The sequence below is a fragment of the Silene latifolia genome, chromosome Y (genome assembly GCF_048544455.1).
Source record: "Silene latifolia isolate original U9 population chromosome Y, ASM4854445v1, whole genome shotgun sequence".
Taxonomy (NCBI): domain Eukaryota; kingdom Viridiplantae; phylum Streptophyta; class Magnoliopsida; order Caryophyllales; family Caryophyllaceae; genus Silene; species Silene latifolia.
In genome coordinates, this window is record NC_133538.1 from 291,304,726 (window position 1) to 291,376,814 (window position 72,089).

Here is a 72,089-nt window from a genome sequence, read left to right on the forward strand (position 1 = left end):
TTTCCCTTTAATCAATCTTCATATTTGTAATCGGTTTTCACCATTTCAAGTATTTTCGAACCCTTTTTATTTTATTTCACTTGTTTTAACCATAAAACATTTTTCACCCTTGGTTCCTCATACCATGACGGTTAAATCCGTGTTTCGGTGATAATATTTGGTTAATGACATTTAAAAGGTATTTTAAAGCCTTTTATTTCATTTCTTTACATTTTCAAACAAACATATTAGTCACCAAAACAAAGTCATCCTTGGTTCTACATACCATGCCGGATTTTAACCCGGGTACGATGATGAGTATCGACTAATAACATTCAAATGGACTTAAAACAATTAGTCCATAATCACTTTCAAAACTATCCATATCAAGTTTGTCAAATCGAACCCAACACGATCAAAATAATGATGATTATTCGAGTCTAGTTCTTCAAATCAACAAATGCAGTCTAAACGACCCCTTCAAGTCAAAACGGGTTCAAACACCCATTTTCAATACGTTTTATAACGTTTTCTAAAAGGTCAGAACACGGCATATAAACCATGTGCTAACACCGCCGGCTGGCTCGCGCCTCATATAGCCGTCTGGTACAGCGCCTGTTCCCTTCTAGCATTAGTCTAGGACGATCCCGACTCCGGTTAGCCCGGATATAGGAGGGATCAGATGACTATTCGAAACCATATTTGCAAAATGCTTTACTAAGACAAATGGATCATGTTATGCACCCTAAACCTAATACAGTAAATGGATGTTTAATTTCCGTCTTGCATGCAAATCAATCATTAATCCAACTCGACAACTTATACTTGATACTTGGATTAAATAAACCGACTTAAAAAGCTCTCACATGTTAGGTTTAAATCATTGGATGCGCATTCATGCATGTAAACCGTTTTATCAACTTTTGCATTCAACCAAACAAGATCGATCAGTAGAGGCCGCTAAACGCGGGCGGGATTGGGTGTCTGATTAAAGGGCTTCCCAATACGTACCTTCACCTCTTACTCAGAAACTTTGGATAGTGGACGACCTTATCCAGGGCGTACGAGAGTCATTCTAGATATAGGATGCTAAAGAGGGACGATTTCCTTATCTTTAGTACCTATGTCAAACGCTGCTTTGTGCTTCGATTTGACCGAGGTATAAAGTGGATTTCGAACGGGTTCCAGGCATCCCACAAATGCTTGGTGGCGACTCCGAACATCTCTAATCGTTTCGAGACCCTTACCGAGACGAAACCGACCGATGTAAAGCGATCCGGTCGAAAGCATTTTTACGCCGCCGAGCGTGGCTTTCAAAAAGACCGTTGTATGTCCACAGATCGAAGTGGGCTTGCAGGTGGGCCATGTCCACAATATGATGTCGACGGCGGGGGGACTCTTGAAAGAGTCCCCCAAAGGGTTTTCATTACACTGTGTCTTGGAAATGTGTTCAACCCATGAGAAGCAACTCCAAGAAGACTACCATGCTATGCCAAAGTCATGTTATAGTCCTTACTTAAGAGTCGAAAATAAATCCGGCTAAGAGGGATGTTTTCAGCAGGATTTTGAGGTGTATAACTAAAGCTACTGAAAAACTCATAAGTGACCTATAAGCGGGGTGAATGTAACACCCTAGCCCAAACCGGGTCGGGAGCGGTTACTTATGGTACCTCACTAGGCTATGTACATGGCCCATAGATCAACACGGGTCCTTTATAGCGCATTTTGTCCTCACTCATGCGCATCCTGGGAACCTTCCTAGGAGGTCACCCATCCTATAACTACTCTTATATATACCCGTATCCGTTACGATACTGGCATTTATAAGACTCCCTAAAAACACCCGACGATGATAGGACATTAATTTATGAGCGGGGTAAAATCCGACTGACGAAATCAATGGAGTTCGATTGATGATATAAATCGAAATAAAGTGTTTTTCTTTTGGTTTTTTATGTTTTATTTATTTGAAATTAATTTAAAAGTTTATTTGAAAAATAACTTCTTAGCAAATTGATTTTAAATGAGATGCATTTTTTACCAAATGATTTTTAATCAAATAATTTCATATTTCCGAGTTTTTATTTTGATTATTTATCGTTCGTTTATTCGTTTTAAAATGAGTTTTCAAAGCGATAAAAAGACGATATTTTTATCCAATTAAAACCCGATTTTCTTCCACTCACCTAGCCTCTCATAGTCCCTGGTTCGAACCCCCTTACAAGAAGCCCAAATCAGCCATTTTCGAGCCCCTTAGCAGCAGCACAACTCCCTTCAACCCGTTCAATTTCTCATCACAAAACCCGCTCCTTTTCAGCCCAAAATACGCATCTACAAACTACACAAACCAAGACCAGACTACCTCCTATCCATGGCCATATTCTCGTGCCTTAAACCTCAAGAAACCCACTCTCCAAACCCTAGAAAACTCACGAAACCAGCAGCAACACCACCCGAGCCCAACTGCTACACCTCTTCTAAAACCCTACATTTGCACCCTAATTTTCTCCTATATATACCCCATTACCTACACCCTTCACAAAGGACATCAACACCTCCCATTATCACCTACAAACCTAGCTTAGAACCCTAGAAAATATAGCTAAAACAGACGCACAAAACCACGAGAAACAGCGCCTGTTTTGCGATAAACAGAGCAAGTGTGAACTAGGCATGTTCTTGTCTATTTTAGCACCTCTTAGGCCATCTAAGACAAAAAACTTTCCATATTCACAAAATTTACAGTCTCATGCTTCCGAAACATCCAAGAAATAGAATTTTCCTTATCGTTTGACCCTTCAACAACCTCGGCAAAGACCGTCCCAAACAAGCACCCTATTTTCGAAAACCCGACTTTAAAACTCGTACCTTCTGTCAACTTAGCATATTTCGAAATCGATATCGACTCCGAATCAGGCGTCCCGTCTCATACATGTAAGTTAAGGGTCCAACAACTCATTTTACTAATTCCATTTCTCTTTTATTTTCGTTTTATAGCAAGTTTTAGCATCGTTCATTTGTTTTGCTATTTTCCCCTTTCCCCATGTTATGCCCCTCATTTACCATCGTTAGCATGTAAATTTTGTTATTAAATTGACGTAGCTTAAGTTTGTTTATTAATAGTCATGACGTAGCATCGATAGAAAGCATGTTAATGTATGTAACTCGGCCAATTTGTAAGAATAACCTCCAGTTTTCGACATTTAAGGCCGAGCATGACCAGCCCCTGTTCTTGCCCAAAATACTACCATCTAACACCACCATCTGCCGATGATAATAAAACCACAGTCTTCCTTACAATACAATCTAGAACTTTACCAATTTTCAGATCAATAGCACCTATATAACCCTGTTAAAAGATCATTAGAAGACACCCTGTCCGTAACCGAACTGCCCCGAAAACGCAGTAGTCTAGTCCATGACCAGCCCCTATTTAGCACCCATTTGACCACCCTTAGAGCAATCCTTTACCATAACTCTAACCATAGTTACAAACTTCACATTTCCATGGTTCCAACAAGTCCAAAAGCTCGACTGAAAGTTGCCATGTTGTTACTGTTTTCTCGAAAGTGCTTAACATGTACTTTGTATCAATTTAGCACGTCATTTGTATACTACCCTTAACCGTTAGTTCATCTATCTTATGCTAAGCGTAAGCCTTTTTATACCTCTCTTTGTTTGCCTGTTTATTTTAAATCAATCTAGCATGCTAAAACAACTTGGACAAAGTAGTTTAAATTGCATTAAATGATTAGAAACTAAACTCACATGCTAGGATCAAATAGGCTGTTTGCACTTTTATACAACGATCATACTCTTACCCGATTATCTATAATAGTCAATTAGTAGAGGTCGTTGTTTACAACGGGCGGGGGTGGGTGTTTTATTAACGAACTTCCCACCACGTACTTTCACATCGAACTCAAATCTCTTTTCAAAATGGTTTCCAAATTGCCTTAAATTTGGTGGGACTCTTTTTTTCAAAGCACCCCGTCTATATACCGATTTCCCACATCCACATTTTGGCGACTCTTTTAGGGACTGTGTAACTCGAAGAGGAAAATAATGGCTAATAGGACTAACATTATAATTATTTTTTGCATTCATGCATTACCCATTTTGAGACGTTAGGAGGACCACCTCACCCATTGGGTTGATTTAAATGGTTAGGAGGTGACGTCCACTATGCCCGATTTATGTATCAAGATGGTACCGCCGAGGTCTTTAAGTAATCGCTCTTACCATATTGCACACTTCTGCTTATGGGAGGCTTAACTTTCTTTGACAAGGTGGATCATTGGCATAGACCCCATTAGAGGACCGACCGAGACTTAGAAGAGTCTAGACCATGCACAATTAATATGCGAATATTTATACGCGATGTGATCGTCCTCCGTGTCTTTTTCGAAAATGTCAACCGTTTGCTCAAACCGCTTTTTCGAAAAAACCGTCTTCAAACCAAGCATGTTTTCAACTCGAAATGCTGCCGAAATAGATGTAGGTTTTTTACCCAAATGAGCCTTTTATATCCGGCATGCTGCCCATTTAAAACCTCATTTTCAAATTCAATCCTCTCATTTTCGAAAACCGTTTTCAAAATTGTCAAGGTCTTAGCCATATCTTAGGTTCAACTGAATCGTGTCTTAGGCTAGTACACGAACCACTTGGGTCACCCGAGCTCAGTGTTAGGTTTGAGTCAAGTATGTCGACCATTTAGTCAAAGTCAAACCAAAAAATGCCACATAAGGTCACTAGGGCGTTTCTTTTCACGGAACTATGGTCCATGTTTGAAGAGTCTATTGATCCAAAATACTCAAGAGGGGGGTGGGGTTAATTATTTAAAACTTTTTAAAGCTTTTTCGATTATGCGTATGTAATTGATTATTTAAAGTTTATTGATTAAACTTTAACTAATCAACTAATAAAAGTAAACGGAATAAACGAAACAAACGAAAGAACGAAGAGACACACGATTTTTGAAGTGGTTCAGTTTCACAAGTCGAAACCTACGTCCACTATTCTCGATTAATAAATTTAGTACCTTTCTACGGATTACAAATTTACTAACCCAACTCGTACAACTAACTCTAGATGTAACTCAATGAGTACCGTTAAATACTCGAGTTACTAACTTACGCTAATAAGAAAGCACTAATGATTCTAACAAAGTTTCACGTTAATGAACAAGTTAAGAAATCAACTAAGCACTATTATCTTATAACGATAAAATAAGAACAAGTATGCGAGTTTTAAAACACACGACTGATACGTGCCTAATGTATAGTCTTTTTAGCCTATTTCAGCACATATTTCTATGCATTTTCATATTATTTTTATGAAATTTTGCCCCGATTTGGCTACTTTGGTTCGTTTTGTCCATTTTGTAGAAATGAACGCGAAAGTAGTGGAATCGTACCCTTTTTCGTCCTTTTTGCATGCATTTAGAGGAGACGGGATTTTCCTGAGTGAGATACTGTGTTTGGAAGCGTTGTGACACGCAATACGAGGCACTTAGACGCGGACTTGAGTTGAAATGAAGATATAGTTACTCGATCGAGCAGTTAACCACTCGATCGAGTGGTTTTTACTTCCTTACTTCCTCTGATGGTCGATCGAGGGGTTTTTCACTCGACCTTATGCTGCAAAAAGAGCTGTTGCTCGATCGAGTAACTTTCCAGTCGATCGAGCTGTTCTGGATGAAGAGTTGGTCGATCGAGTGGTTTTAATCCACTCGATCGAGTGGTTTTGATGGGTTTGGGCTTTAATTAGCCCGCGTGATGGTTTATTTTCGCTAAACTCTTTTGCTTTGCTATTTAAGCACGCTTTACTAGGTTAATTAGGATCATCTTTCATATTACAAAACACTCTACTGTAAACTTTAGAACGCTGCTTTATTCCTCTCTACTGTTACTTATTTCGGGATTGCTTTTACTCGGATTTTGTGTTCTTTACGCCGGATTCGCTTGGATTGTAATTCCTTCTCTCCCTTCAATAATAATTAATCATTTGCTTGCTTTTATTACTTGTTTCGTTGCATTTATCCTTTGCCCTAATTTTCCTTATTGTGATCTATTGTTATTTCATAATGTTTACTGCTGGGAAATTGTTTGCTGTTAGTTTAATTAACGATATGAGTAGCTAAACTCCCTTCATGTTGGGATTAGGGAATCTGCGGTAGAAATATGACGACGTAGTAAATGAATTAGACGAATTGATTATGAGACCCTATCACTATAGCAATTTAACTGTATTTATCCGACCTAGTTGAGTGCACGCTTCTATGTCACCCTTTAATCTGGCTAAAATTAATCCTGGATCGAAAGATTGGACTAAATAGGCCTACTATAAACAGTAGACTACCCTAATGATGACGAAAGTTAAGTTAGTGGTATTTTAGGATAGAAAGTGGACCGAAAGGACCTTTCCACATCCGTCTCACATTAGTTCGTTTGAATCATTTACAGCTGAGTTATTGGACTACCGTAGTGAACCGAAATCCCGACATGTCCCTCTCTTCTTGATAGTTTAATCATATTTTAATGCCTTTACTGCTCTTTACTTTTTTTCTCTTCCTTTCAAACTTCGTAGTTTAGAACCAAATTCAAACAACCCCCAATTGTTACTTTAGGACTAGAATTAGGCAACTGTTAATTACATTACCTCCCTGTGGATTCGATACTCGACTGCCTCTGCTACATTTTAGTTTAGACCGTTAGGTTTTATCTTTGATAGGGTTTCGATAGCCGTGTCAACCACCTTTCAAAATAACAAAACGGTTTTTCCTTGAAAACACACGGTTTGCTTTGTAAAGTTGAAATCAATTTTTATGCTTAAGGTCTCTATTTTAGATGTTGTAAATAGCAAAGTATTTATAGGGAAGGAAGGAGTAGGCTACACGGTTTCGCACAAACCCTAATAGCCGAAATAATAAGATATAAAAGCAAATCATATCTTCTTATTATCTCTTTCCTAAAAGCCTTACAAGATAATAAAGAATATTCCAAAAGATAGAATATAATCTATTCAAATATTATTTTTACTATAAATTCTAAGATCATGATAAGATTTCCTAAAACAAGAATATCTTTTATCATAAACAAATATATTAAGTAAGATATATAAGATATGTAAAGATATTATTATAGAATAAAATCTTTACCTAATATACCCTAGGTAACACGAGATGTCACGGCCCATATGCCTCGTGACTCGTGCAAACCCTAGCCTTAACATATGATTTAGAATTTAGGTTTTAAGAGAGGCTATGTTGAAACCCTAATTAGTAGCAAAGTCCGACTCATAAGTTGATCCATCATGACTACTAATCAACGTCCAATACAAAGCCGAACTCCTCACTAAACCGGGCTTTATTATATAAATACTTTCATTAAAACATTTAAAATAAACTTTAAACAATTATAAAAACAATTTTCGAAACAATATAAGTCGTGTGTAAAAACTCAACATCTCAATGTTATAGTAGGGGAACTATAACATTGAGCTCTTTTACTAGTAATGTTATAGTTGCGAAGCTATAACTTTACTAATTCAAGAAACTCATTCTTGATTACCATTACGAGATAATCACCTATACTATTCTAATCTTCAAGGAGATCTTCGAGTATAGGCTACGTCATCATCCAAGCTTGATTAGTCTTTAGATCAACTGTGTCTTCACATAATTCTTGAATGAATCTTTGAACGAAGGCTTGAACTTAACATGCAATTGTCACAATCTTCTTTGTTGCTTGTTTGTAATAAATTAATTCTAAAACACTTGACAAACGATTACACGCAACAAGTATATAAAATATAAAACACCTTGACATCAACAAAACATAAACATATAAGCTATATGATCCAACAAATTCCCCCTTTTTGATGATGGCAAGTCTCCTAAAATTGTGACTAAGTATGTAGTCCCCCCTCAATATAACACCGTCATCTTAATAATAAAGATCAACGCAAGATCAAAACGATTTATCAAAAACCGAAACTTTAAGGACTCTAAGAGACAATTGGTCTTGACAAGGAGCAAGCTTAGGTAGATTCTTACTATAGACGTTCTTTCCCACTCTTGACATCATCGAAAAGCTAAGAACAAATCAAAAATGACTAGAATAATGTAAGACGAGACAAGAGATAAAACGCCATAAGAAATAAAAATAACACACAAAACTATAAGCATCCAAAAGATAAATATCATACAAACCTAGAAATTAAACATGTTTAAGGCAAAATGGGCCGAATGAACACATGTCTAATGAAACACTTGGGCCATAACCTCAAGTGTATTGCCAAAATAGGCCGAATGAGAATGTTTAAACACACAAAGAAAAAAAATAAAAAGAAAGCTAAATAAGGTAAGGGCTAGATATGGTAAGGCGAGAGGAAATCAAATGTTTCGGGTCTTATACGGGTTCACGTAGTCGGACCTAGTACGATGCTCTAAGGCATCAAGACGATCGAAAGAACTCTGCACAAGTTGAGAAAGAGTCTGAATACTCCTTTCAAAGTTAAGCACTTTCAGGGAGAGAGCTTTCGTGGCCTCCAATGTGAGCGCTTGATCACTTGCCATGGCTTTCCCGTGCATAACCAATGCTCCACCTTGATTTATAAGGAAAGTAAGACGATCACCGTGTGGGAACACTTCCCCACGAATTGCCTTTAATTCCCTTTCAAAACCCGCTAACCGCTTATCCACTTCCTCCATCCAAGAATACACCCAAGAAGAATCCAAACCCGAGTCTAAAGACCGAGATGGTCCAACCCGAGACAATACCGTAGCCAAATTCGTGGAATGCTCCTCAAACTTCTCCATTAAACCACTCATAAACCCTTCCCATTTCGCCTCCATAGCCTCTAAACCCGAATCACCGGGGGTTTTCTCAACATCCTTAACAAGACGCAACTCGGGTCCATCAACAACAAGACCCATAAGCTTGATCAACCTATCACACATACAATCCCGTGCACTAACACCATAACTATCTTGTCCCAGCACTCACTTTATCTCCAACAACCGAGACACCTATATCCCATATGGTAAGTCGATTGTGGTGCTCAACTTTTCTTTTGTTACCGTGAGACTTGTTTGAATTATACGGTGCAACACGACACTACCCAAATTCACTTTCTGACCCTCCAACCAAGAATAGACCATGATAGCTTCATAGCTCGACACCTTATCACGGCCTCCTCTCCTCGGCACCACAGTGTTCCACAAAAAGTTCAAGAGAAACTTGATTTTTACCGAGAGAGGACGAACCACGATATTACCTCCTTCCGTCATCTCCTCAAAATACTTTTTCACTAACAACTCCTTTTCACTCACCACATTAGACCATTCAAGACTCGGATTTAATTCAATTCCGTCATCGGGAACCGAAAAAGCAGAGCAAAAATCCGAAAAAGAGACTGTCACATCAACCCCATTAACAACCGCATGCAAGACTCTTTTCTTAATTGAGACACTAGCAAAGAATTGAACCACCTCAACTGGATAATAGGACCCGAAAACTGACTAATGTGACTCCACCCTTGAAAATCAAGAAAATTAACAAAGAAAGCAAGAGCGGGAACATTAACCAACCAAGATTTCGGATAATACCTTCCACCATGAATGGAATACCTCAAAACTCGATTAACTAGGATGCTTTTGTCATGAGTAAGCCGAACACGATTTAACCCTTCATTGATCGCGGCTTTCGAAATATCCCTAAGCAAGGTACGAGCAACACCATTCCGAACTATAACCTCGGGTTCCTTCATAGCTTCACTTTCATCGACAACTACCTTATTTTTTCCTTTAAAAAGACGACGTCTTTTGCCTTCGGACATCGACTCGTCCCGACCACGAAACAGGGGCGTAGTTTGATTTGGTTGTGGTGAAGGAAAATTAGTGGAACTATGATCATGTGGTGGTAGTAGTGATGTTTGGTTATGAAAGTGGCGGTTTTGGTGGTGACGGGTTGAAGATCGGGTATTTTTTGCATGGGTTGGATTCATGATGATGGTGATAGTTGAAAAAGGAGGTGATGGTGATGGTTTGAGTAAAGAAGGAGATTTGTGATGATGGTAAAATTTTGAGAGGAAGAAAAGTATGCAAGTGGTGTTATTTGGACGGGTTACACGCAAGGGGGGTAGATATAGGTGTAGACTAGGTCTAGGTTTAACAAGTGGAGATCAATTATGGTAAGTGGTAATTAGGAATAGGAATTATGGTAGGTATAGGAATTTAAGTGATAGATTTATTATGGTAAAAGATAAGAATAAGGAAATAGAATTGTATGGGGAGTACATTTAGGCGTGTACAAGGAAAGCAATTTAGGAAAGATTTTTGTGAATTGGAAGGACAAAAGATATGGTGTGTTTTGTTTATTGTGATAAGGAATAAGTTTTTATAACAATTAAATTCTAAATTACAAATAGAATTTTATGATAAAAATATTCCTACATACGAAATTATTCATGCAACGCAATATACGGACACAGTCATACAATCTTAACTTAACTAGTCAGTCATAAGAAAATTGAACATATACAGAAACTTAGGTACCAACGATTAAACCAATTTCCAACCGTAAAGTCTCAAAACGTTCTCTAGCTAATGATTTTGTCAAAATGTCTGCCCATTGTTTTTCAGTACTACAAAATTCAAGTTTTATATTTCCCTTCTCAACATGGTCTCGAATAAAATGATGTCTTATTTCAATGTGTTTAGTACGTGAATGTTGTGCCGGATTTTTAGAAATTATAATTGCACTTGTATTATCACATAAAATAGGAATACATCCTACGTCAACACCATAATCATACAATTGTTGCTTAAGCCATAAAAGTTGAGTACATACCAGTCCTGCAGCAATATATCCGACTTCAGCAAGTGAAAGAGCAACCGAATTTTGTTTCTTCGAACCCCACGTGATGATACACGGTCCGACAAACGTGGCGACACCCCACGTGCTTTTTTCTGTCTAGACAACATCCTGCGTAGTCAGCATCAGAATAACCGACTAAATCAAAATTACACTCCATTGGATACCATAGGTATAAGTTGGCTGTTCCAATCAAGTATCGTAAAATTCGTTTTACGGCCGTCATATGCGATTCTTTGGGAGATGATTGATATCTTGCACAAACGCATACGCTAAACATAATATCGGGTCTACTTGCGGTCAAATATAATAGTGACCCAATCATTCCACGGTAAGTAGTTTCATCAACTGATTTACCGTTTTCATCCAATGTCAATTTCTTGTTTTCGACCATTGTAGTAGGCATAACATGTGAATTTTCCATTCCGAATTTCGAAATCAACTCCTTGATGTATTTCTGTTGATGGACTTTAATGCCTTCATCAGTTTGTTGTATTTGCAGACCTAGGAAGAATTTCAATTCTCCCATCATACTCATTTCGAACTCGGAAGTCATCAACTCATAAAAATATTTGCGTAGGCTCCGGTTGGTCGATCCAAAGATAATATCATCGAAGTATATTTGAACAACCAAAAGGTCAGAACCCTCAGTTTTTAGAAATATGGTTTTGTCGACGAACCTCTACTGAATCCACAGTCAAGTAGAAACTTAGATAATCGATCGTACCATGCCCTAGGTGCTTGCTTTAATCCATATAGAGCTTTATCCAATTTGAATACGTGATCTTGAAATTTGATATTCTTAAAACCAGGGGGCTGTTCAACGAAGACTTTCTCTTGTAAATAACCATTTAAAAATGTTGTCTTGACATCCATCTGGAAGAGCTTCATACCCTTGTGTGCTGCGAATGCTATCAGAAGTCTAATAGCTTCAAGACGAGCAATAGGTGCGAAAGTCTCATCCTAATCTATTCCTTCTTGTTGATTATACCCTTGGACCACCAATCTTGCTTTGTTTCTGACAATGACTCCGGCATCATCTAATTTGTTCCTGAAGACCCACCTAGTTCCAATGACGGAACGATCTTTTGGTCAAGGAACTAAATGCCAAACCTTGTTTCTTTCGAACTGTTGTAGCTCTTGTTGCATAGATATAATCCAATCTGATTCAGCAAGAGCTTCATTGATGTTCTTTGGTTAAATCATGGATAGGAAAGAGTAGAAAGAGCAGAAGTTGTTTAAAGAACATCTTGTTTGAACACCCTTCTTAATATTCCCAAGAATATTGTCCGTGCGGTGTGAGCTCTTGTATTTCCACTTTGTTGAAGTGCTTGGTTCTTCATCTTTATTTGAGCTTAACCCAACTTCATTTGGTTCGGAATTAGAGGAAGTTCCCCCTGAATCCAATTCGGGTGTTATATTAGAGCCGATTATAACCTCGAACTCTACACCTTGATTTGGATTCAATGTTATAGTATTATCATCTATAACATTGGTTTTAGAGTTCTTGTCTTGAGTCAATGTTATAGTATCATCAACTATAACTTTGTTTTTCTCCTTTTTATCTTTTGAGGAACGATCAAGTTCATCATTCGTTCCCTCAATCTCTTTGTCCTCCAATTCCGATTCCGAGGGATCGTCTCTAGAAAGACGAAAATCGGGTTCATCCAAGTCTTCTTCGTCATCCTGTAAAGGCTTATCAAACACGTTATCTTAATCAAAAATAACGTGGACACTTTCTTCAATACAAAGAGTTCTTTTATTGAAGACTTTGTAAGCCTTGCTATGATCTGAGTATCCTATGAAAATCGCCTCATCAATCCTAGGGTCGAACTTACTTAACCGGTTTTTACCGTTATTGTGTACAAAAAATTTACTCCCAAAACAACAAAGATGGGAGATATTAGGTTTTCGACCTCTAAGGAGTTCGTAGGGGGTTTTCTTGAGAATAGGTCAGATCATAGCACGATTATGGATGTAGCAAGAAGTACTAATGGCTTCAGCCCAAAAGTTACGAGGTAAATCACTACACAAAAGCATTGTATGTCCCATATCTTCTAAAGTTCTATTCATACATTCAACGACACCATTTTGTTGAGGAGTTCTTGGTGCAGAAAAGTTATGCCCTACACCATTAACTCTACAATATTCTATAAAGGTTTGATTATCAAACTTGGTACCATGATCCGTACGAATAGATACAAGATTAGCCTTATATTTGTTTTGAACACGCTTCATAGGACAATCAAATTCATCAAAAGTTTTGTCTTTTGAATGAAGAAAGATAGGCCATACATACCTTGAGTAATCGTCTACAAGAACAAAGACGTACCTTGATCCTCCTCTACTCCTTACCTTCATAGGTCCACATAAGTCCATGTGTACCAATTCCAAGGCTTGATTTGTGCTTACTTCTCTTTTTGGTTTGAACGATGATCTTACTTGTTTGCACCTTGCACACGTGTCACACATCTTTTCTTGGTCGAACTTGATCTTAGGTAACCCCTCAACCAAGTCCCACTTCTTGAGTTTGTTCAAGGTTAGTGAGCTAATGTGACCAAAACGTTTATGCCATAAACAAGGATCATCAAGTGTGACTTTCATACACGAAAAGGAGTTAGTTGGCACAGCATTTAAATCTACCATATAAACATTTCTTTTCCTGAGGCCTTCTAGAATAACATTGCTATTTCCTTCAATAATAATGCGACAACTATTAGTATGAAAAACTACTTTGTTACCTTTGTCGCATAGTTGAGATATGCTTAGCAAGTTATGCTTTAGACCGTCCACGAGATAAACATCACTGATTGCGTGATATTTAGAAATTCCGATTTTGCCAATGCCGATGACTTTTCCCTTTTTATTTTCCCCGAACGTCACTTTTCCTGCGTTGAAGGGCTTGAGTGAAGGAAACAGGTTCTTATCTCCGGTCATGTGTCTTGAGCATCGACTATCAAGATACCATTGATTGTTTTCTTTCACTTCTTCCTGCATAAAGGATTAGATCCAGTTTTTAGGTACCCAAGCTAGGTTGGGTCCCTTATGATTAGTTACTCTATAAACTAAATCCTTTCAAATCCAAACTTGTCTAATAACCGTTTTTCTAACCCTTGGTTAGGCTTGGGAGGAGTTCTAGGTTTAGGGTTTTCTCTAGGTCTAGGAATTTCTCTAGGTCTCTCTTGACTATTTCCCTTGTGAATAGGTTTACTAGGTTGAGATCGACAAGGGTTTTGTGAGGTTTTAGGTTTCTTGCTGTAGTCGAAGGCCATGTCATAGAACCAACGGAATTTATTGTTCCTTTCTTCGTTAGGTTCTTTAATGGGGATTTCATCATTTTCATCAACCGTGTCAACATTTTTAGCATGGTCGACATTTTTTCGTATATCGTGAGCCTTTTTTACACAATTGATTTGGATGTGACCCGTATGACCACAGTAATTGCAAATCAAGTATTTAGAAAGATCAGCATACTTCCTTTTCCTGAAATCAAAATCCGAGGGTGTTGATTTGCATTTAGAGTGATCTCTACGGCTGTAGCACTCATGTCCTAACCCCATCTTCATATTATTGTCATATTGTTCGGTTAGGAAGTTAAGGACTTTTATGCTACCTTCCCACTTATCATGGACCTTTCTAGCGTGTAGAAGTTGGTCTTTTAGGGTTTTAATTTCCTCTTGACATTTCGTGTGATCTACATCATTGTCCTTTTTAAAGTTATCACGAAAGTCTTGGAATCGTTTGTTAAGAATGAACACAACATCGGTGTGTTGTTTCTTAACATTGATCATATCGGTTTTAGATTCCTTTAATTGCTTTGAAAGGGAATCTATCTCTTTCTTTTGGTTTAAGATCACTGCTTCATCAGATGTGACCTTAGCTTCCAAATGTTCTTTGGCTTTTCTAAGTTCTAAAGTCATAGCTTCATTAGCTATAACATTGGCTTGAAGGTGCTTGATGTTAAGCTTTAGGTCGGAAGTTATAGCTTCATTAGCTATAACTTTGGACTCTAATTCCTTCTTTTCAGCCATATTAGAATCTAATGTTGTAGCCTTCTCAGCTATAACTTTAGATTTCAACTTCTTAGCTTTAGCCTAGAGAGTATGATTCTCTTCTGCGATTTCGAGAATCTGTTCCTTTAGATCTTTCAATTCCAAATCCTGTTCGTGACACTTATCAAGAGATTGTTCAAAGAATCCAATTAAAGCACTTTTAGACAATTTATTAACACATTTTTTAAGCTGAAGATAACTTACCTCTTCATCGTCATCTTCGTCTGATTATCCGAGATAGCAATAGTTTGAGTTAGAATATGTGCTTTCATCGTCGCTGTCGGAGATTAGGTCAAGACTAACACTGCTGAGACAAAGGTTGGCCACTTCGTCGTCTTCAGATTCCTCATCATCTTCTGAGTCAAGGTCTCCCCAACACGAATCCATCATAACTTGTTTGAATTCTCTCTTTGTCTTCTCACGTTTTGTCTTGTCCTTTATCTTCTCCCATGTTGGACAATCTTTGATCATATGACCAGATTCTCCACACTTGAAGCATCCTCTATTTGCGAACGATGACTTTGAATCAGTAACCTTTTTATTGGACGATTTGTTGTTGTTGATGTAGGATGATTTTGTTTGTTTGTCTCGAAATATCTTATTTTTAAAACGGCGTGCAAACAGAACAGTTTCATCCTCTAGTTCAGAGTCAACTTCTTCACTCTTTAAGGCCATACTCTTATTGCGACTTGGTTTAACGTCATCTTTGTTAAGAGCAATTTCATGGGCCATGAGAGCACCAATGAGTTCTTGATAGGAAAGGGTTTCAAGATCTCGTGATTCCTCCATTGCAGTGACCTTAGCACGCCACTTCTTAGTAAGTCTCCTAAGAACCTTTCTAGCAATGTCCTCAGTACTTAATTTCCTACTTAGGTTTTTCAGTTCGTTTATAATGCTTGAAAACCTTGCAGACATGCTATCTAAGGACACATTAGGCTCCATAATGAATAGCTCATATTTTTGCATAAGCAAATCTATTCGGTGCTTCCTAACAATGGAAGTACCCTCATAAGCTAATTCAAGCCCATCCCATATCTCTTTGGCCGTGGAACATGAAGAAAACCGATCAAACTCAGTAGAAGTCATTCCGTTTTGCAGGAGACTTATTGCTTTGGAGTTCTTTTCGGCCTTCTTGTAGTCGGCCTCGACATAGTCCTCTTCTTTCTTTTCATAGGTAGTGCCTTCCTCGGATGCCACAAGAATTTTATGCGGTCCGTTTTGAATGATCCTCCAGCACTCCCAATCGTGACCTTTCACATAGTGAGTCATCATGTTTTTCCACAATCCTTAATTCTTCCCGTCAAAGACGGGACACTTGAGATATTTGGAATCCATTTATCACGTGATAGGCAGCCGAATATAAAACGATAAGATAAATGAAAAACAAGATAGATCAGCCTCTTTGCGGTTAGGCAATCAAGAGCACGAGGCTCTGATACCAATTGAAGAGTCTATTGATCCAAAATACTCAAGAGGGGGGGGGGGGTGAATTGAGGATTTAAAACTTTTTAAAGGTTTTTCGATTATGCGTATGTAATTGATTATTTAAAGTTTATTGATTAAACTTTAACTAATCAACTAATGAAAGTAAACGAAATAAACGAAACAAACGAAAGAACGAAGAGACACACGGTTTTTGAAGTGGTTCAGTTTCACAAGTCGAAACCTACGTCCACTATTCTCGATTAATAAATTTAGTACCTTTCTACGGATTACAAATTTACTAACCCAACTCGTACAACTAACTCTAGCTGTAACTCAATGAGTACCGTTAAATACTCGAGTGACTAACTTACGCTAATAAGAAAGCACTAATGATTCTAACAAAGGTTCACGTTAATGAACAAGATTAGAAATCATCTAAGTACTATTATCTTATAACGATAAAATAAGAACAAGTAAGCGAGTTTTAAAACACACGACCTTTCAAAATAACAAAACGGTTTTTCTTTGAAAACACACGGTTTGCTTTGTAAAGTTGAAATCAACTTTTATGCTTAAGGTCTCTATTTTAGAGGTTGTAAATAGCAAAGTATTTATAGGGATGGAAGGAGTAGGCTACACGGTTTTGCACAAACCCTAATAGCCGAAATAATAAGATATAAAAGCAAATCATATCTTCTTATTATCTCTTTCCTAAAAGCCTTAAAAGATAATAAAGAATATTCCAAAAGATAGAATATAATCTATTCAAATATTGTCTTTACTATAAATTCTAAGATCATGATAAGATTTCCTAAAACAAGAGTATCTTTTATCATAAACAAATATATTAGGTAAAGATATTATTATAGAATAAAATCTTTACCTAATATACCCTAGGTAACACGAGATGTCACGGCCCATATGCCTCGTGACTCGTGCAAACCCTAGCCTTAACATATGATTTAGAATTTAGGTTTTAAGAGAGGCTATGATGAAACCCTAATTAGTGGCAAAGTCCAACTCATAAGTTGATCCATCACAACTACTAATCAACGTCCAATACAAAGCCGAACTCCTCACTAAACCGGGCTTTATTATATAAATACTTTCATTAAAACATTTAAAATAAACTTTAAACAATTATAAAAACAATTTTCGAAACAATATAAGTCGTGTGTAAAAACTCAGCATCTCAATGTTATAGTAGGGGAGCTATAACATTGAGCTCTTTTACTAGTAATGTTATAGTTGCAAAGCTATAACTTTACCAATTCAAGAAACTCATTCTTGATTACTATTACGAGATAATCACCTATACTATTCTAATATTCAAGGAGATCTTCGAGTATAAGCTACGTCATCATCCAAGCTTGATTAATCTTTAGACGAACTTCTTCTTCACATAATTCTTGAATGAATCTTTGAACGGAGGCTTGAACTTAACATGCAATTGTCACAATCTTCTTTGTTGCTTGTTTGTAATAAATTAATTCTAAAACACTTGACAAACGATTACACGCAACAAGTATATAAAATGTAAAACACCTTGACATAATCAAAACATAAGCATATAAGCTATATGATCCAACAATGTTGGTCCAAGCAGTCGTTAGTCACACTGAGTCTAGGCTAGGTCGAGTCTAGGCCAAGTTTTTGCATGAGTCAAAATGTAAGCCGAATCAATTATCGAGTCAAGACTAAACCAAGTCAATGTCTAAGTCAAAACATGAGTCGAGTATGTTGTCAAGTCGATGTCTATTTGGGTCTAAGACCATGTTGCTCATTCCGGAGTCCAGATATTTCCAATCCGGTCCGGTCCATTTGCTTCCCGAGTTGTTAAGTAGAGTGAAACCTCTTTCAATTTACGAGTAGTGCCGAAACTTTGTTAACCCGAGTCACATAGTTTCTTCCCAAGTCAAACTGAGTTGCAAAAGCTGGCCAACTTTCAAACCGAACATCTAAGTCGACTCTTGGAAAGAGAAAAGTTCAAAACCGACGTTGACAATTACAAGTCGGAATTTGCATTCGAGTCTTAGACCGAGTCGAGTCTAAGATTTGTTTTCCTACAATTTTGTCGAACCTCTTTTAATATCAATGAAATTGATTCTATTTCCGTTTTCATTCCAATCATCAAATCAATCCAAAATGCACAAGACACTCAAAGACATCCCTGGGGTAAGAATATGTCTCGTTTTAAATGGTAAGGTACACTAGGATCCCATGTTTGCTTCCTTTACCTATTCCATCTCTGGCGGTAGAAAACCTCCACCAAAACCAGTTCTTAAGACAAGCCCTTAGATAATCCTATGACGAACTCATACTTCTTCCCTGTTTCTCACATCTACGATGGAAGGCAAGCCTATTCTCAACAAAATCATCCCATCTGGAAGAGAGAAAAGACCGGCCTATGTTTCCATGACCCAAGTCATTGGCAAAGACCAGATTTTCAAATGAGAAATCAATTATGACAATCATTGGAAAAAAAAAGATAAAAAAGGGGAAAAAAAAAGGAAACGCAAAAGTTGTAGAAGCCGCAAAGTCAATATCAAGCATTCGTGATTAAAGCTCAAGAGGCGAAGCCAAAACGGTAAGTTAGTACCCTTAGCAACCTTATACCACTAAGTCCTTCTCGAGACAGTTACAGGGAAATAGTCAGTATTTTTGAGGATTCATTGAGCTTGTATTATTACACCCAAGCCTATAGGGTCCAGACATGGAAATTTGAACCCACATCATTTTCCAAACCATTTGCACTTGGGTTTCATCAAACCCGAGACACCATTTCCAACCACATCAGCAGCCATAACCCATTGGCCTAAGCACAACAAAATAAACCTTCAAAATGATGGTCCACCATTCAAACCCCTTATTACCAAGCTCCACATCTCAAAGCATCCAAGACTTTTACACCAACCCCAAAAAAGGGATTTAACGGTACCTTGCAAGCTAGAACGGGATACAACATGATACCTTGGGTGAAACCTTCAGGTGTGTACACACAAACAAACAAAAACATCAATTTTATGCACCTCTTCGAACTACGTCGGGTTTGATTTTTCTCCACGCGAATACGTAGGCAATCCTTCATAATAAAGGCTCAACCATCCACCTTTCATCTTGTCGATTTCTTACGGGTCTTAACCAAGTCCAAATCAAGCCACCTTCAACCAAGTCAGTCTTAGTATTTGATTTAGGCTAGGATGAGGATCTAGATTGAAATGAGTAACTGTCAGGTTTCAAAATGAGCCTTATCTGATGGTGTTGGCAAAGATGTTCAACTTGATATGGTCCGCATTCCGAGAAAGACTTGCTTGGAGAGTTACGATACCTTTCGACCTCGATTCACGTCGTGTGTCAGACGTCTTTGCTAAGGTTCCGGCACACTTAGGAGTCTGTCATAATTCGACTTAACCCCGGTCAACTTCATATGTCGAGTACTCGAGTCATCAAGAGTAATCTTGTCTCTCAAATTTCAAATCATCTAAGTCAAAGTTAACGTTTGAAATTCAAAATTCAAGCCTCATTTCAAATCAAATTCAAATCTTTCAACTTTTAAATTCAAATTTCAAGCCCATTCCAAATTCAAATCCAAGTCATTTGAATTTTGATGATTTCAAAACAATCAACCTTTTTTGGATAATCCTGACTTTCGAAAAATTAAATCAAATTCAATCTTCAAATTTGCTATGTGATTTACTATGTGAGGCATTTTTACTTTGTATAGCATTTTACTAGTTTGTTAAAGGTACATTTGAAGAGCCAAAGCACCATTGCTAACAGGTTTGTACACCCGATAGCATCACAAAGACATCAACAATCAACTGGGGGCTCTAAAACATTTTGTTTTAGAACCGATTTTCAACTGGGGTCTCTATGAGCCCGATTAAGCAAATTTAATCCATAAGTTTATCATAGCTAGCCGTCTCCCGTAAGCAGCTCGACATACAGAGCTACGGGTTACGTCCAAAGAAGCAAATGGGGTTCCATGAGCAGCTCGACATACTGAGCTATGGATCGCATTCTCTAAGAACCAGCAGGTCAGCGAACCTTTTAAGAATAAGCACCAGTACGTCAGCGAACCTTCCAATAATAATCACCAACAGGTCAGCGAACCTTCCGACAATAAGCACCAGCAGGTCAGCGAACCTTCCAGCAATAAGCACCAGCAGGTCCGCGAATCTTCCAACAATAAATACCAGCAGGTCAGCGAACCTTCCAGCAATACGCACCAGTAGGTCCGCGAACCTTCCAGCAATAAGCACCAGTAGGTCGATAAGACTTTTAAACGATATGTCCCTTTTGGGATATTTTTGCTCACCAGCAACCAAAAACCAGTACCAGCATCAGGCTTTGTTTTAAAATAGAAGGCTCAACCACCCCAACACACATGAAGCAGTCAGTTTGATATTAACTGCCTAGTAGCACATTCGCATGTTTGAGGAGTCCAGAACCGTGTTTCAGATATGATCTCTACTTATGGCTGGCGAGCTTACGTATGCAAGTCTAATGGACTATAAACGACTTCCGAAATCCTAAGGTCATTGAACTTGGGGTATACTTTGACTTTTGCCTTGTCCAAGCCTCAGACAAAGTGGGGGCTTTGTAGATAACCGTATCCGTCACCATACTGACATTTATAAGACTCCCGAAAAACACCCGATGATGATAGGACGTTAATGTATGAGCGGGGTAAAATCCGACTGACGAAATCAATGGAGTTCTATTGATGATATAAATCGAGCTAAAGTGTTTTTATTTTGGTTTTTTATGTTTTATTTATTTGAAATTAATTTAAAAGTTTATTTGAAAAATAACTTCTTAGCAAATTGATTTTAAATGAGATGCATTTTTTACCAAATGAATTTTTTTCAAACAATTCCATATTTCCGAGTTTTTATTTTGATTATTTGTCGTTCGTTTATTCGTTTTCAAATGAGTTTTCAAAGCGATAAAAATACGATTTTTTAATCTGATTTAAACCCGATTTTCTTCCACTCACCTAGCCTACCATATTCCCTTGTTTGAACCCCCTTACTAGCGGCCAAAATGAGCCATTTTCAAGCCCCTTAGCAGCATCCCAACTCCCTTTAACCCGTTCAATTTCTCATCACCAAACCCGCTCCTTTTCAGCCTAAAACTCGCATCTACCAACTACACAAACAAAGACCCGACTACCTCCTATCCATGCCCATATTCTCGTGCCTTAACCCACAAGAAACCCACTCTCCAAACCCAATAAAACTCACTAAACCAGCAGCAACACCACCCGAGCCCAACTGCTACACCTCCTCTAAAACCTTACATTTGCACCGTAATTCTCTCCTATATATACCCCATTACCTACACCCTTCATAGAGGACATTAACACCTTCAATTATCACATGAAAACCTAGCTTAGAACCGAAGAAACTCGAGCCAAAACAGACGCACAAAACCACAAGAAACAGTCCCTGTTTTGCGATGAACAGAGCACGCGGACCAGACCCATTCCCGTCCATTTTAGCACCTCTTAGGACCATCAAAGACCAAAAATATTTCTATATTCACAAAATATGCAGTCTCATAATTCCAAAACATCAAAGAAATCGAATTTTCGTTATCGTTTGACCCTTCAATGACCTCAACAAAGACCGTCGCAAACAAGTACCCAATTTTCGAAAAACCGACTTTAAAAGTCGTACCTTCTGTCAAATTAGCATATTTCGAGATCGACATCGATTCCGAGTCAGGGGTCCCGTCTCATACATGTAGGTTGAGGGTGCAACAACTCCTTTTACTAATTCCATTTCTCTTTTATTTTCATTTTATATAAAGTTTAAGAATCGTTCATTTGTTTCGCTATTTTCCCCTTTCCCCATGTTATGCCCCTCATTTACCATCGTTAGCATGTAAATTTTGTTGTTAAATTGACGTAGCTTAAGTTCGTTTCTTAATAGTCATGACGTAGCATCGATAGAAAGCATATTAATGTATGTAACTCGGCCAATTTGTAACAATAACCTCCTTTTTTCGACATTTAAGACTGAGCATGACCAGCCCCTGTTTTTGCCCTCAAAACCATCATCTAACACCACTATCTGTGACGGCCAACACAACCATAGTGGTCCTTATACTCCAAACTAGTACTGTACCAATGTTCAGATCAATAGCATTAGAAGACACCCTGTCTGTAACCGAACTGCCCAGAAAACGTAGCAGTCCAGTCTGTGACCAGCAACTATTTATCACCCATTTGACCATCCTTAGAGCAACCCTTGACCATACTCTAACTGTAGTTACAAAATTCACACTTCTATGGTTCCAATAAGTCTAAGAACACCCATATTGGACTTCGTTTGCACTTTTAAAGCTCGACTGAAAGTTGCCATGTTGTTATTGTTTTCTCGAAAGTGCTTAACATGTACTTTGTATCAATTTAGCACGTCATTTGTATACTAACCTTAACCGTTTGTTCATCTATCTTGTACTAAGTGTAAGCCTTTTTATCCCTCTCTTTGTTTGCGTGTTTATTTTAAATCAATCTCACATGCTAAAACAACTTGGACAAAGTAGTTTAAATTGCATTAAACGTTTAGAAACTAAACTTACATGCTAGGATCAAAACGGGTGTTTGCACTTCCCACCATGTACTTTCACATCGAACTCAAATCTCTTTTCAAAATGGTTTCCAAATTTCCTTAAATTTGGTGGCGACTCTTTTTTCGAAACACCCCATGGATATACCGATTTCCCACATCCACAACTCTCAGCCAAGCACGTTTAACTCTGGAGTTCTTTTGCATGGATGACCATAAAAGAAAGTGCACTTGGTTGTTATGAGTAGTACTTTCAATCCCTTTAAGCAGTAGACCTCTTCAATTAACGTGGTGTGTTACAATCACTCCCACTTGAAGAACACAACATCCTCGTTGTACCTGGGAGCATAACCGCTAAGCCAGATGGCTCCCTCGCTGGGTAGGTGATCATGCTAAAACATGGCCCACACAACCGGACCAAAGGCCCGCAGATCGCCACAGAGTCGCAGGGTTGCTCTGATATCACTTGTAACACTTCAGCCCAAACCGGGTCAGGAGCGGTTACTTATGATAGCTAACCAGGCTATGTACATGGCCCATATATCAACACAGGTCCTTTATAGCACATTTTGTAACTGTGGAGTTCTTTTGCACGGATGACCATAAAAGAATGTGCACTATGTTCATATGAGTAGTATTTCAATCCCTTTAAGCACAAGTCATTTAACCTTATCACTGGTCCTATTCACACGTTAATTAAAGAGGTCCAGTGATAAGCTTAAATGACTAGTGCTTAAAGGGATAGAAAGTACTACTCATATCAACAAAGTGCACTTTCTTTTATGGTCATCCATACAAAAGAACTCCACAGTTAAGCGTGCTTAGCTGGGAGTTGTCTTAGGATGGGTGTCCTCCTGGGAAGGTTCTTGGGATGCGTATGAGTGAGGACAAAATGTGCTATAAAGGACCCATATTGATTAGTGGGCCATGTACATAGCCCGGTGAGCTATCATAAGTAATCGCTCCCGGCCTCGTTTGGGCCGAGGTGTTAAAGTGAAGCATAGTAGTCAACCCCATAGTACCCGTTGCGTTCACCAAGTCAACTACTGGTGCCTAAATAACCAGTACATCAAAGGATTAAACATCTAAGAAACGAGTAGGTAAAACGAGAGTGTCGCAAAGATTTACAAACTATTTGCATTGCTCCTCAGAACAGAATATGACATTCGGATATTCCGGAACCGTGCCTATAACTGCTCGTGGGATAATGGCGGTCCCCGACGCATCCAAATCTGTGCTCCCACTACCGCTGGAACTACCACTTCAACGACTTCCTTGAGTGGGATGACTCACACGGGACCCACCCGCTGCCTCGGGATGTGATCCCGCTTTCCTCATCTTTGAAACCTTCAGTCTCTTGTCGACGCTCTCCATTTCCTATAAATGAGCATGTGGTGTAAAGTAAGCAAAAGATTTTACGAGGAATCGGGTCTGGCGGATTACGACGGCATTTACAAGCAAAATTTGGGATTTTCGAAAAAAGTAATTCGAAAAATAATTAAAATGTAAAACCTAAATAACCCTTAAATCCCAGCCTTCATCAACGAAATCCGAATACTACTAATGCACAATTGGATTTTTCACAATGAATTCGAAAGACAATTCGAATTTAAAAGAAATTAAGCATACATAAATTTAAACCCAAGAACATGGAAACCCTAACTTGAATAAGCAAGACTCGATTGACATTGTAATCACAAATTAAATAACCCCAAAATTTTGAATTTCGTAACCCTAAATTCGAATTTGTTTGGTCGAATTATGGAGGAAAACGAAAGATTAGAGTTGTAAGTTTAAGGGGGAATTTGATTTTCTGAGAGAATAGAATAGATTTGAAGCAGAAATCGAGTTTAGGTTGAATTGAGATGATTCGGTTTTTTTTTGGGCGTTGGTGTGTCGAGGGAGATTAGAGAGTATGTGGGAGATTTAAATTAGAATTAGAATAGGTATGGTGTAATTAAGTGTAATAAAGGTCGATCGACATAGGGCATAGTCGATCGACATACACCACAGAGACGCAAACTATCCCTCATTCTGTTGAATGAACAAAAGACTAAGGCGTACCTTGCTTTTCAATTGACGTTACCTATTGTTATTTTAGCTCATTGTCGATCGACCAATTCCGAAAACTTGTGGAATCTGTCTCCCTGTGTCCAATGATAGCATGTCAAACGACTTATAACTACTTGTCGATCGACATTATATAGAGTGTGGATCGACACAAACACACAAACACACACACACACATAAACACACACACACACACTAAACGCTTCTTTGTCATTCGCTTTTGATACCTGCGCAATTCTTACACAAGAAATTAGTCTCTTTTCCAACTAATACGTATACGAAATTAGTCTCTTTTCCAATTAACATTTAGGTAACTATATGTAATTAAAATCCAACTAACATATGTAAAACAAATGAATTAAATCTAAAGTGAAGCTAAATCTATTATGCAAAACTAAATGAAATGCAAAAAAATGAAAACATGATTTAAGCACACAAATTAAAAATTAAACCTTTGTTACGTCATTCAGCAAGTGCGGTAACAGGTTCGAGGTGCAATGCCTTAACCACTCCAATAGTATGCTTAGCATCGTAGTAATGCTTAACTTGGGGACCATTCACTTTAAGTTGCTCTCCCATGAAATTCTCTAACTCTACTGACACAAATTTAGAAACAACAGTTACCTTATAAGGACCGGACCATCGGGACTTCAGCTAACCGAAAATAGATGGAGCCAGGCATTGAATAGCAACACTGTAATACCCCTGACTTCCTTAGATATACACTCGGCCGAGTACGGCAGAGTACTCGACCGAGTGAGTGGACCGACTGCCCTTTGGGCTCAAACCAAGTTTATAATAGGTGTCACTCGGCCGAGTGGATGGTGCACTCGACCGAGTGCCTTCATACACTCATTCGAGTGTACGGGTCCAGACCTAGGTTCGCGTAATGGGCTACGTGTTGTTGGGCCTTAGTATATAAGCCTCCATTTCAGTTCTCTTCTGCATTCCTACAAACCCTAACTTCTTTCTAAAACAGAAAATTCCTCTCAAATCTCTCTAGAACCTTCCCTAAATCTATCTCATCGAATCTAAGTAAGTAATTAGAGATCCTACACCTTCATCTCTGGCTTTCACCTATTTTACATGGTAAGTTAAGTTTACATACTTTTCCCTCCCTTGTTTATAAACCCAAGAATTTGGGGGATTTTTATGGGTAGTATGAATAATTAATTATAATTAGTTTTATGAGTAATTAAAGGGCATTAATAAGGGATTGTGTATTATTATAGGATATAGGATATATTGTGATAGTTATTATGTGATTTGTGTAGGATGAGGCAATTTTATAAGACAAGATCTTGCTTGTGTCGAGTAGCTAACGAAGTATGCTAAAAGGTAGGATTTTCCTACTCGGTTTTGGTAATATGAATGTTGTTCATGTGTTCACATATCTCCTTCTTGTTTTTGTAGGTCATGCATGCATGGTGAGTAGATTACATTATAACATGATTAGTAGATGATTGTTGTTGGTGTCACCATTGTGTGGATTTCGTCATGACATGATAAATAGGTCATTGGTGTCGGGCTCATGTGGTCATTGGACTTCCATTATATTATGCAAATGGAGGAAAGTGGATCATGAGGCATGGTTGGTAATCGTCATTCATGTGAAAGCTCTAGGCTTGGCATTTATGTGCATAGTGTGATATACATGTTTGTGGTGGATGTTGGAGGTTGTTGGTGGAGTTGTGGTGGTGATACATGGCCATTGAGGTGACGTAAGATGGGCGGGAGACCGTCTTACAATTGGGTCGCCTCTTGGAGCTTCCCACTCAAAGAGGGACGTGCGCTTTCATGGCTTGAGTTATGGAGGGACACGTGTGGTGTCACCACGTCTGGCAGGGGTCCGGTTAGCGCCCGGGCTCAGTACCACGGGTTTGTCCTAAGTACCTATTTTACGGGCTGCGGTCCGACTATTTGGTGCGCGGTGTTGTGGTGCCGTTACCAGGTTGTTTGGTTCCCTGTGTTTATCCCTGTTATTGGTGAGGTGGTTTTGGAGGCCGTGTGATTTACTCTTGTATTTTTATTGCATATTCATATTCACACGTCATTTCATGAGTATTTACATTATTGAAAATGTCGTGTGTTGGTTGCGTGTAAAATGTCGCCTGCTTTAATTGGGGTGGCATGTGATGGTTATATGATATTTCCGGTCATATGGGGAACAATTTGTGTACAGGTTTTGTTTTGGTACCTTTCGGGAGACGGGACTAGCTTTTGGATTTTAGAGTCGAGTTGAATAGCTGGATGATAGACGACATAGGTGGGAGTAGAGTGTATAATGTATAATTCATTCATATTATTCATTTATTAATTATGTAATCCACTATACATGTTATTTACATAAAAGTTGCTTAATTGTAGTACCGATTCACTGCCTCGGGAAACCGAGATGGTGACATCATCCGATTACCTTGGCCGAGTGATAAATGGGTGTTACAAAGTGGTATCAGAGCAACAATTTTTGAATCTAGGCCAAGGAGCCAAAATATACTTAGGTGTGTCTAATAAAATGAACCCGACATGAGTACAATATGAGGTCGGCTTTGGATGAGTGGGTGCCCTCATTTCAAATCTAGTTCTTATTGTCTTAACCGGTAAACTACGGGGGTGGTTATAAGTATGGGTGAACGCTATGTGAAATGTTGTGTGATTAAATGTGTGTTGTAACCCGTTGATAGGCTTCTTGCTTGATATAATCGTTCATGTGGTGCAGATAATATGTGAAAGTTGGATGAAATAATTGATGAGTATAACATGTTTTGGGAAGTTGTTATTATGTGTGAGTGGGAGGGACCTTAGTCCCATTCTTTGGCAATTTTATATCGTATATGTGCATGGACTTGCTAGTGTTGTCGTTAGAGTACAATCTAGTAGTGGTTGGTAGTAGAGTAGTCAATAGTATAGAAGTAAAATATCAGAGATGGTAAGTATGTTGATGTCTGATCTAACTCCGGATGAGTCACTGATAGTCGATTGACTTCTGAACATTACCCTTTTGTTGCAGGGACGATATTCTTTGTTTCTAAGTTGGAAATTGCAAACCTAGAGTAGCACCCAACCAAGTGCGAGCTATCACTAGGCCGAGTATTACATACTTGACCGAGTGGTCCATGAGACTCGACTGAGTGGACTATTTTCCAGAATATGGAAAATTTCTGGAAATGGGTCACTCGATTGAGTTGAGAAGGACACTCGACCGAGTGCACGGGCACTAGACCGAGTGCTGAATATGGGCAGCTATTTTCGCCAATAATTGTGTTACACTATTCTTATCTCCTTCATTCTTCTTTCTTCATATCTTCAAACATAAAAATCTCCCTAAAAATATTTCAAAAACGTCATTGATGCACTTTGTCACTTGGATTCAAGTTTTCCACTCCCATTCTTCTCCTTAATTTTTACTAATTAATCAAAGTAAGTGATTTTCTCTTTTCTATTGTTTTTCCCTAATTTGATTTTCTTTAGATCTACTCTAATTTCTTCAAGTTTTACAACTTATTTGCATGTTTTTGTTTAATTTATAGACTATAGTAGTAATAAAATTTTTACACCATTATTGATGACAAATATGAAAATCTTGTGTTGAAAATTTCCCCAATTAGGATAGGCATATTTCGAAAATTAGGGTTTTTGAGACAAAAATTTGATTTTTGTGTTCGATACTTGGTTTAATTGTTCAACAAGTGCTTAACTTTTGTTGTTAATGCTAGATCTTGTCTTACATTTGATATTTCGACATAAAATTTTACCCTCGTAATTTCGAAATTTACTATGTTCATGCCCAAATTTCGATATTGCATTTAAAACATGATTTAATTATTAATTCATAATGCTTCATACCTTGTTAGTGATGTCATGTTCACTACTACAAATGAGCACTTTGGCCACGGCTAAATTCGTGGCGCAAGTATTAAATTTCCGTGGCTAAATCATTTTGCCACGGGAATACCTTCCGTGGCGCAAGTGGCCGTGACAAAGGGATAGCCACGAGAAAAACAAGAACGTGGCTATTATTGAATTTTTGGCCACGGATTCTCTCGTGGCTAATAACTCCCGTGGCCAAAGAAATTTCCCGTGGCGAAAAAATAATTCCCGTGGCAAACAATATATATGAAAATTAAATAAATAAAACGTAAAATAATTTTTTAATTTTTCACAATGGTTATTTTATCATATACGGAACCGTGACAATCTAGGTAATTATTTCGCTAGTTAACTTGATTCATTTGAACATTATTTTTGTTTCACGAGTCATGCATTTGTGAGCATCGGAGAGGCTTCCCAGGAGGTCACCCATCCTAACACTACTCTCACCTGAGCACGCTTAACCGTAGAGTTATTTTGATGTGCCACCGAAATTAAATGTTACATTTGTTGATATAATTAGCACTTTGAATCCTTTTAAGTTTATTTTTTTCGTTCAAATCTTACCTTTAGTACTATTTAATTACATAAATGTTAAATGTTTTACAATTTTTACGGGGAAAACATTATTTTGGCCGAAACAATTAAATTTTTGACATTAACCTCCTGATTAATGATTTTGACATCATTTTTTTTGCCCAAGTCAGTAAACCATTTTCTCCAAAAAGTAAAATTAATTGTGTTTCCCTAACATTTTTTTATTTCTTTTGTTTATCGACATACTTATTTTTATTTCTCATCTACTCATTTTTTCGTATATTTTTCTTCGCAAATTCTATTGTATAACCGTTGTACCTGCGATATGAAAAATGAGACCATTTTTTGGTAAAATAATGACCGCCTTTTATAATTAAAGGTCTTTTTTCCCCAAAGTGATCACTATTAACCAAAAAATAGTCACATTTTTACCCAAAAACCACGAAAAAGATTATTGTACAAAAGAATCGCTTATTTTCCTAAACTGATTTCTCTTTGTTATGATTTATCGTTTCTTTTCTTAAAATTTTCACATTATTTGCACATGTGACTTTAAATTATTATGATTTATATATTTTTCCGTGTGATGCGCTCATTTTCAATGAAAAAAATTTTCCAAATTTTTTTCTCAAAGAAGTTAAATTTTACGTAAATTTTTCACGGTACCCTCGAATTTTGACAGATTACATATGGTACCCTTTTTTAAAGTTTTTACATATGCTACCTCGTATTTACGTTTTTCAGTCTCGAGAATACCCTTTGACAAACTTTCGTCATAACGCCGCTACTCATATACCTTGTGACGCCTTTTTTTGTTATCTAATACACTATCAATTCATCATCTAATAATACCTAAATCCTTATTTTGTCTAATAAACTAACATTTAATACCTAAATAATATAACAATAACAAAGATAACATGCACAATTACTCATCAAATTACTTATAGGAGTAAAGACGTTATGACGAAATTTTCCCAAAGAGTATTCTGGGAATGAAAAAGGTAAACACAAAGGCAACATATGTAGAAACTTAAAATAAGGGGTACCATGCGTAATCTGGCAAAGTTCGAGGGTACCATGGGAAATTTAAAGTAAATTTTATATCAAATTCAAATTTTTCTATAAATATCCTATAAATAAAGTTGGAAATAAAATTTTGAATGAAATAGTTTAACAATATATTAATTTTGGATTTTCAAAGATAGATGGTAAATAACTTTTTTATTCAATTTGATATGCTATATCTTTAAATGTGATACGATCATTTAAGATTGTTATTCAAGATTATAAAGTTTAATTTAAAAAAGTAAAAGAAATTCACGACTATAATAAATAGAGTATATATTAAAACAATTTTTTTAAATTGTCAATATTTTGAAAAACCTACAAAACATAAATGTGATCTGTAAAAAATCAAAAAATTAAACGATAAACTTTTATTTGCTTGCATATAAGTTTATAAAATTTTAAAATTTCTTATTAAATTAAATAAAACAATAAAAAATATTAATTAAATTAATCAAAGTGTTTCTAAATTTTTATATTCAAATGTATTTTCATATTATTATATTTGATTAAATTTCATTCAGATTTAAGTCGGAAAAGATACTCGCCACGGGTGTTTGTTGTTCGTGGCTAAAAAAATATTTGCCACGGAACAATTCGTGACTAAATAAAATTTCGCCACGGGTGTGACATAGGCCGTAGCTAAAATGATTATTTGCCACGGGTGTAGCCTAATTCGTGGCGGAAGTGACTTTTTGCCACGGGAAAAGTTATCCCGTGGCATAAATTTTTTTCCAAAATAATGAATAAGTTTTTCCCGTGGCTAAGCAAAATTTAGCCACGAATTATGAGTTCCCGTGGCATAATTCGTGGCGCAAGTGATGATTTGTTCTAGTGTGTATGGTCTTAAAATTGGAGATGTGTCTTAAAATTTCCCAAAATTTTTTCGAAAATGGGTAGTATACAATACCAAAGTTTTGATTTTCATGTTTAATTATAGTTCTAGTTGTGTCACAAGACTTCAATTTGTTAGTGATGCATTGTACTGTCTTAAATCGTAAATTTTGTTCTAAAATCCTTGCAAAATTTTCGAGAAACGTAGTTTACTTGCCATAGTTTCAAGTTTTTTTGCATCATTGTTGGTTTAATTGTGTCAAAAACTTTTATATATTGCTTTGAATTGGGTTGAAATGTTGTGTAATTTCACAAGAGTTTCAAATTTTCCGGAAAATCGTGTCTTGAATAAGCTTTTGGTTTGAATAAATTCAAAGGAAACTACGTCAAATTTTCTACTCAAATTGTTGTCATTAAACTAAGCATGTTTAGAAACTTCCAAAACTTGTCTCAAAGTCGTCTTAAATTCTTATCTTTTCGATCTGGAACCTTGTTGTGTGAACCGGTTTTGTAGCATGTCATGCCCATCAAGGAACTCCCGAAGCAACCGTGGAAGGCAACCTCGGCAAGAGCCGGTGGCACCTCTCGTTATTGAAGCTCCGGGGTATCCGGGCATCGAGTTTGAGTGTGAGCCCCAAAAGAGCACATTTCTTGCTCTAGCCATTAGATCTATGGCCCCGACAAGGTGTGTGGAATTATCTATAGTCGTCAAATTTGGGAATTTGAAGTATTAGGAACTGATTTTGCTTATACTAAGTTTTGAGTTAAGTGAGTCAATTGTAAGAGACAACTTATGGATAATGAGTGGTATGTAATCAAGGTTGGATACTTAGTGATTGTTTTGACTCATAGTTACTGAGTGATGTTTGGAGGACATGTGAGGGTGACCCTTATTGTGTATGATTTGGGAGTTTTGGTTGGCAAATAGTTGAGAATTGAATTGTGGGATGACAAGGAAGTAGTTGAGGTATCGAAGTGTTGAGTGGGGGTAATAACGTGAGTTTTTAATAGTCGTTTGAAAGCGTAATTTGGATTTAAGGATTTATAGGAACCGAATAGATGGTAATAAGGATATCTAATAAGAGAATCTTTGGGAATATAATAGTCGAGTTGAGATGACCAATAACATGGAGTAGAGACGATTTTAAGTAATAGTCGGTGGAAGGTATCAACGAAAGTTCTAAGTAATGTCTAGTGCTAAAACTACTAAAGACTGATTGTATGCGCATGATATGATGAATGGTGGTCATATTATTGTACCGACGTCAGATTTTGGGGAGCGTTATTTTGTAAGATGAAGAAATGAGATTGGTCAATCGAAAATGATTATGTAATTAAGGATTTAGAATTCTAAAGGAATTTGTTACAAGTGTGGGATGCACTCTTGTAAGGCGATTGTGTTGTCGGCCGTGACGTAATATAGATAAGTTTTATTTTTAATAATTAGGATATATAGTTATGGATTTAGTACTACCAATTTGGTCTTCACGGTTATGAGATTGAGAATGTGATATGTAATGCACATGAGTCCAATTATGTTATTGAGGTGTTTGATCACCTTTGTTATATAGTATGACCGCCTAATTTGAGTACGTTTTTACAATGCGTGAAACTAGTTGTGTGAGACTCCGACTCTATGAGTGGTAGTTTGGATGTTGTTTGCAAAGTTCTCTTTTAATTACTTTGTGAATTATCCATGTTATACATCGTGGTCTAGTTGTCAATTGCTTGTTTGAGTTGTGATATTGTTGTTATTGTTTATGAATAATGTTGTGTTGAGACCGTGTTCACGAGACTTGATAGAGTGTGATTGTCACCGATGTTGCTGTTGTGTTTCGCACTGAGGTACGGTTGTTGGTGATGGTATTGTGATACCGTCATTGGTTGTGGCGGGGGAGACTGGATTGTTGTGAAACGAATTTTGAAATGTTACGTTTTTTTTTTTTTTTTTGGGGGGTTAGTTAAGAATATATTGATAAAAAAATTAGGATTTGTGGTTACATATCTTCATATGACTGCCTATACACCAAAACAAAGAATAGTAATAACAGCACTACAAAAATATATCAGTGTAAACTAAATATCCAAGTAGTGTCATGCTGCTTCAGATTACTAGTGCTCTGTCTGTGAAATCTTTGTTGTATCATCTCCAATATCTGTTGTACTATAGTTTCAGGTTTTTGTATGTATTGCTTGATCCTTGCTTCATTCCCGACTTTCCAGATGAAGTAAATCAAGGCCACATAGTATGCTCCTACATAGCTTCTCTACAACTTGGAACCCCTCCCATTATAGTACCATTAGATTGCCCCTACAAGCCAAAGTTGATCTTTAACTTCTGCTGCAACAGGTGACTGCATTGTTTGCTATACTGAAATGAATGCAATAGATGATGATGATCCTCTGGACAGCAACAACAAATTTCACAATTCATATCCATAGGCATCCGCATTCTTATTGATCTATCTTTGGTTAGAAGCTTCTTATGTTGGGCAGCCTAGGAAATGAAAGAGCTTTTAGGGACATTCAGGTTACTCTAATAAATGTTTCTCCAAGATACTTTAGTCTTCTTCTCCCTCAGCCACTTGTAACCTTCTTTGACTAAGTAGGCAATGGTAGAATTCAGCCAATGATTGTAAGTATAATCTTGCTTGAATAAATGTATAATCTGAACAATATTCCTCCAAGACCAACTACAGTAGGAGGAGCATAGTAATTAGTCCACTCAGTATCTTTCATATAAATATGGCTCGCCCATCTAACCCATAAATGATCTTTTTTCTTAGCAAGCCACCACACATACTTCCCAATAAGTGCCTTATTCCAAATCTTAGCCTTTTTTATGGCTAATCCCCCTTCCTCCTTTGTCATACAACAAGTATTCCAGCTAATTTTGGGGACTTTTTTTATACTCAGCCTTCCCACTCCATGAAAATTTTCTACAAATGGCATTGATGTTATTCATAATACTATTTGGAATTAAGAAGATAGTAGCCCGGTATGCGTGAAGGATGTTCAAAACTGAATTAATAAGGGTCACTCTCCCATCATAAGATAAGTGTCTTAAACCCCATCCTCTTATTCTTGCAACAATTTTATCAGTGACTTTCATTCCATCATTCTTATTCAACTTCTTAGAGGAAATAGGTACACCCAGATAATTAAAAGGCAGGCGTTCTATCTTAAAACCAGATACTTGTAAGATATTTGAACTAATATCATGAGAAACACCATCAATCAATATAAATATATATTTGAGGCTTTTTTCGAGCGACGTGGTAGTCTCAAAGTTTTTTAAAACACTCTAATTAATAAATAATATTTTAACATTTATATTAGAATTAGAAAACTTTATTTTAAGATAATTAATTTTCAATTTTCTACTAAAATTAGTAGAGTTTGGCTAATTAATTATTTGTTTTTAACATTTCTACTAGAATTAGTAAACTTCTGTGATATTTCATTTGGGTTAGTTCCTTCAAATTACAGTCGTATTCTTTACTCTATTTTCTTATATTTTACTAATTTTCTGTGATTACTAACTTTATTTCCTCCGTATTCAAAGCAAGTTAAGTGAGTTCACATGAAAGCTTGCAGAAATCAAATATATAGCTATAATTTTCATGGTATTTTGTTATATGGTATACAACAATGAGGATAACTTTTTTTTAAGAAAAATATAATATAATTTCTCAACTTAACATATCTTAGTATTGTCAATGTACATATCTCTATGTAACCGCTAGTTTGGCTACAAAACCTCCAGACAAAGATAATTAGAATTATTATTTGAATAACTTGAATTAGACTGAAACTTTTATAATCTAGAGAGTACTACATAATGTTAATGTTTTAAGTGATTTAAATTATATGATCATATTCATTTTTAATTATATTATCCTTCTAATTTGGTTAGAACTGCAACATTAGTATTTATCTAAATTTTGACGATTTCTTTCTCCCAAATACACCTACAAGGCTACAAAGTCCTTACTTCTAATCTAAAAAATCATCCAAGTATTGTGTTCAAGTGGCTCTTTTTCATTAAAGAAAATATAAACCCTTCTTTTTTTCTTGTTTTTTTTTTCGTTTCCTGGCTAGGAAATTATATACCCGGTAAATCAATATTTGTCAATTTTAGAAATAGCAAATAATACAAAGAAAAAGTCTTTTCTTATCGGGTCAAGTACAATACTATTTGTGTATATAAGACAAATATATGGTTTTTTTCATATGCATTCTTATATACACAATTGATATGCACTTGACCCGTCTTAAGCTTAAGACCAAAAATGCCATCTTAAGGGAGACTTACTGTTAGGCCGGAAAATTGGTTATAGGCAAGTCTGTGTCGGTGTTTTCTACTTCTTTTAGCTGGGACTTTGGGAGTATAATTATTTGAATAATATAAAGGGTTATAAATATATGGATGGTGCTCTTAGAATGATGGTTACACATGTCACAAGACGGTGAAATAGACAAAACCTCGAGAAGACAGGGTAACATTATATGGAGTATACCTTCACCAATTCAAGTAAGCCAAAATAAAAGAGAAATGCGGTGTTGGTTACTATTAGACCTTATAATTATTTAAGGTTAGGCCAAGACAAGAAGGTTAAGGTGATTTTATTAGGTTTTGACGGAGCACCGAGAGCTGATATCACATTTACAACAAAGTTTAAAGGAAAAATATGTAACACCAATATTTTGATAATGAAAAAAAGAGCAAAAATAATAAAATCATTGTCAGAAATGTTCCATGTGCCATTGTTAATAACAAATAACATCAAACACATGATTCAGGTGGGGAGGGGAGGTGCAAAAAGAAGGGATCCAAAAGGTCTAAAGGTGTACCGCGTCTATGTTCGTCATTTTTCATACTTTAGATACATAGACAAGTAGTTCGCTTCATAGGGGTAAAAATGGTACACTTGAAAGTTCATCCTTTTAACCGCTGCCCTAAATGATCACGGCCAACCCAAACAATACCCATTAAATGAGAAGTATCACAAAAGGCAGGGGCTACATACATTGTGTAATACCCAAGATATTCAAGGACTCTGTTGACCGAACCTGTTAACCAATACAGACAGTAGGGATGAATGGGTTAGGGATCAGGCTTATAACATGAGCTTTATAGGATTGCTTACTCGACCTATTAGAGGCTACTCGGCCAAGTATCACCTATACTCGACCGAGTAGAGCCTACTCGGCCGAGTACTACATTACTCGACCGAGTATGGCTGCTGTCGACGCGATAATATAAAACGCAAGTTCGCGAGATTCATTCCATTTCCTATTTCCTCGACAGTTCCTCTTTCTCTAACCCTAGCCTACCTCTCTCTCCTATCACCCCATCTCTACACACTTTCATGTATATAGCCTAAACCTCTACCATGGGAAGGACGGGATTCGCTTACGAAGGATGGCGTGCGTGGTTGTCGTCTATGTCAACGTCGATGCGCGTTGTTAGGTAAGTCTCTGCCTTGTGTCTCTTTTGGGTAGTTTCTTGAGGATAGTTGTGTAATAGGAAGTGATTATCATTTTAGGATGCATATTGGAGTCCTGCTTGGCTGTGTATGGATGTCTTTCATGGTTTGTGACGAGGTAGGATTTCCCTACTCAGTACTGTTAATTGATTGAGATTATTATTTTTTCATAATTATTGTTATCTGCTGATCATTGGTGTTCGGGTGTTGTTGTGACGATGTTGGTGTAGAGATGTTGTGATAGCTGTGATGTTGTGTGTGTTGTGTTTGTGGTGGAGTCAATTGCGGGAGTGGCTTCACACCCTAGTTCGCCCTCCGTGTAACCCGCCACGGGAGGGAATGTGCACATTAAGGGACTGGGATTGTTAGTCGCTTGTTGATGAGCTGGACTAGGTGGGACGGGCTTCGGTCACCCACTGGCGGCGAGGATTACCTGTTGCGATGGGTAATATGGAAGGGCTACACACTTCAGTGTGTAGTCGGTTACTGTGCGAGATCGGGAGACTGGGTTAAAGGATGATCAGCTGGTTACATTGTTTATTTGCTTTACGTTTGATTAGTTGGTACTGACCCCGTGTTGTTTTGTGGTATCTACGGTGATCCATTCAGGGATGGTGAGCAGCTGGCTTAGCAGGTACTGTTGCTTGTGGCTGCTAGGATTTGAGGGATCGAGTCATCACGCTACTGGTCTAGAAGTGTTGTAACACGAGTGTAGTAGTTCTTATCTTTATAGAGGGATATAAACAGAGTTATGTTGTATAAACACATTAATGCAATGTAAATGTTCTTTTGTTGTCCTATTTGATCTACTTCCTCGAGAAACCGAGATGGTGACACCTTCAGACACGGGGATGGTCCTTGGACATTATGTGTTTGATAATTATGAATTGTAAGGGTTATGTCAACATTTGTATGACAGAGTGTGTGGGTGCTTCATAGTGTAGCTTATTGTAATCAATTGTCCAAAAGATGGACTAAGATCACTTCACAGGTATGCAATTGCTTGGATAGAGTATCAATTTATGAATTTTTAGTCATATGACAGTGGTTGACATCAAGGAACTTAAATTGTTCAAGGTGATGCACGAGTCTTTAAATAATATGGAAATGTAACGCAATAACAAGAAAATGTTGTAGCTGTCATGAGTCTTATCCGTATATATGTTGGTTACAGTGATAACAGGTCCAACTGGATGAGCAAAACTGGTGGTCAGTATGTGACTAAAATAATAGATAATGCATAAAGCTGCTATCATTTGATAACATCATCTTTAGATGTATATAGACTACTTAATTTCCGTCACTTTCTGTTGCTATGGATCACAATGGTGCAATGTCATAGCTTAAGTTTCGCAACATGATTTAAAGTCATTACAGTCTATGAGTAATGTCACAGTTAGGATGTATGTGTTAATTGTGGGTATGAGAAGTGGTTAGTGGTGAACTTCGAGGACGAAGTTCCTTTAAGAGGGGAAGAGTAATGTCGCGGAAACAAATGTTTAATTATGCCTATAATACTTGGAATCACATGTATGTATGTATGTTAGTATTCGGAATTACATTCATGTTACAGGTTATTGTAGTTACACTTACGTTTCATTGAAGCTGTATCCATGTTATAGTCAAGTGATATGAATATGCGTTGAACCACTCTGTATGAGTGTGCAGGACGTGTACTTTTTTGACGTGTACTGTTGTGGTTGGGTATTGTTTTGTAGTTGTGTATTGTTTCTAGTCGTTGTGTTGCTTTTAACAAGAGGGTGCATATGAATTCATTATTTCCCGTAAGTTTTGTGTGTCATAGTTGATGGCCGGTGATACTTGGAAGAATAGTTGTGATGGATGATTGTTGTTTGAGTAATGTGGTGTGGCGGTAGTGTCAGGATGGTCTGAGTTCGTACGCCTTTATGTAGGTGGATAGTGTCACAGTGCGTAACCTTGTAGTGAGTGGCGTGTGGGCTGAACTTCGGGGACGAAGTTCATTTAAGGGGGAAGACTGTAATACCCAGGATACTCAAGGACTCTGTTGACCGACCCTGTTGACCAAGACAGACAGTAGGGATGAATGGGTGAGGGATCAGGCTTATAACATGAGCTTTATAGGATTGCTTACTCGACCTATTAGAGGCTACTCGGCCGAGTATCACCTATACTCGACCGAGTAGAGCCTACTCGGCCGAGTACTCCGGTACTCGATCGAGTATGGCTGCGGTCGACGCGATAATATAAAACGCAAGTTCGCGAGATTCATTTCATTTCCCATTTCCTCGACAGTTCCTCTTTATCTAACCCTAGCCTACCTCCCTCTCCTATCACCCCATCTCTACACACTCTCATGTATATAGCCTAAACCTCCACCATGGGAATGATGGGATTTGCTTAGGAAGGATGACGTGCGTGGTTGTCGTCTATGTCACCGTCGATGCGCGTTCTTAGGTAAGTCTCTGCCTTGTGTCTCTTTTGGGTAGTTTCTTGAGGATAGTTGTGTAATAGGAAGTGATTATCGTTGTAGGATGCATATTGGAGTCCTGCTTGGCTGTGTATGGATGTCTTTCATTGTTTGTGATGAGGTAGGGTTTCCCTACTCAGTATTGTTAATTGATTGAGATTATTATTGTTTCATAATTATTGTAATCTGCTGATCATCAGTGTCTGGGTGTTGTTGTGACGGTGTTGGTGTGGAGATGTTGTGACAGATGTGATGTTGTGTATGTTGTGTTTGTGGTGGAGTCACTTGCGGGAGTGGCTTCACACCCTAGTTCGCCCTCCGTGGAACCCGCCACGGGAGGGGATGTGCACGTTAAGGGACAGGGATTGTTAGTCGCTCGTTGATGAGCTGGACTAGGTTGGATGGGCTGCGGTCACCCACTGGCGGCGAGGATTACCTGTTGCGATGGGTAATCTGGCAGGGCTACACACTTCAGTGTGTAGTCGGTTACTATTCAAGATCGGGAGACTGGGTTAAAGGATGATCAGCTGGTTACATTGTTTATTTCCTTTACGTTTGATTCTGTTTATTTCCTTTACGTTTGATTCGTCGGTATTGACCCCGTGTTGTTTTGTGGTATCTGCGGTGATCAATTCGGAGATGTGAGAAGCTTCCTTAGCAGGTACTGTTGCTTGTGGCTGCTAGGATTGGAGGGATCGAGTCATCACGCTACTAGTCTAGAAGTGTTTTAACACGAGTGTAGTAGTTCTTATCTTTATAGAGGAATGTATACAGAGTTATGTTGTATAAATACATTAATGCAATGTAAATGTTCTTTTGTTGCCCTATTTGATCTACTTCCTCGGGAAACCGAGATGGTGATACCTTCAGACACAGGGATGGTCTTTGGTAAGGCATTTTGGTGTACGGGGGTGTTACACATTGATTTTGTGTCATGGGGAATCAGAAGGGGCCCAATAGACTCAGTTGACAAGTGTTTTAGGGCGTTCTTCTAAGAATATTGGCAAGAGACCATGAAAAGCAATGACAATGAGTAGAAGAAAGCCATTACGGACCCAAACGTCTAACAATGAGTTGACCAAAGACACATGATTAAGGTGAAAAGATCATAGTAAATCAAGCGAGTTGGAGTGATTGAGGTTTTGTAATCAAGGCTGGAGCAATTAAAGGAGTACGTAAAAGGTAAGCGAGAGCTGACAAGAACCCTATACATTGAAAAGCGAGGGACAATCCCACAGTATGTGAATGGTGCTCTTAAAATGATGTTGACACATGCCACAAGAAAGCGAAATAGGAAAACCCTGAAATGAGAGGGTAACATTATGTGGGAGTATACCCAACCATGCAAGTCAAAAGAAAAGAGAGATAAGGTTCTGGGTACGAGCAGACAATAACCATTTAAAGTTGAGCCTAAAAAGAAGGGTGACATGAGAGTAAGAGCACTGTTAAAATAAGAGAGAACAAAGGATAAACTTTAAAATGAGCAACAAGACGTGATAAAGCAGTAAGAACAACGTTAAAAGGAAAATGAGAAATAAGAATATTTCACTACAACGAAAACGCGGGAAACTGACGGAAAAATTAAGGCCATACTGACGGCATTTCCGTCGGTATTTCAATTTACTGACGGAAATTCCGTCAGGAATCAGGGTCAGCTTATTTCGTCAGTAAAATCCCATACTGACGGAATTTCTGTCAGTCTTCCAAAATACTGACGGATCTGTGACGGAAAATCCGTTTTTATTTCTAGGTCAAAAGTGACGGAAACTCCGTCAGCTTTTTGCATTACTGACGGAATTTCCACGTGGCATTCCACTTAATTTTCTAAAATCACATTAAAAGAGGATAATGACGGAATTTCCGTCAGTATTTTCTTTTTATTGACGGAAATTCCGTCAGTTGCTAGACACGTGGCACTTTTCTGTTAATTCTGTGAAAATGATGGGGAAAAACAGTGACGGAAATTCCGTCAGTTTTTCTAAATTAATGACGGAATTTCCATCAGATTTATTAAAAACAGGAATGGAAACAACAGCCTGCTGCCCAGCCACTATGCGTTTTTTGCATCATTTCAAATACAGCCTGCTGCCCAGCCACGATGCCTATTTGCATCGTTTCCAATATAACCAAAACCTGCAAAACACATCCAATCGTCGACCGCCAAGCGGGAATCCATTTTCATGTCGACCGCTAATGCGGGAATCAATAGACAACAAAAGGGAAGGGGACGCAAATTGTTTTACATAAAAACATAGTCAAATTTGTACATTGTCTTACAAATTAAACACGAAAGAGAATTGTCTTACCATGTCTTTCATACTCCCTACTAAACGACAATACTAACTAAACTAAAGTTCTAACCTAAAGGCTCTAACCTAAAGGCTCTAACCTAAAGGCTCTAACTTAAAGGCTCTAAGTTATTATAGGCTCCATAAAACTACCAGTACCTCCAAACCCGTCATCACCACCCCCAAAGTCATCCCGTCTATGTGGAGTAGGATATTGTGAACACGTGTTTGGGGGTTGAGATGCTTGCATATCAGCCCAAGCCTTTCTCATTGCCGCCATTTCTTCAGCCTGTTCACGAACCTGTCTTTCAAGAGCAACTCGAGCGGCTCGCTCATCATTCATTTGGGTGGAAAGCTGTGAAATCATGCTAGGAGCATAAGACAAAGACCGTCGGCCAGCTTTGTTAGGAGGAAGATCATACCATATTTGGGCCCCTGTATCTCCGGTCCCAAACATCCGGTTCTTCTCTTCAAAGCCTCCTACAGCCTTGTAGTAGGACTGAATCTCGTCGGGAGACTGTCCAGGTGGCAATGGCTGACTCATCTCCGCTTGGAAATCATATTTGAAAAAAAATAGAAAATCGTCAGAAATGATATATATATACCTATCTTTATAAGAAAGAGATTATCGTTCTTTGTAATAAAAATAAATATTAAATTAAATACAAGAATTTACCTCAATATCAGCCGCTCGAGGGTTAACCCACTCGCCCTTCTTTTTTTTCTTCGTCTTCATGAACATCTTGTGGGGGGTGGCCTCTTGACCCTGAAATTAGTATGGAAACAAGTAAAATCAAGTATATATTTGTCAATCATATATATTAACCACTTTTTAAAAGCAATATAAACAATACTTACCAATTCCTTGAAAGCATCGGAGCAACTCTTCCGACCAAGAGTGTGGGTGCCCAATGCTTTCCCATCTTTCCCACCCTACTTCCTATTTGTCGTGTTGATTTTCGAATGTTTGGTAAAAGTAGGATCATTTGGCCTATTCCTAAGGTTCTCCAACCAAGTAGCAGGCACCCACTTTGGCGGTTTCTTGTTATATTTTAGTCCATTAATAAAAGTGGTAATCCGCCTCGTTACCCTCGCCTGCCACTCAGGAATAGGATCATACTCAGGATCGATGGATCTTACATGACTCTGTTTCAAAAACACATGTGAAATTAGTTATATAAAACTTATGAAAATTCTTATAAACTTAAGAAAATTATTATAAACTTAAGAAAATTATTATTGAAAAACATAATTACCGCAAAGTAACTCCACATCTTCTGACGCTGTGCGTTACTCGCTTCACCCCACCTAGTGAAGTACTCATCTCATGTGTTACGGGTGAACGACCAAGTAACATATATCTTGATTGGTTCGTCATCCCACCTGAAAAATACACAAATATTTGAAATTAAAACTGTAAATGTTAAGTTTTTTAAAAATTAAAAAATTAACATAAACTTACCATAAATGATCTGGCCGAGCACGGGCCGCTGAGAGAGTCACCTGCATGTTCTCCTGTCTTCGTGATGGAGGTTCAGGATCTTTCTCATCCTCAACCTTGTCGTCCTCCCGATTCTGTTGAGATGCATTTGCCTTACTATTGCTCCCAATTAAACGGCGAAAAATGTTCGGCATAATCACTGCATGAAAACAATTCAAATTGTTAGTTCAAAGAAAAAATCGTTAGTTCAAAACATCCATTTCTGCAGGGTATATATAAACAATTGAAACAAACACTAACTATGGAAAACTGTGAACTAATTATCACTTGCCTCTTCTTTAATGCATTTTATTTGCTGAATTGAGAGGTTTCTTATGACCAAACCTTGGAAATTTAAACACACTATTGATGTTAAGCTAAAACGACATGTATAAAACAAAAAACCAAATAGGCTAGAACGACAAGTAATAAAAAATGGAGAGCAAATTTTATTGAATGTTTAATAATTGTACAATTACAACTAGTCCTCCTCACTATCACTATCACTACAAATCAAAACAGGTTCATCTTCTGAAATAAGCACTCCTACTTCTTCCTATGATTCCTCATTTTCGTATCCAATAAGTTCTTCAACTTCATCTTCATCCCCTTCTTCTCCGACGTCTCTGTCATATTCCCCTTGACCTCTTTCCACTGTCACTTCGTATACATCTTCATCCTCTATATCTTCCAACAAAATCGGTGAAATTGAGTGATCATTCACAACCACATCTTCTTGAAAGACACTTTCTTCAATAGGAGCATCAACTTGTGATCTTGCCTTGGTTTTAAAAACCGCGGACCACTGAATACCTTGATTACCCTAATGGTTGGATAAGGAGCATAACAAACTTGATCGACTTGAAAAGCTGCCACAAATGAGTTATGTCCACGAAGTTTCTTTTTCTCGTTTACATCTACAAGTCCATAAACCTTATGGATACTAAGTCCTTGTGGGGAATTATCAAGCCAATCACATTTAAACAATATAACCCTATAAACCCTTTGATCGGCATAATAAGAAAGCTCAATTACTTCATTTAGGGTTCCATAGTAGTCCAACCCTTCAGTTGAATTCACAGAAACCCCATTGCTTAACGTAGACTTCGAAACATCAACTCCCTCCTTATAAGCTCGAAACTTATAGCCGTTGATGGAATACCGTCTCCAAGACTTCACCATGTTACTAGGACCCAATGTTAAAGCTATTATTAGACGATACTTCAATCTATGAACCTATGAATAAAAAAATGTTAATTAAGTTGTTATATTTTTTTCAATATCTAATAAGAAATCTAAATGTATAGTTCAATTTCAAAGAAAATGTATCATCACTTACTTGATTTCGGAACCATTTCGGAAAACTTTTCTCATGTGATGCCCAAACATCATCAGAGGATGTGACATCAGGAAAATTGATTTTGATATATGCCTCAAATTCCCTATAAGTAGGGAAAGCATGTTTTAGTTATGTATTAATTACCTATAAATTCGATCTAATTTGATAATTAAAAAACAATTGAGTAATGATGAAGTATTAACTTACTTTTCATAAGTATCTAAAAAATCTCCACAGTTCCTTAGCACATAAAAATGAGCTTCTTCATACTCTTTCTCAGTTAAGTACCTCTATATACATTTTCCGGTTGTAGTTTCCATGTCATCATTGAATAACTCAGGTAACTTAGATTTCAACTGGTCATCGGAATTTACACCAACATCTAAGTCTTTTGCTTTTGTGTCATTGTGATCTTCGAAATAAAAAGAACAGAAATTTGAAATTTCCTCTAACAAAAAAGCGTTGCATATTGAACCCTCCACCCGAGCTTTGTTGCCAATCTTTTTTTTATATGATTAAGAAATCTCTCAAATGGATACATCCATCGATATTGAACAGGTCCTCCAACTTTCGCTTCATAAGGTAGGTGAAGAGGCAAATGCTCCATGGAATTGAAAAAAGACGGGGGAAATATCTTCTCTAACTTGCATATTATCTCCGAAATGTTTGACTCAAGACTTTCCATAAAATCAACTCTAATCGTAGAAGTACACAGGTCTCTAAAAAATTGGCTTATCTCAGTTATTGCATTCCAAGGACCTGTCGGGAGCAACTCTTTCAAGGCAACGGGGAGTAGTCATTCCATAAAGACATGACAATCATGACTTTTCATGGAATGTAACACCATCTTTTTATGGTCAACACACCGACTCAAATCTGAAGCATAAACATCCGGGAATTTTAAGTTAACAACCCAGTCACATAGAGCCTTTTTCTCCGCGTTTGATAAAACAAACCTAGATGATGTGGTCCGTTTATAGCAAAGTTCATTAAAGTCTTCTTTACCCTTAGTGTCAAATTTAGTTTTACCTGGTACATCCATGATGGTGTTGATAAGTTGTTCAAAAAAATTTTTCCCAATGTGCATAACATCCAAGTTGTGTCGAATCAGCAACGTTTTCCAGTAGGGAAGTTCCCAGAATATGCTTTGTTTCCACCAACCTTCATTCTGATCTTTCAATTTTTTCAATTCTTTATCAAAAGCATCAACTATTTTAGGCAAGTCTTTTACGGATTCCCACACTTCATCACCCGTTAGTTTCGATGCGGCTATGCGATTCTCAGTTTTTCTGTTTTTAAGAAAATGCTTACAATTGTCGCGGAAAGGATGATCAGGTGTTAAGAACTCACGGTGACAATCAAACCAACAAACCCTTTTGCTAGTTTTAAGCCAAAAAGATCTATGATCATTTTCTGGACAATAAGGACAGGCACGATATCCATTTGTGGACCAACCAGAAAGCATGCCATATGCCGGGAAATCGTTGATCGTCCACATTAATGCAGCCTTTAATTGAAAATTTTGTTTCTTAGAGACATCATAGGTGTCCACGCCGGTTTCCCAAAGTTGTTTCAACTCTTTGATCAACGGTTGGAGGAAAACATCTAAATTTGACTTCGGGTTCTTAGGACCGGGAACTAGTACAGATAAGAACATAAATTGTCTCTTCATGCATAACCAAGGAGGTAAGTTGTACGGAGTCACAATCACGGGCCAACAAGAGTATTTCGTCCCAAACTGCCCAAAAGGTTGAAATCCATCCGTACACAAACCTAGCCTAACATTACGGGGTTCACTTGCAAAATCTGGATGCTCTCTATCGAAATGCTTCCACGCTTCTCCATCACTTGGATGTGCCATTGTCCCCCTTTCTCTTAATCGAGAGTTTTTGTAGGGCCAACTCATCTCACCTGCTATGTGCTTGGTTGCATATAGTCGTTGTAACCTTGGCGTAAGCGGGAAATAAGTTATCGGTTTACATGGAATTCGCCTCCCACTTGAATTCTTTTTACCTTTATACCGAGATGCACGACACTTTGTACATTCTTCAAGATTATAATTTTCCTCCCAGAAAAGCATGCATCCATTGATACATGCATCAATCTTTTCATGGGGAAGTTGGAGTCCCTTCAGAACTTTTTAAATCTCATTAAAATTGCGCGCCATTTTATTTTCCTTTGGAATTATGTCACCAACGAACGACACAAAACCATTAGCGCATCTAAGAGATATGTTGTTCTCACATTTGAGTGATAACAACCTAGCAGCTGCTTGCAACAAACTCATATCACTTCCCTCAAACACCGGTTGTTCGGCTTGCTCTAACATTTTAAAGAACGAAGAAACTTGGGGGTTCGGGGTTTCATAACGCACTTCTTCATCGTTAAGGTCATCAGGATTAAGTCGATCCTCCAAAATTTGGTCAACAGTATCACGCAATGCATTTTCCACGAACTCACGGTAAGGATTCTCACTAGCATTTGTACTAAGTAGTTTCTCACCGTGATATGTCCATACATAATAATTATCGGCGAAACCATACGACCAAAGATGAATTTGAACATCTGCTTTCCTTTTAAAACCTAGGTTTTTGAATTTCTTACACGGACACCTCATTTCACCTAAATTCTTGTACTCACTACTTCCTTCCGCGAATTTAATAAACTCTTTCACCCCCTCTGCATATGCTTTCTTGGGTTTCTTTTTTTCGTCTAATCTTTCATACATCCACTGCCGTTCTAATCTTTTCATGTTATTATATATCTACACATTTATATATGTCATTAAAAAAGATAATAACCTAACAACAATCAAAATCAAGCATAATAAACAATAATTTAACATTTTAACCAATATAAATATTGTATTTCTTTGAATTGGGTCCTTATCACTCCAACCTAAACCCATCAATGTACGTTTTAAGTCACTAGCAAACATGTACTTGTGATTTATTAATGAGAAAAAAAATTCGGCAGCAATTCCCATCCGTTCTCCAAATACACAATATAGAATAAATAATTACTCTACATATGCATTTAGAGAACATTAAAGGAATTGTCACCAAACTCTTTTCTCATTAACAAATCACAAGCACATGTTTACTACCAAAGTGACTTAAAACGTACAAAGACAGTCCCAAAACGGGGACTATTCAAAAATTACTCCTAGTGAGTAATTTTTGAACGGGTTCTAGGTCAATATGAACAATAATTTTAACAATATTAAAAACAAAACATACAACAATGACTACTTTTTCAATTAACATAAACTAACATGATTTACTTTTCATTTTACATATCTAGTCTAATTATCATTTTAAAAACTAACATCAATAATTTTTCAATTTACATATCTGTCTAATTATCATTTTATAAACATTAACATTTAACAAAATTTAACAATAATCTAATTAACAAAATAATTAGATGTATACAATAAAACCGTCACAACATACATTTAAACAAAATTGGCTTCTATCCTAAGTCAACATGCATCAACAACAACAATAATTCAACAGTAATTAAAACAATAACTAATATTCTAATTCAATTAAGATAATTAAACAAAAAAAAATTAAAAGAGAAAATACCTAATTAGTTCAACAAAGAAAAAAATGAAAAAGAAGGATGAGAAAGAGGGAAGTGGCGGCAGGGGGCGGCGGTAAGGGCGGCAGTAGTGGCGGTGGGAGGCTATGGAGAAAAATAAATAAAAACAATTAAAGAATAAGGAAAAAGAGAAAGGAGAAAAGAAGAAAAACAAATAAAATTACCTTACAGTGATGGCGACGGCGTGGTGGTGTTGTTGGTGGTGGTGGCGGCGCCGGAAGTGGAGGAGGATGGTGGTGGTGTCGGGTTTTAAGGTGGTGGAGGAGGGTTTGGCGATTTTTAATTTGGGGGAAAAAATTGGTAAAGTGATACGGGATGCTCCCGTGGTTGAGATAAAAGGACCCACTGACGGATTATCCGTCAGTATATTAAGAAAACTGACGGAATATCCGTCAGTATACTAAAAACAATGACGGAATATCCGTCACTGGCACATTTATCAGGACAATAATGCAGAAACTTTACACGTCACAATTATTGGCCCCACTGACGGAATATCCGTCAGTTTTTACTAAATCCTGACGGAATTTCCGTCAGTGGGCCAAATACTGTGACAGCCTGTCATCAACACAGCATTCAAATACCTTGGCCCACTGACGAAAATTCCGTCAGGATTTTAAAAAAACTGACGGATATTCCGTCAGTGGGCTAAAATGATTTCCAGCTGCACTCCAATTTAACGTGTGAAGCCCACTGACGGAAATTCCGTCAGGATTTTGAAAAAACTAACGGATATTCCGTCAGTGGGCTAAAATGATTTCCAGCTGTACTCCAATTTAACGTGTGAAGCCCACTGACGGATATTCCGTCAGGATTAAGGGATTACTGACGGAATTTCCGTCACAGCTTTTTTGGCGCCTTTGACTTGGTTAACGCGCCAATAGATACCGACGGGATATCCGTCAGGAAACGTTACTGACGGAATTTCTGTCACACATCCGTCAGTAACCCGTGTTTTCTAACGGCCTCTTTTTTCTGTCGGTAGGGCCGTCAGTAACCCGCGTTTTTCTTGTAGTGTTTTGATATGAAAAAAAGAGCAAAAAACTAATTCATTGTCATAAACGTTCTAAGAGTCATTAACAATAATTGAGTACATCATATAAATTCATGGTTGAAGTGAGGCGGAGGACATGTCAAAAAGAAGGGATCTAAGGCCTAAGGGTATATCACATCTACATTGGTCATTTATCATACTTTTGATACATAGATCAAGAGAGAGAATATGTGTACATATTGTATGTAATGCAATGTTATGTGAATTAAAATACAAATAAATTGTCATTTTTATCAAAAAAAACCTCTCAAAACTACAATCTAAAGGAAAAAAATCTGTCATCGGAGTGTTAATCAGTCTAGCTAATAAAATTACAACTTGAAGCAATAATGATCGTTAATAAAATTCTTTTAGCATAATTTTTTTTACAATCCTCTTTACATAATAAAGGTTAAAACGTCCTTACACACTATTCATTTAGTCAATTATTTTAGAATTCATGCAACGCACGTGCAGCACGCTAGTTAAAATATATTTCAGACTTTCTTTTCTTGAGTTGGAGCCCATAAGCTACTGAAAAAGAGGAGAAACTTCTAAGTATCCACATGATAGATGCCTCATTCCCTTTCCAGAAGAGAAGCAAGTCATCAGCAAAGAGGAGACGATTCAATTTAATATGGCCACATAAAGGGTGGAATCTGAAATCATCTTGATTAGCAGCCACTCCTAGAATCCTAGAAGGGTACTCCATAAAGATAGTGAATAAGAGAGGAGACAAGGGATCTCCTTGCCTGAGTCCTCTTTTCCCTTGGAAAAACCAAAAGTTACTACCATTTACAGCCATACTATAAGAGGGACAAGTCACACACACCATCATTAACTCAATAAACTTCTTACGAAACTTCAAAGCTTTGAGCATTTGTTTCAACAAAGTCCATTCAATTGAGTCATAGGCTTTCTTCAAATCAATCTTAATAAGACACCTAGAAAAAGCAACTATCCCATTATAGAGCTTAACTAGGACTTGACAAATAAGAACATTTTCAATAATATTCCTTTCTTTGATGAATCCTCCTTGATTTTCACTCACAATATCAGGGAGGACTTTACTAAGCCTATTACATAGCACTTTTGCTCGACATTTAGAGATAGTATTATAGCAAGCAATAGGCCTAAATTCTAAGACACTGGAAGGATTATCAATTTTTGGGATGAGAGGGAGAGTTGTAGTATTAACTTGCATAAGAAGCTTCCCATGCTTGAAGAAATACTGAACAGCTGAAATGACTTCAGCACCTTCACCTTCCAAGAATCTTTGAAAAACTTACTAGAGAAGCATCTAGTCCAAGTGACTTATTTGAGGGAGTAGAGAACATACTCTCTTTAATCTCAGCAGCAGTCACTGGAGCCAGTAAGATAGCTCTGTGCTCTTTATGAACTAGATTCCCAGTTGTTAGTTACAGTAGGTAAATGAACCTCTGCAGTAGGCAAGCTAGATCCCAACAACACTTTATAGTACTAGAGAAATGCATTCTCAATGTCCCGACTATTGTTGTAGACAACATCATCAACACCCCTTAAACTCATAACTCTATTGTGAACTTGTTAGGCTCTGATATGGCTGTGAAAAAAATATAGCATTCTCATCCCCATTTCTATTCCACTCAATTTTTGCTTTTTTACAGAAGAAGCTATGTTGAACCTTGCATAAGTATCAATAAGATGCAGCAGCTTCCCTCTCAGCATTAGACAACACTTTATCAGTAGGATTAGCATGCAGTTGTATATGAATATCTTTCAAAAGAAACTGGAAACCCCTGCTGATTTCTCCACATCAGAGAAACAATTCATGTTCAAAATTTTCAAAGGATGTTTTAGTCTCTTAAGCTTAGAAAACAGCTGAAACATGAGTGTACCAGTAACAGGTTGTGTCCAGGAGTTTTGAACCACTTGCCAATAATCAGGGCTCAAGCTCCACATATTATAATATCTAAATTGAGTTTTTCTTTGAGACTTGAGAGTTCTCCTAAAACGCACACAAGGATTGTTATCAAAGAGCCCGTCAAGAAGGAAATGAGCATTTCCATATGGAAAAAGTCCAACTAATCTGAGTTTATTAAGAATCTATCAATTCTAGAAAAGAACCTAGAAGTAGGTTCTTGCTTGTTGTTCTAGGTATAAAAAGGTCCTTTGCCCTTGATATCCCTAAACTCAGCAATATCATCCCAAGTAACATCCTTACCAATTCTTTAATTGAATATAAGAACATTATTAAATTCTCCACATACCCCCCAAGGGCCCTGATAATTATCCTGAACATACTTAAGTTGACCCCACAAATCCGCTCTTTCACAATCATCATTAAATCAATACACTATATTGAATAGAAATTAATCACTAGAAGACACCTCAGTAACCCTAGTTATAATTAGTTGAGCAGTCATTTGAAGAATAGTAACTTTAAATATATAAGGTACCCAAATAAGCCATACTCTACCTTCATGATGGAAGTTATTGTTGTTAACTCCCTGCCAGTGAGACCCTAGCTTATTTAAGATAGCATCAAAAGCTTATTTAAGATAAGTGCCTATGTTATTCATGATTAATATTATCAGGTGGGTCCTCTAATCTCCCTTCCAACTGCTCCTTCCCCTTTGAATTTGCACTTAATACTTCCACATAAGATTTGACTGGTGAAAAGTCAACTCTTGGACTCCTTCCCCTTTGAATTTGCACTTAATACTTCCACATAAGATTTGACTGGTGAAAAGTCAACTTTTGGACTTGTTGGAGTGAGTGTCCTTGACAATAGTGTATTTACATAATAAATCTCGTACAAGGAATATCAGGGACTTAAATTAAATATAATTGTTAGCTGGTCAACATAGGTAATGATTGGCTGACTAAAGTCTGACATTACTTTCATGTAACGGCGGTCATCAGCTGATCCCTTTAGGTCACACCTATAGGATAATGCCCAAAAAAATGTATAGACTAATTATTTATATATGATATAGTATAACTAGTTTCTAATATATTTTGACTTTTATTAAGTCAAGTGAATTTTTGTTGATGACAAGTTACGAACTCGGGCCAAGCGGATTTATTATTTAACTATGTGATAATTAATTAATAAATATTAAATAGAATTTAATAATTAATAGTTAATTAATTAATTTTATATGATATGTGAGTATAGTTTGAGGCGGTTGTAATTGGGTATTTAATTTTACAGGAGGTTGTAAAATTAGCTAATAAAGGTCCATGAGACACATTTTATATTGATAAAATGGTCTAATACACACTTAATAGTTAAGTGGTAATAAGTTGTTAATTGGTATTATTTAAGCATTAAATAATCAAATTAATATTTAATTATATAAGATAATTAAATATAAGATTTATAATCATTTGTGGGACAAATATCGGAAATCGAAATTGACCAAATATACTACAAGTGGACCGTTTTTTTTAGTGGACATATGTCCATCTAGTGGACACATATACTCCACTAATGTCCCCAAGCTTTGCCTATATAATCCCACTCATTCCACCATTTGAAGGGTTGGAAAAAAAAAATAAAAAAATAAAAAATAAACCCTTTGGGATAGACCTTGGCCGGATTCTTGTTTAGAAAAAGGGGAATTGGTTCCTTCTTATTTTGTTCTTCATCTTCACCATCATATCTTGATCAAAATAGTTTGATCATCATAAATATTACTCACACAAAATATTATACACCAAATATTATTAGTAGTAACAATATTTGTAATAATAATATACTAGATTGTCTTAATAATATCTAGTCTATATTTTTAAGACAAGTTTTTGGGGCTAATCTTGGGTGTTACTAGAAGGAGATCTCCCATTATGGAGATTTTGTGGTTCTAGGAGGATTATCCTACATCTAATCTCAAGAACAACACAAGAAAGGTGTCCTTGTGTTGTGCCCATATATTGCCTACATGAAATGCAAGGACCTTCTATCTTTCGCCTTTTCAGGCGATCTTTCATGCATGCATGTAACTAGATCGTAAGACTAAAATTAATGTAATTTTTGTCACTAATTAGAAGAGTCTAATTAGGGGTCTTGGACCTTCAAGTGGTATCAGAGCTCAGTCGTTGCATGCATATAATTTTTCGACATTTTTATCGAGTTATAAGATAACTTAAAAAAATCGTAATTTTTGTGTAAATATTGTTTAGCACGAAAATTTATGGTTGCATGTATTAATTTTGGTCTAAAAATAAATTTTTGTCAAATTTGATTAATTATGAAATTTTATTGCTAATTAATTAATTTTTCCATCTTAAAACCTTCTTAATATGCATAAAATTGGTTAATAGTTAACTAAAATTTGTTGCATGTTAATTCTGGCCATGTATTTTTTGTATTTTTACACATTCAGGATTTACTTAGAGTAAGTAAATATTAAAAAATTAACTTGATTAATCTTGCATGTTTATTGATTTTTAATAGTTAAATATCAATAAATTGTGACTAAATTAGTTAAAAATGAAATTTTTGGCATGAAAAATTTATTTTAGATTACATGCATGTATTTTACATAAGATGTAAACTTAGAAAATTAATTTGATTAATTTTTGCATGTTTTATTGGTTTTTATGCGATAAAACGATAAAATGTAAACGTATTTTTCTCAATTTTTATTCGGATTTTTTAGGTAAAATTTTTATATTTTCAGGTTATAGAAAATGTTCCAGAATAATAAAAAAAATTACTTGGTAATTTTTCGAATTTTTATAATTAATTGCTTAAAAATTACAAAAACCGATGTTCAATTTGTGCATTTGATACAAAATAAATTTTGGACAAAATTTTTAAAATTTTGAGTTAGTAATTTCTATGTAATTCATTTTTATATATATTTGTAATTATTAATTACGAAGACGGTGGGATCTCAAGACGGTGCCTTTCGGAAAGGAGTTCCGATTAAGACCGGAGTTTTCAAAAGACCTAGCTAGATTGGAGGATGTCCAATGAAGTTCAAGGGACCAAGGAGTTGATTTCCAATATTGTAATAGTTAATTAGATTAACTAGATTAGGAGGCCATACTAGGATTTGTTTTTAATTTTTGTTTGCATACCTGCCAAATCGCCATTACATGTTTTTTCGTATTTCGTCTATTGTCAATTAAAATTATCATGAATTAGTCAATTTAGTTCACTTAAAAAGGAATTGATAATAAATTGACAAGATCTCTCACATAGTTTAATAATGAGGCTAGCCCTTCCAATTATTAGCATCTATGAATCCCTTCTTCATTAGGGGCAGGTACGGTTCACCGCGGTGTTCCTTTTTTACGTTGGGTAAGTAAGGTAATAAAAGGTTATTACACGCAAAAGTTGGTTGGACTCAACGAAATTACAAAAAGTAGGGTAATAAAAGGCTAATTTTTGTGTTTTGGGGCTAAGAGATAGATTTACATGAAATCTATCGACCGAGAATTCTAGGAGTAGAATCAGTCAAAGAGTTGACTCACCGAATTTAGTTAGATCTTGTATGTCTGGCGTCACTGGGCCGAGATTTAGTTAGAGACGGATCTCAGAATCATTTATAAAATTTAGGTGAGAGATCATTTACAAATATTAGTTTCTTTAACTCGATGGAAATTGTTTCTCGAGTACTTCACGATAAATGTTAATATTTCCATTTTCCGTTTTGTAGTTTCATATCACGCAATGACATCCAATAACGACAAAACAATTTCTCGTGATTTATAACCGCATTTATCCTTGGGAAGTGTTTCCTCGGAAAAAGATATTTATCATAATAAAGAGGCTAAACTCCATAACTTTAAGGAAACTCATACACCCAATTCTTCTAGTTGTGCAACAAGTGTTGTTGAATCCTCTTATGAAGAGAATAATGCACAAGTTAGTGGGAGTTTGGGGAAATAGATCTTAGATTTTAAGGGTAAGATGAGATTCAAAAGAAATCATTCTGAATATTTGGACAATAAAATAGTTGAAAGTGCGACGTTTGCAAACTCTTTTTCTTCCAATATTTATATGATAGACATAAACTAAGCTAGTACCACAACATGGGTATTTGATACTGGTTGTGGTTCATACCTTTGTAATCACCTAAAAGGGTTAACAAACATACGACGTTTAGTAAAAGGTGACATTGACCTACGTATGGGAAATGGAGCTAAAGTAGCAGCAGTTTCTGTAGGAACATATGTAATCAAATTAGGATCAGGTCAAGAGTTGTACCTAAATAATTGTTATTATATACCAACTCTTAGCAAGAATATAATTTTCATTTCTGTGTTAGACACAGAAGGTTTCACATTCGTGATTAAAAACAATTGTCTCACCTTTCATATGATGATATGGTATATGGCCAAGCCATGGCAATTGGAGGAATATATATTCTAGATCTAACTAAAGATGTTTATCATATAGATAACAAAAGGATTAGAATAGGTAATTCTGATCAATCATTTCTCTGGCATTGTAGATTAGGTCATATAAACATGAAACGTATAAGGAGACTCATATCCACATGAGTTCTCAAACCATTTGATTTTGAATCTTATGGAATATGCGAGTGTTGTTTACTTGGCAAAATGACTCATACCCCTTTTACTGGAAAAGGTACACGAGCTAGTGAGTTATTAGGTCTTATACATATAGATGTATGTGGACCAATGACTATCACGGCTAGAGGTGGTTATAACTACTTCATCACTTTTACTGATGATTTAAGTAGATATGGTTATGTCTACTTAATCAGACATAAAAGTGAAGCCTTTAAAAATTTTAAGGAGTTTCAAAGTGAAGTAGAGAACCAACTTCAAAGAAAGATCAAAACCTTACGATCAGACCGTGCAGGGGAATATCTATGTAATGACTTTGATAGTCACCTGAAGAATTGTGGAATTGTTTCACAATTAACTCCTCTAGGCACACCACAATTAAATGGTGTAGCTGAAAGGAGAAATTGAACTTTATTACATATGGTTTGATCCATGATGAGTTAAACTGAACTACCTAATTCATTTTGGGGTTTCACACTTTTGTTTGCCATATTCTCACTAAATCGAAGCCTAATTAAAGAAGTCGAGAAAACTTCATATGAGATATGGAATGGGAAGGTCCCTAACTTATCGTTTCTTCATGTATGGGGTTGCGAAGCTTATGTCAAGACAAGATCTGACGATAAGTTAGCTCCCCGATCCGACAAGTGTTTCTTTGTAGGTTATCCAAAGAAAACTCATGGTTATTATTTCTATCATCGTGAAGAGGGCAAAGTGTTTGTCTCTCGTGATGCTGTCTTTCTAGAAAAAAAGATTTTATTTCTAGAAGAAAGAGTGGGAGAAAATTTTAAATTTCTGAAATTCAAGAACAACAAGAAATTCAAGAGCCACAAACTGAGGAGATGATGCAGGAAGATGTTCCTTCTACATCTAATTTAGTTGGAGTTCCAGTTGAACCTAGGAGGTCAAGTAGAATTAGTCACCAACCTGACAGATATCTAGGAGTTATCGAACAGGATGGTGATTATGACGTGTTACTTTTAGAAAGTAATGAACCTGTAACCTACAAAGCGGTTATATATAGTCCAGACACCAAGAAATGGCTTGAGGCCATGCGATCCGAAATGGATTCCACGTTCGACATTCAGGTATAGGACCTGGTAGATTTACCTGAAGATGTTTGACCTCTTCAGTGTAATTGGGTCTTTAAGATTAAGGTTGGCATCACTACGCCAAATCTGGCAATCAATAATGAGCGTATCACAACGGTTTAATGCATTTAATAACAACACTTAGATTACCGTTGTCCAAATATTGGCGAAAACCTAGACCGCGATAATGAGAATAACGATTTCCCACGAAAACCATTGTTATTATAATGTGACAACGACTACTTAACTAACCGTTATCAAAAATGTTTAACGGTTTCCAAAAGCTCGTTATAAAATCGCTCTTATCAACGGTTGTTAGACAACCGTTACCAGTTTAAGAAAATGGCACTTCGAAAAACATTACTAAATTAGCACCAGCAACAGTTTGTGGTACCCGTTGTTATGTTATAGATACGAGTTTCTTGTAATCATTATCATTTTTAATTATGAAAGAACGGTTTTTCAATTCAAGCGTTGTCACTATTTGATTAGATTCTCAGTTTGACCATTGCATGCAAAACTTTATCAGAACTTTAATAAATATTCAATTTGACCAATAATATTCAATTTGACCAAAATAATTCTATAAATATGTCTTCATAATGTTTTAAGTCAAAATCTAAATGATCAAACATTTACTCTTTAATTTCTCTCTAAAAAAATATGGCTGGTGTATCGGAGCTACAATCATGTAATCATTACGCACAGCCTTTTACTTGTATTCTCCATAATTTCCCGGTTCGTTATGATGGGAATGGAAAGGGTTTAAACCCTAATTTTGGGTGGTTGACGCAAATGCTTCATGACTCCGGTTTCACCGCGGTTAAAAAAGTGTACCCTGTGTCTACAAACAAGCAATGTTTTGTAGGCTTCGCTTTTATTGAGTTTGACGAAGCCAACTGCCATGATAGTTTTCGTCAGTCAAGAACATTAAGGGCTAGATTTGCGGAGAAATATGTGGGGAAAGAGGACTTCTATTCGGATGCTAAACAAAAGGGCCCTTATCTATGGGTTGCGACCCATGTTGAACATCATCTGATGACACATTAGATGAGGAATCACATTCCTCCCACCGTGCTTATGTCATGGGAGAAAGAGGCCATTCCACCTGCACATCCCGCTGATGATGAAGAGTTGATCTATGACTTGATCTATGCCGAAATTGGGCATGAAGACTATCCTAATTCTTCATCAGATTCTAATTAAGTCTTAAATTATTATCTGACATTATGAGTTGTATTTTGATTATGGTGGTTATTTGAAATAAAGTTTAATTAGTCATGTTATTTGTTACTACGTTTTAATTAAGTCCTTACACTCAAATGCAATCCACCAAATAAAATATTATAATGACTAACTTTCTACTTATAATAATAAAAAATAATGAAAACGGCATAATAAGATAATAAGAATTGGAACTGTTATAATAATAATAAGACAAAATGATAACAGTTCTTTGATAAGCCGTTGTCATATTACATATATCAACAACGGTTATTTTAAAGCCGTTGTCAAATTACACCAATTAACAACGGTGTTTCTTAAAACCGTTGTAAAAACAGATCCACTGTGAAAACTGAAAAGTTTGTGATTTTAGTTTACCAATGCATGCCCTATTTATTGGTTGTTTGACCATTATTCACCCCATGCATGCTTGCACAATTACAACGGTACTTATAAGAACCGTCTTAGATTATGCAACTCAAAAAAAAAAAAAAAAATTCCAAGGTATAAATAATTGAATGACTGATGGTGAACAAGTCATCTTTGCTGTCGTCGCCGTCATTAATCTTTATAGCTTAAAAAAGATAATCTCATTTTCATAGCTACTGGCTTATATATGGGTCGTATTTGGATGATTGATGGTGAAATTGGTGATCCCATTTATAATGATGGAATTGCTGAATTTTACAATTTCGTTAGCGAAAATTTTCATCTCCACTCATGAATCCCCTTCCCTAAGAATAGATGTGGTAATATTAGTGTTTTGCTAATCCCAGATGTCAAAATACACTTAGAAAATAATAGTTTCAGTAGATATTATAGGCGTTAGATTTTCATAGAGAATTAGAGGATGAGGATGCGGAATCTGATGTAGAGGTAAATAATCATACACCTGAAGCTGTTGTTTTAGATATAGGGGATGGTGAAAGATCATAGATACTAATTAGACTATCTAATTAAAAACAAATTATCTCATAATATGTTCATTTAGTGATCTATGTAATATGCATGCAAATATAAAAGCATAAAACTAAAGATTAAGGAAAAATAATTTCCTTACATTGATATTTATGGTAATATGGGCACAATCAAGATCTCCTATCTTGATTGTTATTGAACTAAAAAGAAATGGATGATCCTCCTTGAAAAACCTTCAATAAGAAAGTCTCCTTCAAGTTGAACCCAAGAACAAAACACCCAAAATTTTTACAAGTATTAACTAGATACTAGTAAAATTTACCCTTGATAATATTTGTAATATTACTGACACTCTTAGTAATAATATTTTTGATTACTAACTTCTTAGTAAATGATGTATAATAATGTTTAGAGAGATAGACCAAGTTTTGTTCACATGCAAAAGTGAAGTAATGAAGTGTAGAAAAAATGAACAAAAGATGGAGTGTACGTAGGAAGTGCCGGGTGGAGTGTGTAGTAGTAGAGTGTAGGATTCATTTTCCTTATTTTATTGTCCAACATATTATGACACACATAATGATCACATGACAATTATGGAAGAAAAATAAGCAAAGTGTAATGATCATGATCATCCACTACACTCCATTTACACGGTCCAATGTACCATTTACGGGTCCATTTTGGTTCTCATATTTGTCGCACAAATATGTGTAAATTTTATTTAAACATCGTATCATGTTTAAATACTTCCAATTAATTTCGTCCAAATCACTCCGTAAATATACGTATACCGCTACACATATTATTATACATACTAATATTAATCACATTAATCAATTAGTACAATTTCAGTGAATTAACAATTAATTAACTAAAACCTGTCTCATAAAATTTATTATTTAATTATCGCGTAATTAATAACTGCCGCTCCTCGAGTTCGCAACTCGAAATCTCTCTAAAAATAATTGACTAACCTTTTAGTCTATAAATAAAGGGACTAAATAAATGGTATCTCATACAATTAATTAGTTGTCAATTGCGGTTCGTTCCTTTAGGTGTGACCGAAACGGGTCAGTTGATCACTGCCGTCTCACGACAATAACGTCAAACTCTAGTCAGCCAACCGTTATCGATTTACGTTAATCAACTAACGAGGATCAAATAATTAAATATCTGATGATATTCCTTTAATGAGATTTATTATGTAAACGCACTATTGTGGAGGACACTAACTGTTTGATTCATTAATCTCATTAATTTAACATATTCATATATGTGAGAAATTATTTAGTCATAAAATAATTACAAATCTTATGCATGCAAACATAAATAGAAATAGAGAAGAAATCGTCTTTCTTACTATGGAATTTCGGGATTAAAGGGCACAAGTAAGATCTCCTTCTTACTTGTTCTTGAGCTTTCCTTAAAGTGGATGAACAAAGGATCCAAAATAGAATCCCTCCCAAATGTGAATACCCAAAGAAATCCCTTAATAACTAATATTATTTGTACTAGAAATAATACTAATCTTACTAAAAATTGACCCAAAAAATTTATTTTGGTCTGTTGCAATTTCAGTCAAGAGGAAGGAGTTTTTGGAGTTTTTATCTCTCTAATTTTCATAAGATGTAGAGAGTTATTATATTTCTAACACACTAGAAATATTATATGATGTAATGAATAATTAAAGAGAAAACATTAGTCTTTCTCTAGTGGGAATACCGGTTGGGGTATGGGTCATGGGGGAGCCAATGCATGAAAAAATTGCTCTTCTCAAAAGCTAGGTATGCATAGCTACTAGCTAGATTTAATTATTGTGTTTTCCACTTAAGATAAAACACAATATAAATTTTATACTCCCTCCCTTATTTCGGTGCACCTAAAATAAAATGGGTAGTCCATTTTATTTTGTCACTTGTTAATTTTGTCACATGTAACATATTAGATGACATGTCACAATGTAATGTATTTTTAACATATTAAAAATCATTATACTCATAAAATATGTCATTTACAAAATCGACTAGTAATTCGTAATTACTTGTACCAAAACCGTTTATCAAATTATAAATTACAACGTCTTGTATTTATAATAAATTATTCATTCAATTTCGATTTCAATTGTTTCGTAAACAATAATTTTATCCAAGTAATAAAAAAATTTGATTACTTAGATCGTATCTAATATAATCGAATTACAATAAGACACGTTAATCTCACTCACAAATCATCCGTCAATATTAAGCAATTTAATTAACTCGTATCGGCATACGATTTAATTAAATAATAAATTAAGGGTATTTTCCTATAGGTATGACCTAAGGGGATCAAATGATCACCACCGTCGCACGACAGTAATGTCAAACTCTAGTCAGCCAATCATTACCGATATGTGTGGACCAGTTGACTGTAAAATATTATATCCCACATGTATTCTTAAAATGATATTTAAACATGTGATCATCATGATCAAAAGTTGTGATCGCATTATTGTCGGAGGACACATATTCCAACAATCTCCCACTTGTCCTCGACAAGTGTGCGTCACCAATTCTCTTGTCCTATTACTATCTCCCACTCAATGCAAGGTGTCTTTCAAGTCGTATTTGGAAGTGATCATATCGAGAGTGGTTTCCTCGATCTAGAGAATAACTGATTGACCAGAATTATCTACCATAGATACCTTCCGAGCGTGGCCACGCATTTCCAGTTCATTACTCCTTGAGTGGCCCTGAGATATTGTTATAACCCTGACAAGGGGGTGGATAATTCCTATCGCACTATTCCCTTCGACTAGACACAACCATCATAACCCAAAATATCCCCATTTGACCCCATTTACAAAGGTCGTAGTAACATAAATCAAAGTTAATCTGAAACTGTGCCACCTTAGGCGAACAGTCTTTAGTCAAAAGAAGGTAGAATAGTATAGTAGCTATCGCCACGAACAGGCTATATAAATTTGCCAGAACTCTATAAGCGGTCATAAGGCCCGACAAAGTATTCGTAACAGTCTGCCTATGTGATCGACTAGTCATCTCACATGACTCTACGGCACTTGAACTTGCCATCAATCGCATCACACTCTAGTCACTTCGAGACGTCACCTCATACAAGTGACTATGGGCAAATACCATGTTAATCCGGGTTCACTTTAATGGGGTTCAATATTGTCTCTACAACCTGTTCGGATGTAACAAGGTATAAAAGGAGTTTTTAGATTTAAAAACTCGAACGACAAATGTGATTATCACATATGAATAGTCAATACCTGATTACTACTTCATATTTTTATAATCCATTTTCATCTTATATGTAGTTGTTAATCTCAACGCAATTGAAATGACATATGACATGACTCATCATGTGAAGCCTACGAGAAGGCTTTGGTTAGTACGTTTTACCAACTTCTTGTACCTTACTCAACCTTACTACATACTCGTTTTCCTTTGTAATGTATACATTTACATTACAAAACTTTCTGAGTACGTGTCTAGATCTAATCTAGACATAAGCTCTCTAGCCTTAGAATAGCTCCCACTGTTTTCACAATGTGCGAGACTCATCCTTCTTGCACATCTCAAGATTGCAAGTGTACTCAATTTCCGTTGTAAATATCTCTCATTGTTCTTTATTGCCAAGAACGATTCTAGCAAATCTATTTCTTAAATAATATAGCCATAATGGTTCCTTAACCATCCTAATGTGTTTTGATTATGGTTTTGTCGAAAACCATGTTCTCAATTGTCAATCATTTGTGTAACACCCTTACACAAATTGCATCAAAAACACTTTGCTTTACATCCTCAATGCTTCTGAAAGCACTTAAGGGTAATCTTTATGGCTTACTTGGTAACTATTACTTAAATTCGATTTGAAACAATTCATCATACTTAAAGTATATGAAGTGTTATACATCATTTCCTATTTTATTGATTCAGCAGCAGAAACAAATGGAATCAATCAAATATGTTCAACTCGATTGAACTAATCATGAATCTTATAAACATAAGACTTCTTATTTGATGCTAATATCATGTGGATCCATAAATCCGGATATTAAAGATGTATTATAATACTCCATAAGTGTCAAATCATTCCCAATGATCAATATGTCATCCACATATAAGACTAATTAAAATTTCCGTAACTCCCACTAAACTCCATGTATAAACACAACTTCTCGACTTATCGAGAAAGGTTTTATACCATGATCAAATCATTGATTCCAACTCATTGATGTCCTACTCAAGACCCTCTATTAAGTTGCACATTATCTCAGGATTGCAAGAATCTACAAAACTCAAGACATGTATTGAATGCATTCCTTCTAATTGAAGAAGTGGGTTTTAGATTCACTTGCTATATGTATATCATCATAATGGAACACAATACCTAAGCAGATCCAAATAGACTTAAGCATTTCAACTAGTGCAAAACCCTTTACTACCAATAAGGCTTTGAAACCGGTCTTTATTAGTGCAAAACCCTTTGTCACTAATCAAGCCTTTTATTTCGGATTTTCATGGCTCTAAGCCTTGTATTGAGTTGTGACTTAAACATTCTCATGTAAGTCACATGTTCATTAACTTCTAGAAGTAACATGAGTCAATTAATTGCTTTGTAAGTTGTAAGCTTTTTACTTTCTAAAAGTAACACTAATTCATCATCTTCAACAAGTGATTAGTTTAACCTCCTAGGTTTTGAAGAAACAACGTCTTACACAAAACGTCTCATGTAGCCAAGAAAGACCAGTTTCTTGCGACATAACATTCTTTGTGGCTCTTTGAATAATTTCTCCCACTCTGTCTTCTAGAAATAAACTTGTATTCTAGAAAGACAGCTTCACGAGCCACAAACCTGTTGTACTCGTGATTATAGTAAGGAAAAATGAGCATTTGTTTCTTTGTGAAAACTTAAAAGCATGGTACCCTACCATTTCATATCTCATATGATTCGTTTTAAATTTTAGTGGAAAAATAATTTAGACAAAATGATAAAATCCCCAAAAAGGATCAAGTAACTTAAAGTAACTTGATTGAAGTCCAAAACATATCGAATAGCGTTTGATTTCTTTATCCAACCACACATTATCCCATAATGCGTGCTAAGAGAGATTAATTTGTGATACTATGTCACATTTCCTTTGGCTTATATCAAAGTCTTCACTTTGATAATCCCATTACGACTAAATCGTGATTCCTGGAACTCTTTGAACTTCTTCAAAGATTTCTCTATTTACCTTATTAAGTGAACACATTAGTGTTAACCTAAATCGTTGGTAAAAGAAAATGATCAACCTATTTTGGATAAATGATTTACAACCTCGATCTCCTTTTCAACCAAAAGGTACGAGACATCTTGCTTTGAATACAAGATACGCATATACCATAAGATTAACAACCTAATGGTTTCAAGAGTACTCGATAACTCTTTGCGTTCATCATTCCAGAATTTAAGGTTTAATCTTGGGATACCAATTTGAGTCTTGCATCATCTACATGATGTATCATTCTAGTTTGGTTTAGAATATATTCACCTTGATAATGGGCTAGCTATACATCAAATCGTGGTGTATAGGGTCACAAAAGTGAAACCTCTTTTGTATCTTAACAAGTTTATATTCTTATTTAGAGTTTATGCACTTAATAGTCATAATTAAGTACAACTATAAACCCAAAACTAGATTGATTACACAATGACTCTATCTCTCGATATTATTTAATGCTAGTCGTCATATGATAATCATCTTATTTACCGAATACAATGATGAAAACCTCCACTGGTTTCTAATATTGACGAATTAGTACTAGCAAAATTTATGTTAATCAAATAAACATTTAAAGAAGAAGGTTCCATTAGATGTCCCACAACTAACTTGTTGATTCTTCAATAATTTGGGGTAGTTTTCTTTCTAGCGTCCAACAATTAAGACAATGCAAACTCTATTGGTTGGGATTGATAGGTTTAGTATCGTTATTCTCAATAACTTTACTTTTAACATTACCTTGTATCAATTCCATTCTAATTTTACTTCTTTAAAACCTTACTCTTTTCTTAACGGTTTAAGAGAATGCTCCCACTCATTTCAATGAGTCTTTGCTAAGAGAAGCAAAATTGAAATTCATGAAGACTACTCTTCATTCGTTTGTTTAGTCTTAAAACTTTCATTGAAGTGGTTGCGGTATTTTGGTCAATTTTGATTTCCAACAAATCTAGTTACCAAAATGATGTAACGTTTCAATGTACTTAACTCAATTAAGCATATGAGAAACAATTCATTGTAAGTAGATGTGTTAGTCAAGAATCAAAAACCCTTTTGATCACAAATAACTTTTATCTATACTCTTCACAAGAGATCCTTACAGTGGATAATATGAGGTTTTTAGAAGAAAAATTAAAGTTTTGTCTTTAGTTACGATGTTTTAATGGAGATTTGAATCAAAAATCAAAATGATATCGTATATGAATTGTGGTAAAGAAATAGAACTATATGATAACAGAATAGTGGAAAACTTAACACTTATCGTTTTATTAATACTTGTAAATAACAAGTAAAGCATTTACATAGTGACCTCTACCCAACTATGATAAACGATTCCAAGATCCAAATTCATATTAACTTGGGCATCGGTAAAGCCGAATACAACCCTCATCAATATAACTCGGTGGATTAACTCTTTAATCGATTCTACTTTTAGAACTCTTGGTCAATAAAATTACATTAATATTTATCTTTAGCCCGAAACACATCCGGCAACCGTCGAGAATACTTTCGTTGAGTTCAACCCAAATTTCGAATAAATGTGTCCATGATCCAAATTTACATCAACTTGGGCATCGGTAAAGCCGAATACAACCCTCATCTTTATAAATTCGGTGGGTAGACATTTATCACCCACTTACCCTACGTAGCAAGGTTTGTACCCCGGTAAAGCCGAGTGCACTCCCTCACGAAATAGGTTTTCATGGTTTCTACTCTTTGGTAAAGCTAAGTCTCAATTGTTTATTTTAGCGAGAGGTCATGTCAATTTATTATCTATCACGTTTTAAGTGAACTAAAGCGGTGAACTACGATGATTGTAATTGACAAGGTCGATGAACTCGATTTAATGATAATGCATGTTTTAGTTATGGCGATTTAGCGATGCATGCAACATATAAATAAAATGCAAAGCATAAATATAATCCTATTATGCCTCCCTACAAAAGTAAATCTAATAAACTATTATAAATTCGGAGACCAACTCCTTTGGTCCCTTGAACTTCGGTCTTGGCACGCATTTCAAGGCAATACTTTCTTTGATGGATCGCCTTCTCGAGTGGGACCGTCTTCGAGGTACTCCGGAATAAATAAATTACATAATAAATTACATAATTTCCTATTATAGATTTGTAATTAAAATAGAAATAAATCTATTAAATTACAAAACGGTGATACGAGATCACAATAATTACAACCGAATCGATATTCCCATACATTTCGGGTAATATCAATTAAAACTAAGGCCATACTAAGTAAAAATTACATAATTCAAAAATTACATAAAATTAAAATATGACAATCATAAATAAAATGCAGTGTTATAATATGTATGAACATGCCCAATTTTATGCTTAATCGCCTTTAAAGAGCCAATATCATATATTAATCGGTTTTTACGGATTTGCGTGATTTAACCTTTTAAAAATCACAATAATTACATAAATTCATATTTATGTACAAGTTAATTACCCATAACCTTCTTAGGACTCAAAATTAGTCTCCACTAACATTTGACAATAATTAACCTAGATTTCTTAATATTGTTCATGAATGGACCTAAAATACAAAATTATGTCATAAACTTCAAATTAAATCATAAAAATTTCAAATAATTTCAAAATTTGAAATTGAAACTCATGAACATTCTGAAAAAATACCATGACACTCATAATGTTCAAAAACTTAGGTTAAAAATTTCGAAAATATATCAAGAAAAACAATGTTGCGGTTTATCGATTTTAACAATTATCACCAGAAAAATATGAGAAAAATTATTTTTATCAACTTTTCACTTTTAGATCTGAAATATATGATAAAATGCAACCTGTGACGTTTTTCCTTAGTCATGAAGTATGTTTTAGCATTTTTACTAATTAAAGTCACTATTTATGTCATTTTTCATCAAAAATTCATAAATCATGCATAAAGAATTCATTATAGCCACATATATTGCACACATCTTGTAACATTGCATGTGACAACATACTAAATTTCTATTACCAGATTCGAAATATAACTCATATTAACCTATTTACTCATTTAAATACGATTTTAACTTGAAAAATCCATATTTCGAGCATAACAACTCATTTTATGATGAAAATTTATAGGCCATCAGTAGATAATATATGTGAAAACATATCCAAAAACCACTGAAAAAATCGAAGTTTTGCTATTTTTAATCCAAAAATGACATTTTTATCATAAAAATGACATTTTAATGCCATTATTATATAAAATGAACAATAAAATCCATAAATAAACCAAAATGTCCTAAAAATCACTTTTGACCAGAAACTTTTAACATGAAAGGTTATTTTTAGGTTTATCCTCATAAAACCAAATTAATTAGTTTTGTATGTTAATCATATAGCTCGGAAAAACTATAAACCGATTTGCATGCAAACAACCTAAGGCTCATGATACCGCGTGTTTGATTCATTAATCTCATTAATTTAATATATTAATATATGTGAGAAATTATTTAGTCATAAAATAATTACAAATCTTATGCATGCAAACATAAATAGAAATAGAAAAGAAATCGTCTTTCTTGCTATGGAATTTCGGATTAAAGGGCACAAGTAAGATCTCCTTCTTACTTGTTCTTGAGCTTTCCTTAAAGTGGATGAACAAAGGATCCAAAATAGAATTCCTCCCAAAGGTGAATACCCAAAGAAATCCCTTAATAACTAATATTATTTGTACTAGAAATAATACTAATCTTACTAAATATTGACCCAAAATATTTATTTTGGTCTCTTGCAATTTTGGTCAAGAGGATGGAGTTTTTGGAGATTTTATCTCTCTAATTTTCATAAGATGTAGAGAGTGTTTATATTTCTAACACACTAGAAATATTATATGAGGTAATGAATAATTAAAGAGAAAACATTAGTCTTTCTCTAGTGGGAATACCGGTTGGGGTATGGGTCATGGGGGAGCCAATGCATGAAAAAATTGCTCTTCTCAAAAGCTAGGTATGCATAGCTACTAGCTAGATTTAATTATTGTGTTTTCCACTTAAGATAAAACACAATATAAATCTTATACTCCCTCCCTTATTTCGGTACACCAAAAATAAAATGGGTAGTCCATTTTATTTTGTCACTTGTTAATTTTGTCACATGTAACATATTAGATGACATGTCACAATGTAATGTATTTTAACATATTAAAAATCATCATACTCATAAAATATGTCATTTACAAAAGCGACTGGTAATTCATAATTACTTGTACCAAAACGGTTTATCAAATTATAAATTACAACGTCTTGTATTTATAATAAATTATTCATTCAATTTTGATTTCAATTGTTTCGTAAACAATAAATTTATCCAAGTAATAAAACAATTCGATTACTTAAACCGTATCTAATATAATCGAATTACAATAAGACACGTTAATCTCACTCACAAATCATCCGTCAATTTTAAGCAATTTAATTAACTCGTATCGGCATACGATTAATTAAATAATCAATTAAGAGTATTTTCCTACAGGTTTGACCTAAGGGGATCAACTTATCACCACCGTCGCACGACAGTAATGTCAAACTCTAGTCAGCCAATCATTACCGATATGTGTGGACCAGTTGACTGTAAAATATTACATCCCACATGTATTCTTAAAATGAGATTTAAACATGTGATCATCATGATCAACAGTTGTGATCGCATTATTGTCGGAGGACGCATATTCCAACACTAACTCCAACAGATGGGGCATATGATGTGTGTGTAAACAATCGTTCACCTACACCTGAAGTTATTTTAGGTGAGAAGTTTGCTGAAGATGATGGATTCGATGATTTTGAAGCTACCGGTGATGGAGAACTAAATGCTGATGATTTAATTGAGAAGTTGAGTCAATCTGAAATGCCATTATTTACTGATTGTAAGAAGTATACCAAATTGACCGCGGTGGTAAAGTTATATAACTTGAAGGGGGCAAATGGGTGGAGTGATAAGAATTTTACGGATCTTCTAGCTTTGCTATATGACATGCTTCCTGACGGTAATGTTCTTCCGAGTCGGACATATGAGGCTAAAAAAATGATTAGAGAATTGGGCATGGAATAAAAGAAAATACAAGCTTGTCCCAATGACTGCATATTGTACAGTAAAGATTATGAGAAATTATCATATTGTCCGCGCTGCTCTGTATGGAGTTATGAGACCAAGGAAGGGATCCCAGCTAAGGTGTTGTTGTATTTTCCAATAATACCAAGATTCATAAGGATTTATTTGAATGAAGAAGATGCAAAATGTTGACTTGGCATAATAGTGGAAGGATTGAAGATGGAAATTTAAGACACCCAGCGGATGGTCAACAGTGGAAAGAGTTTGACGCTAAATATCCTGACTTCGCCAAAGAAGCAAGGAACTTGCGTCTAGCACACTCCACATATGGAATGAACCCTCATGTAAACATGAGTACCCAACACAGTACTTGGCCAGTTGTGTTGGCCATCTATAATTTTCCCCTATGGGTTTGCATGAAACGGAAGTATCTGATGTTGTCTTTGTTGATATCTGGCCCTCGACAACCTTGAAATGACATAGATGTGTATTTGGAACCACTTCTAGATGATCTGAAAATTCTGTGGGAAAGAGGGATACTAGTGTTTGATGGTTATAAGAAGGAAAGTTTCAATCTGAGAGCTATGTTATTGTGTACAATAACTAACTTTCCGGCGTACGACGATCTTTCTGGACATACTGTACATGGGAAAGAGGATTGCCCATTGTGTGGGGGGTATGTTGAGTCAGAATATTTGAAGCATTCGCGCAAGCATGTGTACAGGGGAAATCCTCGATGGTTATGCCCTAATCATCATTATCGTAAGCTTCACAAGGCGTTTAATGGGTGTCCTGAGCAACGTGGGAGTCCTTAGAACTTGAATGGTCATGAAGTGTTGGGGCTGGTGTCCTTAACAGTTAGTGCAAGGACTTATAAATCTCTAAGAGGATCAAAGGGCATACTTTTGGTATTATTATCAGTTGATCCACGTTTATCAATAACGGTTGGCTTGCTAGATAAGTTTGACGTTATTGTCATACAGATGGCGGTGATCAACTGGTCCCTAAAAGTCACACCTATAGGATACGTTTGAGAGATGTGACAAAGATGAAAATACAATCATGTTGATGCCAATTTTGACTAACCGATTAGTCCGAGTTATTGACTAGTAATTAGTCAAACGTGATGTTGAGATATTTTATTTAATACGGATTAAATAAAATGGGCTAAGGCGAATTAAGCAGTTAATTCGTAAATTGAATGTAAATGATTTATATTCGATTAATGTATATTGAATAAATTAATTATACAATATCGTCTTTGTCGGACATGTATTAATACTTCAACTAACCCGTGTTATTAGTTGATATTTTAATAGCCGATAACCGATGCCGATTTATAATAAAAACCGCGTTATATACATTTTAGCGAGACGAGTCGGATCACGAGTTAAATGAGGAGAAAGTGGAAAGCCCACTCCCTCCTCTAGTGACCCGCGGACCGAGGCAACAAAAGGAGAGCCTTCTCTCTTTTTGAAACCTAATTCATTTTTACAACAAAATTAGGGTTTTGGAGATCATTTCTCTCTGAAACCTAGATCTCATCATCGGTAAAAACTCACATCAAGTTCTCTCAATATTGCAAGGCAATTAGAGAACACATTTCTAGCACAAGGGCATATTCTCAGACGTTCTTGGGTGCAACAATTAGGAGGAGGTCTACTTTGATCTCTCATTGCCGAATTGCACTAGGACCGAAGGTTAATCCTTGCGCTTAATCGTTTTTCATTGTATTTCGTTTATGACCATATTTCACATGTTAAATTTACGTTATAGTCCTAAATTTAAAGGGTCTTATACGGATATTGCAATACAAGTGGTATCAGAGCGAGGCCACGTAAATTTTCATTGTGATTTTTCATAAAACGATTTTGAAACGATTGTTTTTGTCTCGAAAACCGTGCCGTCACTTGTATTACATTTGCTTTTTTTTGTTTATTTTTCGTTTTGTTCTTTTGCACATTGTTATTTTATACGGAGATTATAACAATATGTCAAGTTTTGTCAGATTGTAAATTTGTTTTGATGCGGTTTTGATCAAAATTGAGATGTTTTTGTTTCGTCAAAACTGTTTTCACGAGGGTTTCATGTTTTCAGAATGTTTTTGCCCTCGATCGAGCATGTTTCTACTCGATCGAGAGCCCTTCCTTGTTGTTTTGCTCGATTAAGTAATTGCAGTACTCGATCGACCTCTGTTTAAAACCCCACTGTTCGATCGAGAAGTCCTCGTACTCGATCGAGCAGATTTGCTGATAAAAGCCCTCGATCGACCTCCGATCGTCGATCGAGTACTTTCTGATTAGCATACCTCTCGATCGACTAGCAGTTCAGTCGATCGAGCCCTTTTGTTCCTCGATCGAGCACTTTTGTCCCTGGATCGAGGGATTTTTGTTCTGGCAGCTTTGAAAATTTATTCTTTTTGTTTTAAATTTTCTTTTGGCCTTAATATGTACTTTATACGGATATTGTACACTCGCTATGATTGTGAAACGGTTCACACACGTACCATTGAGTTATTTTAAAGCGTATTTAAAGTAACGGATTGTAATAGATTAAAATAAACTGATAGAAGTGGTTTTATCACATAAATTTTAATCGTTAAAAAGGTGGTTTGGATAAATTTAACATAATTACGGAATTATGTCACGAATAAATTTGTTTTAGTTGATGCATTTTATTTATCGTTAATTTTGAATGTTTTTGAATGCTTTTATTACGTATTTATTTATTTTACAAACAGTTGTAACTTAGTGTGGCCTTAGTAGAACGTGTTACCGTAATGATGGAACACGGTCTTGGTTGTATTTTGAGATCTCGTATCTCCGTTTTGGATTTTCCACTTGTAATTACAGTTTTTTTTTGTATTTAGAATGTAAATAGGTTTATATTTGTAAATTTTAAATTGTAATTTTGAGAAGACCAAAGATGGAGATCGGATGTTCACTCCCATTTGCAAGGTCAAAGATGGAACATCAAGACAAGCTTTTCGGGTCCAACGGTGGATTCC